Here is a 72089-nt window from a genome sequence, read left to right as displayed (position 1 = left end):
TGGCTGACTTTTTGATTGACTGACTGACTTACTGCCTTGACTGACTTAATTAACCTTAATATAACTTAAAACTGACCTAAACCTGACCTGACCTAAAACTAACTAACCTGACCTAACCTAAACCTAACTGTAACCTAACCTAAACTTAACCTAAACCTAACTAACCTAACTTTTAATCTTAACTTAATCTAACTTTTAGTTAATCCGTCTCTGGGATGAACAAAACTTTAACTCACTTGAGGATTAGTATGCAAATTGTGGTCTGGGTGATTAGGTCAGCCTCCGGAAATTTCGTCCTTACAAGAGCTCTGAGTTACATGATCCAACTCACTCTGGTACACACGCACACGCACACACACACACACACACACACACCCTCTCTCGTGGTACACACACACACACACACACAATCTTCTATGGTGTACACACGCACAATCACTCTCTCATGGCACACACACACACACACACACCCTCTCGTGGCACACACACACACTCTCTCTCTCTCACGGTACACACACACTCTCTCATGGTACACACACACACACACACACACACAGCTGCAGCCCCCCACCCACCTCGCGCAGTCCGCCACTACAACAAAATTCAGCCCATAAGAGCCCGCACCGATAGATATAAGAACAGCACCATCCCATCTATTGTTAAAATAATAAACAACTCCTGATTTATGTACTGTACAGCCCTGTAAATGTATTCAATGCATATTATATAATTATGTCTAAATCGAATGTAAGTCTCTATATTTTCAGCCACCGGCTGCAAATCTATTAATAAACCGTTTATTATTATTATTATTATAGTACACACACACACATGGTACACACTCATGGTACACACTCATGGGGGAGGGGGGTGTGTGTGTGTTCTTGTGATCGTGTGTGTGTGTGTTAACCATCTAGTGATCTGGAATGACCGTGGGCGGGAGTGGCCGAGGCTCCATTGAAGGAAGGACAGACGGGAGGAGACGCAGACGGAAGAACGGGCGGGAGGAAAGGGCGGGTGGGGGAGCCCAGAGGACGGTTGAAAAGGGGGGAAGGGTTAAGAGACAGAAGGAAAGGGGGAAAAGACGGGAAGGAAATGGGGGAGAGGACGGGAGGATGGGCAATGGGATGGGATGAAGGACGGAAGAGGGCATGTAGGGACGGAAGGAAGGACGGATGAATGGACGGGAGGAAGGGGACGAGAACAGTGGTAGCTGGGATAATCGACAGCGCCCAGGACGTTGGCGCTGGTAGCTGTTGGAGGAGACTACTAACACACACACAGACACACACTCACAGACACACACACACACAGCACACACACACACACACACACACACACACACACACACACACACACACACACACACACACACACACACACACACACACACACACACACACACACACACACACACAGACACACACACACACAGACACACACACTCACACAGACACACACACACACACACACACACACACACACACACACACACACACACACACACACACACACACACACACACAGAGACACACACACACACACACACACTCGCACACACACACACACACACACACACACACTGCACACACACACACACACACACACACACACACACACAGACACAGACACAGACACACACACACACACACACACACACACACACACACAGAGACACACACACACACACACACACACAGACACAGACACAGACACACACACACAGACACACACGCACACACACACAGACACACACACAGACACACACAGACACACAGACACACTCACTCATTCACACACACACACACACAGAGACACAGACACACACACACACACACACACACACACTTCTTGAGGTTCCACTACCTCAGAACTCCTGGTGGTGGTCAGTGGTGGTGGTGTGGTGGGTGTAGTGTGGTGGTAGTGGTGGTAGTGGTGGTAGTAGTGGTCTAGTAGTGGTGGTAGTAGGTGGTAGTAGGTGGTAGTAGGTGGTGTAGTGGGGTAGTAGTGGTAGTGGTAGTAGTGGTGGTCGTAGTAGTGGTGGTAGTGGTGGTAATGTAGTGGTGGTGTAGTGGTGGTCGTAGTGGTGTAGTGGTAGTAGTAGTGGTGGTCGTAGTGGTGGTAGTGTAGTAGTACGTAGTAGTGGTGGTCGTAGTAGTAGTAGTAGTAGTGGCGGTAGTGGTGGTCGTAGTATTGGTGGTGGTCGAACTAGTGGTGGTCGTCGTGTTAGTAGTAGTGGTGGCGGCAGCAGTAGTATTTGTGATGGTGTAATAGTCGTGTTCATAGTCTTGGAAATAGGAGTGTTGGAGGTGGTCGTGGTGGTAGTTTTGGTAGTAATAGTGGTGGTAGTCGTAGTATGGAGTGGTAGTCATAGCTTGGCAGTTTTCATAGATACTATACCACCATCAGGGTACAAGTATAAGCTCCCTATATTGCCTGCCGCTGTCATCTTATGTCCTGTTAGCTCCTCTGTTGTGTATTTTAGTTTTACTAGTGGCTGTCTTGGTCTACTTTTCGTAACTATTGACTGTCTTTGGCTGTTTTTTTACCACTAGCTGTCTTTGGCTACTTGGAAATATTGGCTGTATTTGGCGTTTTTTTCATAACCAATAATCACCTTTGGCTATTTTTTCGGATTTTTTGGCGCTTTTTAGCTATTTTTCATAAAATATTTGTTCTCTCTGGCTATTTTTATATCCAGTGGCTATTTTTGGCTTTTTTTTAACCACTGGCTGTCATGTGTACTACTTTTTAACCAGTGGATTTCGTTGTCTTTTTTCCTCTGTGGTAATGTATGTCATCGGGGGGGGTGGGGGGTCCTTGTTTATGTCCAGAAGAACCAAAACCTAACCTAACCTAACGGTGTTTTGTAAGTAGTTGTCTTAACATTTTTCACCAAGACAAACAAGAATAACTTTTTTACTTTAACTTTTAGCTTAAGAAAAACAAAAACAAATGGGTTTGGCTACTTCTTTTCTCTCTCTCTCTCTCTCTCTCTCTCTCTCTCTCATACTGGCTACACATCTACCCTACTCATGAGAGGGTGTCACGCTATGCTCAAGTGCAGTTATGAGGTTAATCCGACTGCTGCAGCCCATTACCTTATTGTAGCTACACCTTGACCTGAGTTAATGGTTACAGGTTGTGTGTGTACCTGCACGTGTACCTGTGTTTGTCCCAGGTAAATGGAGAATCGATCTGGGATCTTGTGATTAGTGTACCAGGTAGCCAGTGTTAGCAGACCCGACGGAGTAGCCGAAGGGTTATTATATTTACCGTATCTGTCTGTCTGTCTTTATGACGGGGTTGCTGTGTAAGTGTGTGGGTGAATGTGCTTGGATATGTCTGTCTGTCTATATTTGTCTGCCTGTCTCTCTGTCTGTGCCTGTCTGTTTCTCTCTCTGTGCCTGTCTGTTTCTCTGTCTGCGCCTGTCTGATTCTGTCTGCCTGTCTTTTTACATATTAGCGTCAACTCGAGCAGAGACCTATCATCGCCAGGCGAATCACCGCGTAATGTTTAGATAGCGTGTATCCCCTTCCCTTCCTTCATTCCTTCCTTCGCTTCTTCCCTCCCTCCCTCACTCTCTTTTTGTGCTTGCTACCTTCCTTTTTTCTTTACTTCCCTTCCTCCCTCCTTCCCTTCTTCCCTTCTTCCTCCTCCCTCCTTCCTTCCCTTCCCTCCTTCCCTTCCTCCCTCCTTCCTTCCCTTCCTCCCTCCTTCCCTTCCTCCCTCCTTCCTTCCCTTCCTCCCTCCTTCCTTCCTATCTTCCTCCCTCCGATTCTTTTGCTTCTGTCCTATTTCTTCAGCGTCCTCTCCCTCCCCCTCCCTTCTAATTCTCTCCTCCCTCTCTTCTGATAAATTACCAGAAATGACTCGCAGTAGATGTGATAAAGCCAGACAAGGTAAATAATCAATAAAAAGAGAGAGAGAGAGAGAGAGAGAGAGAGAGAGAGAGAGAGAGAGTTAAAACTAGCTCTCTTTTAGTGCCAACACCACAAAGAGATGAATGGAACTAACATTAGTCTAGACGTCACCAGCCGTCATATTTATTACTGTGTATGTCTGCGTCTCTGTCTGTATTTGGATGTCAACTTGTCTTTATGTATGTATCTGTATCTGTCCGTCCTCGCTGCTGTATTAAAAAAAATTGTCATTTCCGGAAAGAAATTTGTCTTAAGACCCATCCGCCTCTCTCTCTCTCTCTCTCTCTCTCTCTCTCTCTCTCTCTCTCTCCCCCCCGTTTCGTTATGCTAAGTTGAGTTAGGTCACATTTCGTCACGTTGGGCTGGGTTGGCTAAGCTAAGCTAAGCTATGCTATGGTGAAGTTCCGGGTGTGTGTACCATTAGATTTTTATATTTTGCCTCTTACAGCGGCTACTTTATTGTGCACCCCACACTCATCCTGTGAGCGGTAGCTCAAAAGGATTACAGAGTAGAGTTTACAACAGGTCATAATAATTAACCCCCGTTGTCAGGATATTATGGCACTGAATGTTACACAGTATTTCAATTACATTATTTGTTTAGTTCTATACATAAAGGGTAACTTATTCACAAATGCGTGAGTACAGGCGTGTGAGGCAGTATGTCTGGCCTCACACTTTGTTATTCACATTTACGTGAGAGGTATTCAAGCACATTGTGTATTTGGTTCTGTACATGAGAACTGATATAGTTACTAAGTGCAAAAAAGTGGATACAATCTTAATATGTCGGCTATCTTGCCAACGAGAGCCCCCAGGTGTGTTAAGAAGTAGTGGTCTTGCTTTGTAGCTTCTTAATTATCCAGGTAAGGCGACGGGGAAGGGGGAGGCAGATTTACTGGAAGACAGTCACCTGAGGTTTACCTTTCTCACTCACCTGGTCAATACTGCTCAGGTGCTTGTGGGGGCGGGGCGTCCGTGCTTACCTGGGCGTACCTGTGTGTGGGCAAGTGCTTGTGGGCGTACTTGTGTGTGTGGGGAGGAGGGGGGGGTGAGTGAGTGTGCGTGCTTGTGTGTATTAGTATTGGTGTAGATAAGTCTGTCTGTCTGTGTGTATAAGGTCCATCAGCACCAGTGTGTTCATTTTTCACCTGACGTCATCTCCCTAAGGACCCCGGTTCGATCCCCCCCCTCCTCCTCCCTCCCCTCCCACGGATACGCCCAGAGCCCTAATTCTCCACGATCCGTACGTGATATTTTCCTCGTAACTGGAGATGTTAAGGACGCTTCTGATTGGCTCGTGTAAGCTATGACGTCAACGTTGGTTGTTAACGGTGGTGGGATGTTAAAGGTAGTGGTGGGTTCTGACTCGTGGTGGGCTCTGAATGGTGGGTTCTACAATAGTTTTGGTGGGTTATGAATGGTGGGTACCAGATGGTGGGTTCTTAGGTGTTAAAAATTTAGGGGGTGGGTATGTGGGTCAATGTAATCACCAGCCCTGACATTATTGTCGAGTTATGACCCTTAATTTTCTCCCTTGAATTAATAACACTTGTAACTCAGGTCAAAATTAGACTCGCAACCGAACCCGGAACCGAACCAAAAACCGAACACCGAACCTGAAACCGAACCCGAAACCGGACCTGAAACCGACCCCAAAATCGAACCCGACACCTTAATTGTATGTAATTTTGTGGTGTTTAATGTGTGTGATGGGAGAGAGTGTGTGTGTGTGTGTGTGTGTGTGTGTGTGTGTGTGTGTGTGTGATGGGAGTGTGTGTGTGTGTGGCTGAGTGTGTGATGGGAGAGTGTGTGTGTGATGGGAGTGTGTGTGTGTGGCTGAGTGTGATGGTAGAGTATTGGGTGACCTTGTGGTGTTAGGGTTAGAGTAAGAGGAAATGTCAGGGAAGGTGTGTTAGGGTGTGTTAGTGTGCTGATATGTGAGGAGATGTGTTAGGGTGTGTTGGTGTGTTAAGGAGGTGTATTAAGGTGAGGAAATGCATGGGTGTGTTAAGGTGTGAGGAGACGTATTGAGTAGGTGCATTAAGGTGCGTTAGGCGAGATGTGTGAGGGTGTGTTGAGGTGTGTGACGTATCTTAAAGATGTGGTCAAGGTTGAAACACTTTTTTTTTAGTGGGACACCTGTAATGAATGGCTCACACAGGTGTAGGTCAGCTGAGGCACACCTGTAGTTTGTACCCTCCACCACCCCCCACTCTAGCCTCCCTACTACCACCCTCACCTACCACCCCCACACCCCACACTCCCCACACTCCCACCACCCCCCCCACACCCCACCACTCCCCATTGACCCCCACCACACCCTCTCCTTCACACATGGCCCCTCACCAGCCCCTCCCTCCCATCCTTTCCCTTCCCTCTCACCTTCCTAATACACCTCCCGGCCCAGATACCTCTCTCCCCTCTACCTCCCCCTCTCCCCCACTCCTCTCCACCTCCCTCTCCCCCTCTCCTTCCCAACACCCACACACACACACACCCGCAGTCCTCCCTCGCTCACTGTCATGATGAGAACTACCTCTTATATTCATCTTTAAAACGTTTGATCTACATAAAACAACAATTAAAACAAACTTCTGATTAAACCACATTGTGTTTTAACTCGTGTGGCTTCAACTACTGTGTCGAAGTGTTTGTTTGTTATTAAGTTAACTTAAACCGTCGAATTAATTGTTTCAAGTGGGATTCGCCAACGAGTGATTGTTTTTAGTGATATTCGCCAATGAGTGATTCTGTTTTTAGTGATATTCGCCAATGAGTGATTCTGTTTTTAGTGATATTCGCCAATGAGTGATTCTGTTTTTAGTGATATTCGCCAATGAGTGATTCTGTTTTAGTGATATTCGCCAACGAGTGATTCTGTTTTTAGTGATATTCGCCAACGAGTGATTCTGTTTTTAGTGATATTCGCCATCGAGTGATTCTGTTTTTAGTGATATTCGCCAACGAGGGATTCTGTTTTAGTGATATTCGCCAACGAGGGATTCTGTTTTTAGTGATATTCGCCAATGAGTGATTCTGTTTGTGATATTCGCCAACGAGTGTTTTTAGTGATATTCGCCAACGAGTGATTCTGTTTTTAGTGATATTCGCCAACGAGTGATTCTGTTTTTAGTGATATTCGCCAACGAGTGATTCTGTTTTTAGTGATATTCGCCAACGAGTGATTCTGTTTTTAGTGATATTCGCCAACGAGGGATTCTGTTTTTAGTGATATTCGCCAATGAGTGATTCTGTTTTAGTGTGTGTATAGACAATGTTATGTTACTGTGTTTGACGGTGAACTATCTTTAAGAGTGTGTTAGTTTGTTTATCAGCTCCTTGAACCCTGATATAGTGACCCGACTCTTCTTGAACCCTGATATACTGAGCTGATGATTGAACCCAAGGATGTCTCGTTTGATCACCAAATGAATCCAATTGAACCCAAAAATATTCCATTGAGACCCCAGGCCATATGTGACTGAACCTCTGACTCCGTTGATGAATCACCTAACCTCACCTGAACGAATGGTGACGGTGATTCTGTTGAACGTATGAACGTAGGTGTTGCGTCCTTCCCTGCGTCAGAAGAAGAAGAAAGAGGAGGAGGAGGGAAACAGACGCAGAAGAAGCAGCTTGAACATGGTCTTCCCTCGCCAACAGGAAGAATAGGAGGAGGAATAATAATAATAGGAGGAGGAGGAAGAAGAAGAGGGGGAAAGAGAGTGAGGTTCAGCATAATGTTTGACGACAAGCAGAAGCACTGGGTAGAAAACGGTGAGAGAGAGAGAGAGAGAGAGAGAGAGACCCCACGGGTTTGTAAATCTTGAATAACTTACGATCTAATTCAACGTTTTCTCTTGTGTGTTAATCTTTGGACTACTGAAGTGTACCTGAGTGTACGTCGTGTCCTATATTACCGCGACCTGTAATACATGTCCCCACAACCTAACTTAACTTGACCTAACCTACCCTGGTATAACGTAACCCTAGCTTAAATGCGTGGAGAGAGGGCAGCAGCAGTGGAGGCAGGGAGGGAGGGAGGGCAGCTGTAGAGGGAGGGATGGAAGTGGTGCTGCTGTGTGAGAGTAATGACACCTACAAGTGTATATCATTAAACCATAACACCTGTGCTCTTACCTGCCTGTGACCCACAAATTCTCACACCACCACACCTTGAATATATACTCTTATCTGGGTCACTGGAGTACCCGACCAAACTCTTCTAAAATGCCATAAAAACGTACCCAAGACTTGACCTTATTTACAGGACGTAGAAATGAACTTCAGACACATTTAGGGGCAGCGATTCTCTCTGGTTCGTAAGTAATTTTATATAGTTTACCTTAAATTAACTTAAGACAATTTTTAGGGGCATCAATTCTTAAAAGTTCGTAGGTTAAAATGTAATGGTATCATATCGTTTACCTGAGGTGAGGTATTCTGGGATGGGTTAGGTTATGGCGTTAGTATTGGTTTTGTGTAGTGAAGATATGGTACGTTGGTGTTACTCCTCCTTCCATATTGGCGAGTTTATGAAGGTCGTTTGGTAAGGTGTGGATGGGGGGGGGTGGATCTGATTGTGTGTGGGTGGGTGGAGCAGCTGTGTGTGTGGGGGATAGTATGTGTTTGTGTGGGAAGTGGTGGAGCTGATTATGTGGCGGTGGTGTGTGGATGGATGAAACGGTTTTGTGTGTGGGGTAATGTGTGTGTGTGTGTGTGGGAGGTTGTGGATATGTTTGGGTGTGGTAGGTGGTGTGTGTGTGGTGGGGGGAAGGGATAGTGTGTCTGTGTGTGGGAGGTTGTGGAGGTGGTTGTGTGGAGACTGTGTGTTGGGAGGGGGGCTGTGTGGGTAAGAGTGTGTTAAGTGAGGTGTGATGTAGCAGGTTTATTACTGATACGAACACCCCCAACCACCACCCCCACCACCACCACCACACCCCACCCTCCCCTCTCCCCACTACCCCTCCCCACCCCCATCCACCACCCCACCACGCCCCTCCACCACCCCCACCCCACCCCACCCCCCCACCACCCCTACCCCTCCCCACCCCCACCACCCCCCCTCCCCACCCCCCACCACCCCTACCCCTCCCACCCCCACACACCCCTACCCCTCCCACCCCCACCCCTACCCCTCCCCACCCCCACCACCCCTACCCCTCCACCCCCCACCACCCCTACCCCTCCCACCCCCCACCACCCCTGCCCTCCACCTCTCCACCCACCCCCACCGCCCCCCACCCCTACCCCTCCCACCCCCCTCCCACCACCTCCCACCCACCACCACCCCACCACCCCACCCATCAGAGGCCACACTTGAGGGGTTGCCAGTGACCTACCTGGACTCTCCCCTCTCGCTATGGGCGCTTACCATAAGTCCTTGTTATACAAACAACATCGGGTAATTCCTAAGGTCAGGTCTTGTTGACGAGAAAATTATGTAAATATTTTTTTTGGGGGGGGAGGGTGAATTTTTGTGAGATTTCTTATAATTTGTTAATGAAAAAAATATGAATTGGTTTGTTTTTAGTTGTTTGTAAAGTGTGTGTGTGTGTGTGTGTTCTTTTGTGTTTATTTAGGGAGTGTGTGGGATTTGCATGTGTGGGAGGTTTACGTATAACCGGGAGTGTGTGTGTGTGTGTGTGTGTGTGTGTGTGTGTCCGTCCGTCCGTCCGTCCCCAGGTAAGTGTCGTGTACAAGATTTGAATCTTCTTAAATCAAGTCAGGTAGTGAGTTATTTTTTTTTTACCTGGTCTGGGTGAGTCATGCAGGTTAATGAGCCTTCGTTACTGTGGGTGTTTTGGCACGCGTCTCCATTAACCCCCCCCCCCAGTACGGTGCCAGGTTATCTTTGAGTACAGTGCCAACCCCCTGAGTACCGTGCCAAATCATTTTTAACTTCAGTGTCAAACTAATTGAGTACAATGCTTAACCTTTTGAGTACGATGACATAACCCCTTCAGTACGATGACTTTACCCCTTGAGTACAATGACATAACCCTTTGAGTACGTTGACTTAACCCCTTGAGTACAATGCCTTAACCCCTTGAGTACGATGGCATAACCCCTTGAGTACGATGGCATAACCCCTTGAGTACGATGCCTTAACCCCTTGAGTACGATGGCATAGTACTCACAGGGCTAAAATCTATTATTGATATAAGTGGGAAGTTAAGAATGGTAAGAAATGTGAATTATGGTGTGAAAAAATATAATCAATGGTTTTCATGTTACTATTAGAAGTTTTTTTCGTGATTTGGTTTTCCGTAGGTATTTTGGTGTTTCTTGGGTGTTCCTTGGTTGTTTTTTGAGTGTTCCATGGGTCCCCGTTGGTACAATTGAGTGTTTGGTAGTGTTCTGTCGTTGCTACTTAGTGTTACTTATGTGTATTACGTAGTGTTCATTCAGTGTTACGTGTGAGTTAGGCCATGTTCCGTGAGTGCTACTTGGTGTTCCGTGTGTGTTAGGGTAGCATGACGTCAGCAGGAAGTGAGTGATGCGTGACGCGTGTTGTCGTAGCGTCAGCTGATCGATCCCCCAGTCAGCTGATGCTCGACCCCGCTAACACGACCTCACCAATACCTCAACCCCGTTAAAAATACTTACCGTAACCTACCCAAACCTAATTTAACCTAACCTAACCTTAACCTACATTAACCTACACTAAACTTAACCTACCCTAAACTTAACCTACCCTAATCTAACCTAACTTAACCTAACCTAACCTACCCTGACCTGCCTTAACTTACCTTAACCTACCATAATCTAACCTAACTTGACCTAAACTTAACACACTCTAACCTAACCTTACCTTACCCTACCCTAACTTAACCTAATTTACCCAAACCTAACATAACCTACCCTAACTTTACCTTGACCTACCCTAACTTTACCTTGACCTACCCTAACTTTACCTTAACCTACCCTAACTTTACCTTAACCTACCCTAACTTTACCTTAACCTACCCTAACTTTACCTTAACCTACCCTAACTTTACCTTAACCTACCCTAGCTTTACCTTAACCTTCCCTAGCTTTACCTTAACCTTCCCTAGCTTTACCTTAACCTAACCTTAGCTTACCCTAACCTTGACCTACCCTAACCTTAACCTACCCTAACCTGACCTTAACCTACCCTAACCTGACCTTAACCTACCCTAACCTGACCTTACCTTGACCTACCCTAACCTTAACCTACCCTAACCTTCCCTATTCTAACTTAACCTACCCTACCCAACCCTAACCTGACCTTAACCTACCCTAACCTGACCTTACCTTGACCTACCCTAACCTTAACCTACCCTAACCTTCCCTATTCTAACTTAACCTAAACCTACCCTACCCAACCCTAACCTACCCTAACCTCCTATTCTACTCTTAACTTAATCTAACCGCAGTTATTTTCCTCCCTCTTTCCCTCTTCCTCCTTCTTTCCCTCTTCCTCCTTCTCCCTTTTTTTCCTCCTCCTCTTCCTCCTTCCCAGTAAATTTATTAAGCCTGTTAACTCGAGGGTGAGAGGTCAAAGGTGAACGGTCAGGGCTACTGTGATGATTATTAATGATAATGATGATAATAATAATGATAATATTAATAATAATGATAATAATAATAATAAAATCACAAAACAAAAATATAGTCTACCATCAAAATTCTCCAAAGAAAACGGAACCCCTTGTGTTATTGTTTATCGAGAGAGAGAGAGAGAGAGCTCTCCTGTCTCCTATGTTTTGTCTGTGTCTCTCTAAGGGTGAGATTTAGACCCTTTCACCTGTATAACGTATTTGTTGATGTCCTTGGATGGTAGGTGTAAACAAAGGTGGGAAAGAGTTGATCCCTCGCGTGGGTAAAATATTCCAGTCAGATCAGGAAGGGCTGGAAACAGGTGGTGATTAATGTAGGTATAAATATATATTGATTTGTGTTTTGTCTTGTTGGTACGTTATGTCGGATTACCTGGTGAAGATTAAGTAACCTAATCTAATGCTACGGGGGGTAGGGTAGGTCAGGTTAAGGCAGGATAAGTGAAGGTTGATTAGGTTAAGATAGGTTAGGTTAAGGTAGGTTAGGTTAAGGTAGGTTAGGTCAAGGTAGGTTAGGTTAGGTTAGGTTAAGGTAGGTTAGGTCAAGGTAGGTTAGGTCAAGATAGGTTAGGTCAAGATAGGTTAGGTCAAGGTAGGTTAGGTCAAGATAGGTTAGGTTATGTAAGGTTGGGTTAGGTTAGCATTATGGTGTTTAATCGTCAAGTGAAAAATAATCTTGGGTGCCTAATCTCCACACAACATCGTATATCTGAAAGCTTAAAAAAGATACAAACTATATCGGTAAAGTTCTATTTGTGTTTGATATTTTGGCTCGCCGACCTCAAAACATTTTACCACACTGAGACATGGCCTGAAATCCTTGAGTAGTCTTTCCCTGTTGCCTCGAGGTACAGACCGACGGTACAAGTCACCCAATTATCCTTGACCTCCCTGGCTTAACTGGAATGTCCTCGACTTAACGTTTTCTTTCATCTGTACCAGTGTTTCTTCGTCCATTTGGGGGTTGTCCACGCGATAACTTGAGTGAATGTTAATGGATTTGAGTCGAAGTTTGTGTGTGGATGTATGATAGGAAGAGCTAAGACCAGTTTGATAATTAGTGGTTTGTGGTGATGTGGTAGTGAGTTATGGTGTCTTTTTTGGTGTTCAGGGTGATGTATGGTGAATAATGAGGCGTTGCTCCTGTAATTGAGAGATTCATCATTCATAATTAAGAGGGAATAATGACTTACAGTTAATATTGATTCATCCTCGTAAGACTGATTCATCACTCATAATAAAGACCTACTCATCACATCGACTAAATCATCACTAAAACTGACTCACCACTCATAATGTAAACTGACTCATAATTCAAAAAGTAACCTATGACCTATAATCTAAACTGACTCACCACTCATAATGTAAACTGACTCATGACTTACCAGTGTTGACAAGTAAGAATGAGTAAATATCAGTCATAGAAAAAATACTGTCTCCCCCAGGTACTTTCTTAATTACTGTGTGACTTACCTGTTGACTTACCTGTTGACGGTGATAATTATAATATTTTGGGTGCTAATACTTGGTGATAATGGTAATATTATTAATAACTGTTGCAGTGTTAATGAGTGGTGGTTGTAATGAGTAATGATAATAATAATGATAATTTTTATGCAAGGAAAATTAAACTCTTCTTTTTATACTGAAACGAAGGAAAGGCAAAACACGCACGCACGCACGCACGCACGCACGCACGCACGCACGCACGCACGCACCCACCCACCCACCCACCCACCACCAGCCACCCCCACCCACCAGCCACCCCCACCCACCAACCACCCCCCCACACCACACCACCCCCACCACCACCCCTCACCACCCCACCCACACCACACCCCACACCACCCACCCACCACCCACCCACCCCACCACCCACACCACACCACCACCCACACCACACCACCCACGCACACACACACACACACACACACACCCTGGAACCTAAGACACTAAATGGTACATCCTTGCAGATCTTTATAATCAAGGTGGCTCATAAAACGACCAAGAATCAGGCGAACTGGCAACTCGGAGCTAAATAAATCCCCCCGAGTAATCCCTTTTAATCCGAGTCAAAGAGGATTATTTTGCTCTCTTGATATAGGAAAAAATATAGATGTAAATCTTTCTCATGTAATCCTAATTTTTTAGCTCAAATTTGACTCCAATTTATTCTGATTTTATTGCTCCGAGTATAAGATTTATTTTTTCTTGGGGATAAATATTGTACTGATTTAACTCCAATGTAATCCAATTTTATCGCTCTTAAGCTTCTAGTAACTCTAATGTAATCAATTTTATCACTCTTAAGCTTCTAGTAACTCTAATGTAATACAATTTTATCGCTCTTAAGCTTCTAGTAACTCTAATGTAATCAATTTATTCCTCTTAACTAGTAACTCTAATGTAATCAATTTTATCGCTCTTAAGCTTCTAGTAACTCTAATGTAATACAATTTTATCGCTCTTAAGCTTCTAGTAACTCTAATGTAATACAATTTTATCGCTCTTAAGCTTCTAGTAACTCTAATGTAATACAATTTTATCGCTCTTAAGCTTCTAGTAACTCTAATGTAATACAATTTTATCGCTCTTAAGCTTCTAGTAACTCTAATGTAATACAATTTTATCGCTCTTAAGCTTCTAGTAACTCTAATGTAATACAATTTTATCGCTCTTAAGCTTCTTGTAACCAATTTAATCCAATTTTATCGCTCCAAGCATTCAGTAAGCTTATCCAAGTACACTAAATAACTCGATGCAATTTTATCGCCCCGAGCTGACAATAAGCTGCAACAACAGTAATTAGAGACAGGTGTGAAATGTTACCTTTAAGTCACAGTATTTCTAGTTAATATTTTCTTTTTCTCTATTTTAATACAACTACAGTTTTGTGGGGGTTATTTTAGTGTATGATTTATTCTGTCTGTCTGTCCGTGTCTCTGTCTGTCCGTGTCTCTGTCTGTCTGTCCTAAACTTCAAAGCGTGACAAAAATTACACTACTGTCTCTTTGACGGTCATTTCAATTATCATTTGTTTCGTTGTTTAGTTAATAAGTATAAATGCCTGAAATAATATATATATATATATATATATATATATATATATATATATATATATATATATATATATATATATATATATATATATATATATATATATATATATATTTACTTAAACCGATTCATTTTTTATATATATATATATATATATTTTTGTTATTTATTGTCAAGTGAATGGGGTGATATTTTTGTTTATTAATGTTGGTTTGTTCGATGTAAATAGTAACCTAACACAACATACATTCTCTTTCTCTCTCTCTCTCTCTCTCTTTCTTTCTTTCTCTCTCTCTCTTTCTTTCTCTTTCTCTTTCTCTTTCTCTCTTTCTCTATCTCTCTCTTTTGTTCTCATTCAGTAAGGGTCAGACTTTTATCTTTTCTATCTCCACGTCTTCATTATCGGAGATGAGGGAGCAGAAGGAGGGAGGTAGTGAAGACGGGGAAAAAGGAGGAGAATAGTGAGAAGGGAGAAAAGGAGATTGAAATGAGGATAGAGAATAATATCGATGCTGGACACACACACACAAAGGAGGAGAGAGAGAGAGAGAGAGAGAGAGCACCCCTACGGCTTCCTTACATAAAGTTGTCATTACTCTTACCTGGCCACACCTTATCTACCTGTGCTCTTCAGGTGTCGGCTTACTGGCGGTCTTCAGCTGTGTGGCTAAGGGTGTAGGGAGGTGTAGAGAGGTGTAGGTTAGGGAGATTTCATGAATAGATAAGAGGGGTTGAATACCACCTCGCCTCGCCTCACCTCACCTCACCTCACCTCGCCTTGGTGTTTGAGACCTGATAGATATATTTTGGTCTTGACGATTCTTAAACGAAAATCGATATTCTGCTTTCACATTCCCGGTGCTTGTGGGTATGGGTGTGTTTGTGTGTACGTATCTGTGTGTGTACGTATGTGTGTGTGTACGATGTGTTGTGCGTACGTGTGTGTGTGTTGGTAATGCTCCTTAAGCAAGCATGAAATTCTCTCAGCCAACCACTGAGTCTCTGAGCCAGCTATTCACCCTGCCACCCACCCATTCACCCACCAAGCCTGCCTGCTCACCACCCTCACCTACTGCCCCTTCCCACTCACCACCCACCCACCCAGCCTGCTTTACACCACCCTCACACGCCGCCCACCAACTGACCATCATAACCCAGTGTGGCCGGGGCGTTATCGGTTCTCTCCTGCGGTATTGACACCTTCTCTTACTCCTTCTCCTGTTTGTCCTCCTCCTCTTATTCTTTTTCTTCTGGTGCTTCCCCATCACCTCCTTACTCTCCCACCTCCTCCTCCTCCCACCTCCTCCTCCTCCCCCACCTGCCCCCACGCCGCCACCTGCCCCCCGCCGCCACCTGCCCCCCCGCCGCCACCTGCCCCCCGCCGCCACCTGCCCCACCTCCCACGCCGCCACCTGCCCCCCACGCCGCCACCTCCCCACGCCGCCACCTGCCCCCCACGCCGCCACCTGCCCCCGCCGCCACCTGCCCCGCCGCCACCTGCCCCCCACGCGCACCTGCCCCCACGCCGCCACCTGCCCCCCCGCCGCCACCTGCCCCCACGCCGCCACCTGCCCCCACGCCGCCACCTGCCCCACGCCGCCACCTGCCCCCCCGCCGCCACCTGCCCCCGCCGCCACCTGCCCCCCACGCCGCCACCTGCCCCCACGCCGCCACCTGCCCCCGCCGCCACCTGCTACCCCACTACTGCCTCCACCTGCCTCCCCCCACGCCGCCACCTGCCCCCATACGCCGCCACCTGCCCCCACGCCGCCACCTGCCCCCCACGCCGCCACCTGCCCCCCCACGCCGCCACCTGCCCCCACGCCGCCACCTGCCCCCCCACGCCGCCACCTGCCCCCACGCCGCCACCTGCCCCCCACGCCGCCACCTGCCCCCACGCCGCCACCTGCCCCCCACGCCGCCACCTGCCCCCACGCCGCCACCTGCCCCCCCACGCCGCCACCTGCCCCCCCACGCCGCCACCTGCCCCCACGCCGCCACCTGCCCCCCCCACGCCGCCACCTGCCCCCACGCCGCCACCTGCCCCCCGCCGCCACCTGCCCCCCCGCCGCCACCTGCCCCCCCCCGCCGCCACCTGCCCCCCCCGCCACCTGCCCCCCACGCCGCACCTGCCCCCACGCCGCCACCTGCCCCCCACGCCGCCACCTGCCCCCCCACGCCGCCACCTGCCCCCACGCCGCCACCTGCCCCCCCGCCACCTGCCCCCGCCCCCCCACGCCCCCCACCCGCCGCCACCTCCCCACGCCGCCACCTCCCAATATACTCCAACAGTTTGATATATTTCATCAGGTTATACTCTGACTCACTTCGCCGAGGTCTTGACACACCCAGTAGAGTCTTCCTAGCTCCGTAAACACCATGTTGCTCGTAAATTTTGCACATGTTGCATATTGCATTTAGACTTGGCATTTGAGGGAGAGGGAGAGAGAAAGAGAGAATATTAGTGTTTAATTAATAACTTTGGATTTGAATGAGATGTTATTGATTGAAGTATTTACTGTGTGGGGAGGGGGAGGGAGGTAATGAGGGTGAGAATATAAGGGTTAGGTTCTGTTAGAGAAAGGTTAGGTTAAGCTAAGCCAGATCACCTTTAATTAACTCAGGTTCAGGTATTAGTGAGTCTCTCGCCAAAAATATATAAAAAGTTAGCCAACATTTATCTCCGTATAATTGATGACATTTCTAGACAACATTTAAAACAACTATTAAATGTCGACCTCGTGTGTGTGTGTGTGTGTGTGTGTGTGGTGCGTGCGTGGTGTGTGTGTGTGTGTGTGTGTGTGTGTGTGTGTGTGTACCGAGAATGTCATGACTGTGGTGATGTGTGTGTTTATACTGTGTGTCTGGGGAGGTTGTGTGGGGAGGGTTGTCGGGGAGGTTGTGTGGGGGAGGTGTTGTGGTGTGCAGGGGTTGTCGGGGGGATTGTGTGGGGAGAGTGTTGTGGAGGTGTGCAGGGGTTGTCAGGGGAGATTGTGTGGGGGGGTGTGTGCGGGTTGTCGGTGTGGGGGGGTGTGTGGGGGGTGTCGGAGGTTGTGTGGGGAGGTGTGTGGGTGTCGGGGGTTGTCAGGGATTGTGTGGGGAGGGTGGTCGTGTCGGGTTGTGGGGGCGGTGTGAGGGGGTTTTTGGTGGGTGTCGGTGGGGGGTGGTTGGTGGGGGTTGTCGGAGGTTGTGTGGGGAGGTGTTGTGGGTGTACGGGGGTTGTCGGGGATTGTGGGGGGAGGTGTTGGTGTGCAGGGGTTGTGTGGGGAGGGGGTGTTGTGGGTGTGCAGGGGGGTTGTCGGGGAGGATTGTGTGGGGGTGTTGTGTCAGGGAGGGTTGTCTGGGGGGGTGGGTGTGTGTGTGCGTGTGCGTGTTCGTCTACGTGTACAGTATGTCTGTCTGTCCTTAAAATAACCCTACAACAGCCTCGTTATGGTAGAGGTTCGCGGTCAAGATATATATCCACTCTAATACTTAGTTACATATTTATCTTTTATTTATTCAATATAATTATTTCACATACCTGTCAACGGCCATCAGCAGACAACACTAATTGATCTGTGCCCCAGCCAGACCGGTCCCCAGTGTCTGTATTGTGATGTGTGTGAGAACGTGTGTGTGTGAGAACGTGTGTGTGTGAGAACGTGTGTGTGTGAGAACGTGAGTGTGTGTGTGTGAGAACGTGTGTGTGAGAACGTGTGTGTGTGTGTGTGTGTTAATCCACTATACACACATACAATGAAGTGATAAAGGTGTTAAATACTTGTTAGACACTTGAGGATTGATCATTATCGTAGTCAAACGTTGTATTAGTCTCCCCTCCGACTCCCGTTTTCCTTAAAGACTTCCTCTCTCCATTCATCTCTCGTAGTAAATTATCTCCTCCACACACGCTATTTATTTTGCTTTTTATACCTTTCTCTTTAGGTTTGTCTTTTCTCTTCTCCCTGTCTCCTCCCTATATCTCCCTGCTTTTTCTCTCCCTCTCCCTCCTTTTCTCCTTGTAACCTTTTAACCATTTTTCTATCCCCCTTCTTCCCTCGCTCCTTCTCTCCCGAACTCCTTACCTCCCTTCTCCCTCCCTCCTCCCTCCCTCCCTCCCTCCCTCCCTCCCTCGTCTTTGTCTGGGTATAATAGCAGCTCAGGGAGAGAATCGTTGAGAGCTGAAGAGGTGAGAGTGAGGGAGGTCCTGCTGCAGAGAGAGTAAGGCCGAGGAGCGTACCTGTGTTGAGGGAGGGAGGATAAGACAATAGGGGGGACGGGGATAGGAGGGGGGAGAGAAGGAAGGAGGATGGAAGGAAGAAACCTACGGAAACGGAACGAGAGAGAGTCCTCCTCATGATACTCCTCCTCTTCCTACTCCTCCTCTTCCTCATCATACTCTTCCTCCTCCTCTTCCTCATCATACTCTTCCTCATCATACTCTTCCTCCTACTCTTCCTCATCATACTCTTCCTCCTCCTCCTCCTCCTAAGTTAATCACCGGACATAAAAATGTTAGTGACTTTACAGACATCCGAAGTGGACACCTGGCCGAGACAAACACACACACACTCCTCTCTCTCTCTCCCTAACCCCCTTCCTGTCACCCATCCCCAACACTCTGCCATCTCCCCTCACACCCGCCTCTCCGTCATCCCTCATCCTCACCCCCTCCCTTCCTCCCCCCTCATCCATCACACCCTCACCCCCTCCCTTCACCCTGAAACTATATATCAACAAAGAACATCAGGGGAGGGAGAGGGAGCCCCTGTTAGTATGAAGGGACACCCTAAATACAACTGTGTCCTGACAAACATCAACCTGTCAATTAGTTGTAAATGTCAGAGTTTATATAATGATTAACACTTAAAGGTAAACTCTCATCCCAGGTACTAATGATGCTTACCTGTACTAATACAGTACCTTACCTAATGATGCTTACCTTATGTACCTATCTGCACTAATGATGCGTTCCTCACACCTGTACTGATACTTACCTGTCTACTAATGACTGATTATTACCTCTAACCTAATTTGGCCAACCCTAATCTAAACTAAACCAAACCGTACCTGCACCTAACCTAACCTTACCTAACCTAACCTACCGTAACCTAACCCAAACCTAACATAACCAAACCTAACATAACCAAATCTACAGTTTACATAAAAATTCAGATCGTAAACCAGAAATATTACATTCGACCTTAATATTTAATCCATCTCATCATCTCAATATTCCTTACTTAATGATATACAATTAATAATAAAACTCCCACGAGGTCGTTATTACCTTACTTACCTGTCAATAAAATACAGGTGAAATATCACTAACCTTATAAGAACACAAGAATGGAGGAAACTGCAGCGGGCCTATTGGTCCATACTGGGCAGTCCCGTTTACACCCAACCCCTATCGCTCATATATCCATCCAACCTATGTTTGAAGCTATCCAGCGTGTTCGAGTTAATGATGATATTTGATAACTTGTTCCACTCGTCCACTACTCTATTTCCAAACCAATGTTTTCCTATTTCGCGCCTAAATCTAAATTTGTCTAATTTAAAACCATTGCTTCGAGTTCGCTCCTGTTATATCACCTTTGTTTAGCCTTGACTTCCATTTATACACCTCTATCATATCGCCCCTCACTCTACGTCTCTCGCGGGAGTGCAGATTAAGATGCTTTAACCTGTCTCTGTACTCGAGGTTCCTGATGCCCGGGATTAGTCTTGTCATTCTCCTCTGAATGCTTTCAACTTTAATCAACTATTCAATAAAGCCAGACTAAGTTATGGCAACTTATAATATATATTATATTTTATTTGACTATTTTATTTGTGAAGTGTTTGTTGTGTTTATGTAATGTTTTTGTTGTGTTTGTTGAGGTTATAAGTATTAGGTATTTTTATTGTTTTTTATTATTGTTGTTGATATTGTATGATTTTATTTAGTGTTGGAGAGAGTTATAGGGGGAGAGTTATAGGGGGAGAGTTATTAGGGGAGAGTTATAGGGGGAGAGAGAGAGAGCAGGCGAAGGAGAGAGTGAGTTAGATAGATATAGAGAGATGGATAGAGAGTTTTGTTAGTAAATTGCCACACGATTGATTTAATGAATTAGATACAAGTAAGTGAGTGAGTGAGTGAGTGAGTGAGTGAGAGTTTGTTGGGCGAGTTAAGTTAGAAAGTTAATAAGTTGAATAGTGAGCTAATGACTTAATTGGTCAGTTAACGAACGATTTAGTGAACGAGCTAGTTATAGAATGTGTTGGCTAGTTATTAAAGGGGTTATTAAATGTGAGAGAGAGAATAGGTTGAGGTTAAGTTAGGAACTGTTAGTGTTAGTGATATAGGTGTCTAGAGATAATTTTAACTAGTTTGACCTTGCTTGACCTGACGCAGATGCCCTGACTCCAAACGTGCGCGCGCTAGTGGGGTCACCCAAGAGGCTTCCACGACCTAAGCCATCACGCCTGACCCAGCAAGGTGAGTACCTCTTTGACCTGACCTGTGTGCCCTTACTAATTACTTCTGGTTGACCTTTGAGCTTACCTGTTTGCTCTTACTAATTATCTCTTGACCCCTGATCCTGACCCCCTTCAGTGAGGTGAGTACACTTGACCTGTAGATCTTTAGAATTGGCTGTGGTTGACTGTTGACCTTTCTTGTAGTAGAGAGAGCCTTGACCCCTACTTCTGTCTCTGAATGACCCTGTGACCTCCCCTCTCCTCGTCCTCTGTCATTCTGTTACACTCCCGCTTCCTTCCCTTCCTCCCATCTTCTCTCTCTCTCTCTCTCTCTCTCCCTCCCTCTCCCCTTCTACCCTCCCTTGTAAAAATAATATAAATTCCTTGCCAACACAATTTCCTTAATTCCTAAGTAAGTTATGCAGATTTTATTTCTCATTATTTTTTTACAATCTTTTTATATCTAGTTTTTATAACCCACGATTTTTTTTCATATTTTCAGCAGATTTTATAAAAGTAGTTCAGGGTTTTATTGACTGCAAAGTTTAATTACATGTTTTTAATGTATCTAATTTTAACCGGTTTTAATTTTTTTTTTGCAAAGTTTTAATATCTATTTTCACCGGTTTTGGAAGATTTTTTTTTTTGCTTGGTTTAAGCTCTTGCAAGTTTTGAAAAATATTTTTAAGGTTTTTCTTCAATTTTGCCTGGTTTTTGTTGGTTTATTTTTGCCAATATTTCTTCAAATTTTCAGATTTTGTCCGTATTTTTTTTGGCATTTTGTCCTTATTTGCATTTTCTGTCCTTATTTTTGCAGTTTTGGGTCCTTATTTTTGCCTTTTTGTCCTTATTTTTTGCATGTTATTTTGCTTCGCTTCAGATGTGTCGCCCAATGTCCGCGCTCTGGTCGACTCCCCAAAGAGAAGCCGTCATGTACGCTTCCGTCGGGCTATGTTTAGAGGTAAGTGGCGAGGGAAGTAGTGTCTAGAGGTAAGTGGTGAGGGAAGTAGTGTCTAGAGGTAAGTGGTGAGGGAAGTAGTGTCTAGAGGTAAGTGGCGAGGGAAGTAGTGTCTAGAGGTAAGTGGTGAGGGAAGTAGTGTCTAGAGGTAAGTGGTGAGGGAAGTAGTGTCTAGAGGTAAGTGGTGAGGGAAGTAGTGTCTAGAGGTAAGTGGCGAGGAAGTAGTGTCTAGAGGTAAGGGGATGTGGCGTGGGGAAGTAGTGGTGCCTCTAGGTAAGGGGAAGTAGCGTGGAGAATTAGTGGCGTCTGAGGAATAGTGGGGTGGGGATTTAGTGGTGATTATTGATATGTGGCGAGGGGAAGTGGTGGTCTGGGAGGGTTAGTGGCAAGGGTAATGTCCCACGAGTTAAATAGTAGAGGGTAATAGGACTAATGGAAGCTTAGGTGGTAAGAGAGGAAGTGGCTATAGGGTCCTGTTAACAGATGTTCATTTTTTTTCTCCTGTTAACAGAACCCCATCCCCCCCGTTTCCTATCTCACAACAGGAACACTCACTAACAGTATATGCAAAGCCGTTGTAAACAGTTCAACAGTTTTTAACGGTGTCCTTCCGTTCAAAAAACGTCCCTTGGGAGCGAACTAAGCAGCCAATCAAGAGCTTCCCTCCACTCGAACTACTTAACGAGGCTCTTCAAGTGAGAGAGTTGTTATGAACGAGACGTTGAGTGTCTCTTGAGGGTCGTGTCTTCCTCCCCCTTTTTTTCTTCCTCCTCCTTCTCCCCCTTTCTTGTTTTCTTCCTTCTCCTTCTACCCCTTTCTTGTTTTCTTCTTTCTCCTCCTCCCCCTTTCTTGTTTTCTTCCTCCTCCTTCTCCCCCTTTCTTGTTTTCTTCCTCCTCCATCTCCCCCTTTCTTGTTTCTTCTCCTCCTTCTCCTTCCTCCCTCCTTCTCCCACCTTTCTTTGTTTCTTCCTCCCCTTTCTAATTCCCTTTCTTGTTTTTCTTTCCTCCCCTTCTCCCTCTTTTCTTTCTTTGTTTTTTCCTCCTCCTCCCCCCTTTTCTTGTTTTCTTCCTCTCCATCTCCCCTTTTCTGGTTTCTTTTTCCTCCTTTCTCCCCCTTTTCTTGTTTTTCTTTCCTCCTCCTTCCCTTTTTTGTTTTTCTTTCTCCTCCTCCTTCTCCCCTTTCTTTTGTTTTTTCCTCCTCCTTCTCCCCCTTTCTTTGTTTTCCTCCTCCTTTCTCCCCCCTTTCTTTGTTTTTCTTTCCTCCTCCTTCTCCCTTTCTTTGTTTCTTTTCCTCCTCCTTCTCCCTTTCTTTGCTTTTTCTTCCTCCTCCCTTTCTTTGTTTCTTCCTCCTCCTCCTCCTTTCTTTTTCTTCTGTTTTCTTCCCTCCTCCTCCTCCTCTTTCTGTTTTCTTCCTCCCCTTTCTTTGTTTCTTCCTCCTCCCCTTTCTTGTTTCTTTTCTCCTCCTCTTTCATTCAGATAATTTGCTCTTTCATCTTTATATTTTAACCTTACCCTAACGTAACTTAATCCTAATTTAACTCAACCTAATTTACCTCTAACCTAACCCAACAAGTTAACCTAACCTAACCTAACTTGCAGGGAACCTAACCTGCCCCGAACCTTGCCCTGCCCTGCCCTGCCCCGCCCCGAACCTTCCCTTCCCTGTCCTGCCCCGCCTCGCCTCGCCTCGAACCGAACCGAATTTGCCCCGCCCCGAACCGAACTTGCCCCGCCCCGAGTCGATCTTGCCCCGGCCCGAGTCGAACTTGCCCTGAACCGAACCGAACCTAACCCAACCCAACCTTAACCTACTTAAACTATCTTAACTTAACCTACCCATAACCTAACCCATAACACCAGGATAAACATTGAAATATAAATCCAAACATTACTCAGACTAAATGTTTTCTCGACTTATAAAACACACAAATATAATAACGGTGTTTTAATATAAAGGCTAAAACACAAACACTTTTACTGGGATGGGTTGTGTTTGTTGAGTATTTGTTTGTGTTTGTTTAGGACCCTCTCGAGTTTCCGGCTATATCTTAACTTGAGTGGTATAGGGTCTTTGTGTGGGGATGGTGGGTGGGGATGGGTGGGTTGGTAGGTAGGTGGGTGAGCGGGTGTGTGTGTGTGTACAGTACTATATGGGGGAGTGTAGCGTGTTATATCGAGGTCAGTTATATATAAAACCTCTATATAGCGGACTACATCAGGTCTATATCCGTTAAATAATGGATTTACTGTAGTTACCTTTTTCTAATATTACTCAAAGCCCCCCAAAAGATGGGAAAGGTATTGACATTTGGCTTTTGTTTAAGTATTGGCCAGGATACTCGACAGGTAGGGTGGACTTGACTCACCTCACCTGGGGGCTGTGCTGGGCCAGGTATGTGAGGTAGTATGCATGACTGAGACGCACACCTGGGGAGGGGTGGGGGGGAGACTGCTGCATGACTGGTTTTTTCTGTGCCACTGTTTCTATGCTACTGTCATTGTCTTTAGGGAACTATATCTGTTACTGTCTATGCCACCATCCCACCCCATGACCTCCAAAACACCCCCAAGAACCCCTGAGCCTCCCAAAAATCTTGAAGACCTCACCTTAAGACCTCCTCAAGATATTCAAGACCTCCCCTAGGCCTCCGAAACACCTCCAAGACCCCTCCTCAGAGACCCTCCACGTACACAGCACAAAAACCATTACCTTCCTCTCTCCTAAACTTGTATCCTTCAGCGAGACGCCCCTAGAGCATCCCTCGCGTCCTTGAGTGAAGACTTTAAGTTACAGGGGTCCTTCGAGCACCTTATGGACTACAGAAGGAGCCTCTAGTAAGACTCGGGGGGTGTGGAGGGATGGAGGGTCGATCAGCAAAGATGTGTTTTTGGAGAGGAAGAGTTGTGGTAGTGGTGATGGTTCTATTAGTAGTGATGGTTGTGTTAGTAGTAGTAGTGATTGAAGCAGCAGCAGCAGTAGTGGTGGTTGTAGTAGTAGTAGTAGTGATTGTAATAATATTGGTTGTAGATTGTAATCGTCACACACACACACACACACACACACACACACACACACACACACACGGTTGGGAGCGTTACAACCCCATGTTACACAACACGGCCCAATAGATAATAACACTAAGTAACATACACTACACAGGAGCCAGGGCTTACCGTCACTCATTCTCATTAACTCAGGTAATATATGCAGGGCGCGTCATACACCTGGGATCTCGACTAACTTACTCCTTTCATCACCTGATAATACCTGACCTGGTGGAAGACAATTTTAATAATACTGGGTTAGATTAGTGTTAGAATTGCATTAGTTTACGGTAAGGTAGATTGGGTTAGGTTAGCGTTAAGTTAGGTTAGCATTAGTGTTAGATTAGGCTACGTAAGGTTAGTTTGGCATTAGGTTAGTGCTATACTAATATTAACTTGACTCTAACCTAACCTGACATCCAGGTAACATTAGGGTATTTAATCACCAGGTGAAAAATTAACTAGAAGTAACCTTTATCTCCAGGTGATCTCTTAATTAGATACAGTTCAGTTAGAATCTGGACACCCCCTCTCCTCTCCTCTCCTCTTTTCGCCTCTCTCCTCTCCTCCTCTCTTCCTCTCTCCTCTTCCTCTCTCCTCTTCCTCTCTCCTCTTCCTCTCTCCTCTTCCTCTCTCCTCCTCCTCTCTCTTCCTCCTTCTCTTTCCTCTCCCTTCTTCTCCTCTCCTCTCCTCTCCACCATTACTCTCGCGATAAGCACATAACCAGGCTGCATATCCCATTTGCATTATATAAAAAAGAGTAAAATGAGTTTCTCTTCTGGCGGTCCTGTTAGCGTAGGTGAGAGTGGTGTAGGGAGCAGACCATGTTGTGTGAGGTGCCTAGGGAGAGATTTTATATTATTTGGAGGAGAAAACGTGAGAAGTAAGAGAGAGGGAAAGGGAGAGAAAGGTGGGCAGGGAGAGGGTGAGAAAGGTGGAAAGAGGAAAGAGAAAGTGAAGGATAAGAGGGAGAGAAGAGAAAGGTAGAAAAAAGTAAGAGGGACAGATAGACACAAAGTTGACAGATTCACACAGACAGAGACAGACAGACAGACAGAGACTCACACAGACAGACAGACAAAGACTCACACAGACAGACAGACAGAGACTCGCACACAGACAGAGAGACTCACACAGACAGACGTTTCTACATTCTTGCACCATTCTCCTACTATAATAGGATTTAACTCTGTTCACTACACAACCCTGAAAGTGGAATCTCTCTGGTACGGGTTGCCTTCGTAAGCAAGTAGTGAAAGTGACTGACTCGAGGGGTACTTCCTATAATAATGGTGGTGGTGGTAGTAATAATAATAATGAGTAATAGTGGTAGTAATAGTGGTCGTCGTAGTACTTGTGGTGGTGGTAATGGTAGTAGTAGTAATAGAGGTAGTTGTAGTAGTGTTGGTGGTGGTGGTAGTAGTAATAGTAATAGTGGCAGTAGTAATAGTAATGATAATTACATAATAGAAAATAAAGCTAAAAACACCTCATACCCCACACATAAAAAAAAAAATCTATCAGTTTGGTCAGTAGAGGCGGTCATTGGGCTGAAAAATAAACTCCAGGTAATTTGAGAATCCCAAGGCTAAGATGCATTCCCAGGAGCCCATTCCCATCTTCCATAATGAGAATCTTTAATACCCGCCCGTCAGTCTCGATTCTCGGAGATTCCCAAGATTTTTTCTTAAGAGTTTTCCTTCGATTTTTTTTCTGAGAATATTACTAAAAAAATTCTACGATTTTTTCTACGATTTTTTTCCTACAATTTTTCCTACGATTTACACAAATTTGCCTCACTGGCTGGACCTCTTCCTGCCCTCAAAATCTGACCCATTTTTTATATAATTTATTTAATGGGAAGAGTTTTCATTGGGTGACTCCTTAGAGTATCACCTTAGGGGGTTAGGGTGGATATTTAGTGCCTTATGGGGTGGTGTTAGGGGTTGTTTGGTGGTGGTGGTGGTGGTGCTAGGGGTTGTGTGGTGGTGGTAGTGGTGGTGGTGTTAGGGGTTGTGTGGTGGTGGTGTTAAGGGTTGCATGGTGGTGGTGTTAAGGGTTGCATGGTGGTGGTGTTCAGGGTTGTGGTGGTGGTATAAGTATGTTTGTAATTTTGAACCTTTTGAGTATTAACTTGAAAGAAAAAGGAATGTGGCTTATTTATTTTACACACACACACACACACACACACACACAGGTAAACTGGATTGTGAGATTAAAGACAGATGGGTAAAAGAACTGGATTGGTTACAGGAGATTGAAGAGAGATTGGGAAGAGACAGTGGGGTGAGCTGAATGATTAGGACGATCCCTCGGAGACAGACACGTTGGTCTCATTACCATATATCGTTGTTGACAATTTTGGTCCTTCTGACTTGGTTAGAGACGGACGGACAGACAGACAGACAGACAGACGACGGATAAACAGACAGACAGTGACGGACGGATAGACAGACAGAGACAGACAGAGAATTGAAAGAAAGAGCAGTGGGGTGAATGAAAAATGGAGAGACACAGACACGAACTGAATGAAAGAGAGAGAAGTAGGTGAATAAAAGAGTGTGAGAAAGAGGGCAGATAAATGAAAGAGGGAGAACGGTAAAAGAGAAGGGGTGAATAAAAGAGAGAGAGGGAAAGAGAAGGACAGGTAGTGATTAGGGAGTGAATGATCGAGTTAGGCAGGCAGGCAGGCAGGCAGGCAGGCAGGCAGGCAGTCATACATACATACATACATACATACATACATGCTACTTTGCTGTCACTCGGAATAGAGTATGACGATCATCCAGCGATGCTACAATGATATGAGTTATTAGGGATGTCACATACTGTAGGTTAGTGAGTTTTGAGGTGACTAAAGAGGCCGATACGGGACCGGCAGGGTCGTCCACAGATGTTGTATGTGTGGAGGGCTACATCTAGTGCGGGAGGGGCGGTGGCGCTTGTATGCCTCCGTTTGCAGTCAGGCTAACTTTAAAGTATTGACACCTTCTCGTGTGGTGCTCCTCCAAGCGTTACGATGTGGCACACATACACACACACACACACGCTAAAACGTTTATGAAATGTTAGAATATGAGTGTAAATATTGCCTCAGTTGAGTGTCTCACTGAGGTAATGGACAGGGTTGGAGAAGTGAGGGCTTTATCTCTGAGTGACGAGGAAAGTATTGAGTGGTTGAGTGACCCGAGTGAGCGGGGAATTGTTATAAGGGTGTGTGTGTGTGTGTGTGTGTGTGTGTTTGGGGTGTGTGTGTGTGTGTGTGTATTCGTTTTGTGGGATATATTTGTGTTTGTTTGTTTGTTTAGAACATAAGAAAATAAGGAGTCTACAATAGGCCGGTTAGCCTGTGCATGGCAGCTCCTGTCGAGAGTTACTACCACTCTATCATCCATGAATCTATCTAGCCTCCTTTTGAAACTTTCCAGAGTTCCAGCACTTGCTACAAAGCTGGTAAGCTTGTTCCACTCGTCCACCATCCTATTTGTGAACCAGTTTCTTCCTATCTCCCTCCTAAACCTAAACTTATCCAACTTAAATCCGTTGCTCCGAGTCCTATCCTGCTCGGATATTATAAGAAATTTATCTATATCTCCTTTATTGATTCCTTTCACCCACTTAAATACTTCTATCATATCTCCCCGCACTCTTCGTCTTTCTAGGGAATGCAAGCTAAGTTTCTTTGACCTATCCTGATACGGAAGGTTTCTAAGTCCCGGAATCATTTTTGTCATTCTTCGCTGCACCGACTCTAGTGATTTGATATCCATTCTATAATAATGGCACCAGAACTGAACCGCATAATCGAGGTGCGGCCTGACTAGCGCAAGATATAGTTGCAATAAGACCTCTGCACTCTTGTTACTTACACTTCTAGATATAAAACCCAATACTCTGTTTGCCTTATTTCGAACATTAACGCACTGTTTCTAGGCCGTAGGTCCGGGCTTACAAGTACCCCTAGGTTTGAGATAAGAGTGGTAGTAGTAAAATTAGTAGTTGTAGTAAAATTTGTAGTAGTAGTCGCAATAGTTGTATCAGATCATATTAACCGAACCAAATTTTTTAATATTTTTTCCTCGCAATTTTAAACCCCCAAAACTTACTCTATATTCATTTGTTTCAGGTAAGTGTCGATGGTGGAACCTTCTCAATCTCTCTCACCTTCTCTCACCTGCTGATGAAGGAACAACTGGTCTCCACGTCAAGGTAAGTGTGGAGATGTTTGTGTCTGACGTCTAGTACATGATAAGGACCAACTTGATAATGGTATAATTCTTTGATATAACGTTGTCATGTTGGTGTACCGTTGTAAATGTGGTGCTGTTGGTGTACGTTGTGAATGTGGCGCCGTTGGTGTACCGTTGTAAATAAGGTGGCGTTGATGTACCTTTGTAAATGAGGTGAATTTTTGTACCGTTTAAAATGAGGTGCCGTTGATTTACCGTTGTAAACGAAGCGTTGTTTGTATACCGTAATGATGTATAAAAAAATTTGCGTTCTCTAAAATATCATAGTTATGCATCAATTTTTATTTTCTTTCATCACTGTCAATATATCTTCAAAGAAAACGGTGATGAATCGAGAGCTAACTATACTGTATTACTGAAGTGTATTTGAAATGTTTGTCTACAATGGTAAAATCGTCTAGTAAGCTTCAACTTCTTATTTAGTAAAAGAATTTGAGGTTAATGTGAATTTAAGTGGTGCTTATTCGGGTACATTACAGATTTAACAATTTTACTTTCCAGATGAAAAGTAAAAATGTTTATTACCATCTAAACTGTATTAAAAATGGTAAATTGAACCAATTATATCTTTTCTCGCATCTCCAATTACGAGGAAAATTAAAAACTGACACCTTTTGAGAATCCAATTTGTGTGCCGTAGCTTCTGCAGTGAGCCAGCGAGAGGAGGCCAGTTCTCTCATGACCAGTTACGAGGAAAATTTAATATCTTATAACTCTTCAAGACTCTTGGGTCAGTCCCTTTGTGGTAAATTATGGAGTTGATGAGAGTGAAAGTATTGTATAATGTTGGAGGGAGTGTTGGAAGTAATGTTGGGAGATGATGTTGGAGGCGATGTTGGAGGCGATGTTAGAGGGAGTGTTGGAAGGAATGTTGGGAGATGGTGTTGGAGAGACTGTTGGAGGCGATGTTGGAGGGAATGGTGGAGATAGATATAAAGAAGAAGAATAGATAACGAAAAAAAGACAGAGGGGGGAGACAGGGAGAGATATAGACAGACGAAGACATACAAAGACAGCCAGCCAGTCAGACAGACAGAGGTTAAATCAGGTCACTGTTGTTGAGAGGAAAGAAGAAATTGTCAGCGCTGCAGAGACACACAAATGAGACAGGAGTGAGCCTCTTTATTTCCTCTTTTCTGTCGGAATGAGGGAGAGAGAAGAGAGGGTGGGGAGGGAGGAGTGAGAGAGGGTGTGGGAAAGGGGAAGGGAGGAGAGGGAAAGGAAAGAGAAGAGAAGAAGAGTGGGAGAGGAAAGAGAACCAGATAACGGAAGTTTTTTTTTTTTTTTTAGTTTAACAAATTTATTGACAAACCTTGTAGTACAGTTTGCCTATTCTGAGTAATTCAGTCAGGTCTTGACATTGAGGGTGGTATCACTGTTCACTGCCACGCAGGACAGAGGTTCATACACAAAGAAATACATCGTATTCATTAACAGTATATATAGGTCAGTCATGCGGGTGATGTCACTGTTCACTGCCATGCAAGACAGAGGTTCATACACAAAGAAATACATCGTATTCATTAACAGTATATATAGGTCAGTCATGCGGGTGATGTCACTGTTCACTGCCATGCAAGACAGTGGTTCATATACATTGGACGTCATATTCTAATTGAAGACTAATCAGTGTGGACTAGCAAATTTGGGATAAACAGCAAGAATGTCCTCAAGCACCCGATTCAATGTAGTAATTACAAAGTTCGTGGTACAATAAGCCAGGTGGCCTGAAATCTTTGACAATGTCACATTCAATAATATAGTGTTCAAGTGTATGCTTTAAAGGTTTATCACAAAGTTTACATGCTGAGTGTTCCGGTATGGGTACAGCGTTACTAACCTGCCAGATGTGTCTGCATCCTAGCCTAATTCTGGCCACGACTACATCACATTGTCTCGTTCTGTCCTTGTGCTGGCCAGATCGGTACCTCACGTCCCGAAGTTTGTCATATTTACCAATGCTACAACTGTCAGGTCTCTGCATTTATCAGTTCTTCTGGATCAGAGTTCATGATTCTGACTTGGATGTTTTTAAGTACAGCATTGGACAGGCCAAGGTCACGGTCAACATTTTCTTTCTTACATGCCTCATTGGCCAGTCTATCAGCACTGTCATGATACCTAATTCCAACATGGGACTGAATCCACACAAATTCGATACGAGAGTTGTTCTCATTGTCAGTTATCACATGTCTTTTAATATCACATACAACTTTAGACATAGAACCTGACGGGCTGTTCATTGATTTCAAAGCACTTTGAGAGTCACAGAATATCACCCCACCTCTATTTTCTTTAAGGTAGTCTGTAGCTAAGTAGATTCCAGTTAGTTCAGTTAGTGTTGTGCTGGCCCAGTTGCTCAGCCTTTGCTTGTTTGACACTATCATCTCTTTTTCTTTATATATTACAATTGCACAGCCTGTTCTACCTGTGTTTGTCTGCACAGACCCATCAGAAAAAGCATAACCTTCATTTGATTTAATACTCTCTATGTCTGTTAATAGTTTCTAGTGTGACACATCTCATCACATCGGTGTTTAACATTTGCTTACTACCAACAGGAGTGTAATTAATAGGAACTGATATATCCAGCCAAGGAGGAATGGCATTAATAGGTTCGTCTGGGGTGATTGGGACATTCAGTTTCAAAAGATCTGCATCACTTTTATGAAGCCACGCCCCAAAGAGAGTCTTTTGTGGAAGGTTAGCGAGATAGTCTGGATTACTTAGATAGAACATCAACTCGGTTTGAGCTGTAGTTTGGGGACCATTGTTCTTCAAAACTTTGACACAAAACATGGTATAAAGTAGAGCTATCCTCTCAGATAGGGAGGGCAGCCCGAGCTCTTACCTCATGTTTACAATTTGGTTGATTTTGGGCATCCTAGAATGATGCGCATGGCTTCATTTGCACTACTTCAAGGCTTTTGAGTTGTTTAGGCAGAATAGTCACAAGATGGAGAACATGATATTCAACTACAGAACGAGTGAAATGAAGATAGAAAGTACGAGCATAGGTGATGTTAATTCCATAGCCCTTGCCAACAAGAGTTGAGGGGTTTAATGTGCTGCATTAGTTTGGCACGAAGGTTGCCGACAAAGTTTGCATCATTCACACAAATTCCAAGATATTTATAAGACCTACATAGTTCCAAGGGCATGCTGTTAATGTTATAGTCAAGAGGCAGAGGGTGAGCAGGACGAGGATTGAGGACCCTCGTCTTGTCAACAAATATTATGAGACCACATTCCACAGTCCTCCGAGCAAATACATCCAGCAAGGCTTGAAGCTTGAGCTAGAGCTTGGTCTGTGTCATAATGCAGATATCATCAGCATAGCATATTACAGCCTCGTTTGGCTGAACTGGAATGTCAGCACTAAGCTTGTGCATCAGTATATTGAAGAGCATAAGACTTAACACTCCTCCCTGAGGCGTGCCAAGCTCAAATGCTCTCATTCTGGTACTTTTAACTCCCCTAAACAGAACACTGGCATACCTGTTGGACAGATAACCCTTTATCCATGTCAGGAGGTTACCTTGGATGCCAAAATTAGCTAGTTGCTCAAGCAAAATGTCTATTGGCTACATCAAAGGCTGATTTAAGTTCTATGAAGGCTGTTTGTGTCTTATCTTTTGAGTGAACAAGATATTCTGCAAAGCATGTCTGTGTGCTACGCCCGGGCATGAACACACACAGATTAGGGGTGAGTTTGTCTTTGACTTGAAACATGAGACGGTTGAGAACAACTCTTTCAAGGACTTTACACATACAGGATGTGAGTGAAATGGGCCTGAAGTTTGGAGAGTTAGCTTTAGGGATTGGTACTATGTTTCCACGAGTCCATGTTTTAGGCAGAATACCCTGTGTGAGGCTCATTTGATACAGGTCAAGCAGTGGATGGTTGGGGATCTCGTTTAACAATCGCAGTGTGTTTTAGGTTATGCCATCCTCACAAGGGGAGGATGATTTGCCTTTTATTAGTGCTGTTGTTAGTTCGTGATGCACTATAGGAACCTGGTCGGTAAGGTCTGGTGAGGAACAGGCTCTTCAATATTGAAACCCCTATTAATGTGTGAGGTGTTAAGATATTGTTGTATGTCAGGAGGCAGGGAAGTGATTTGTGACACACTAGACCATTGGTCTAATAGCGTGTCAGCATATTCTGCAGGGCTGTGATGAAGCTGGACTGGGGTGGGTGACTTGGTATGGCTCTATTTTTGTTCCACACTTCTGCTAGAATGGCTGTTCTATTAATCCCTGTAAGAATTGTTCCCAATATGTGTTTCTCACTTGACCTTTGAGTTCACGAAATGCTCTGTTAGCTTTGAGGAATGCCAGGATGTTATCACTAGTTTTATTTTGCTTATAAGTGTTGGCAAGCTGTTCTTCCTTCATTCGTGAGGATGGGGTCATGTGTCCACAGAGGTGGTTTAGTGCTGCCCCCCTTCCTCCTTGACTTAACCCAGGTGGTATAATATGTGGTAATGACATTTACAAGATCACAGCAAAATTCACCCACTGACCCAGGTGTATATCCAGCATCCCATCTGTGGATGTAGGCCTTGAAGTGCAGTTTAAGATCATCTGGGATGTTAATTCTGAGCTTAGGATGGGGTTCACACTTGACATCAGCAACAGTGTATTCAGTAATTATTGCATAATGATCACCGACTAGGTGGAGAGTGAGAGAGGGGAAAGTAGAGAGGACAAGAAGGAAATGGAATAGTGAGGGAGGGAGAGTGTATGTTAGTGATGGTGCTGCTCTATAGTGCCAGTGATAGTGGTATCTCTATAGCAGTGATGGTGGTGCCAGTGATGCTGATGCCTCTATAGTGCCAGTGGTGATGGTGCCTCTATAGTGCCAGTGGTGATGGTGCCTCTATAGTGCCAGTGATGGTGCTGCCTAGTGCCAGTGATAGTGGTATTCTATAGTGCCAGTGATGGTGGTGCCGTGATGGTGGTGCCTCTATAGTGCCAGTGGTGATGGCCTCTATAGTGCCAGTGGTGATGGTGCCTCTATAGTGCCAGTGGTGATGGTGCCTCTATAGTGCCAGTGGTGATGGTGCCTCTATAGTGCCAGTGGTGATGGTGCCTCTATAGTGTGCCAGTGGTGATGGTGCCTCTATATTGTGATGGTGATGGTGCCTCTATAGTGCCAGTGATGTTGTGCGTGATGTGCCTCTATAGTGCCAGTGTAGTGGTATCTCTTAGTGCCAGTGATGGTGGTCGATGGTGGTGCCTCTATAGTGCAGTGGTGATGGTGCCTCTATGGTGCCAGTGTGATGGTGCCTATTGCCTGATGGTGCCTCTATAGTGCCAGTGATGGTGGTGCCTCTATAGTGCCAGTGATGGTGCTCTATAGTGTGATGGTGCCTCTATAGTCAGTGATAGTGGTATCTCTATAGTGCCAGTGATGGTGGTGCCAGTGATGGTGGTGCCTCTATAGTGCCAGTGATGGTGCCTCTATAGTGCTTGATGGTGGTTCTCTATAGTGCCAGTGATGGTGCGTGATGGTGGTGCCTCTATAGTGCCAGTGGTGATGGTGCCTCTATAGTGCCAGTGGTGATGGTGCCTCCTATAGTGCCAGTGGTGATGGTGCTCTATAGTGCCAGTGGTGATGGTGCCTCTGGTGCAGTGGTGATGGTGCTCTATAGTCAGTGGTGATGGTGCCTCTATAGTGCCAGTGGTGATGGTGCCTCTTATTGATGGTGATGGTGCCTATAGTGCCAGTGATGGTGGTGCCTCTATAGTGCCAGTGATGGTGGTGCCTCTATGGTGCCAGTGATGGTGGTGCCTCATAGTGCAGTGGTGCTCTATGCCAGTGATGGTGGTACCTCATCGTACCAGTGGTGATGGTGCCTCTCATTGGTGATGGTGGTGCCTCTGCACCAGTGATGGTGGTGCCTCTATAGTGCCAGTGATGGTGGTGCCTCTAGTGCAGTGATGGTGGTGCCTATAATGCCAGTGATAGTGGTGCCTCTATAGTGCCGTAATGGTGCCTCTATAGTGCCAGTGATGGTGGTGCCTCTATAGTGCCAGTGATGGTGGTGCCTCTTAGTGCCAGTGATGGTGGTGCTCTATAGTGCCAGTGATGATGGTGCCTCTAGTGCCAGTGGTGATGGTGCCTCTATAGTGCCAGTGGTGCCTCTATAGTGCCAGTGATGGTGGTGCCTCTATAGTGCCAGTGATGGTGGTGCCTCTATAGTGCCAGTGGTGATGGTGCCTCTATAGTGCCAGTGATGGTGGGGCCTCTATAGTGCCAGTGATGGTGGTGCCTCTATAGTGCCAGTGGTGGTGGTGCCTCTATATGGTGTATGGTGGTGCCAGTGATGGTGGTGCCAGTGATGGTTCTCCTGGTGCCAGTGATGGTGGTGCCTCTATAGTGCCAGTGATGGTGGTGCCTCTATAGTGCCAGTGGTGGTGCCTCTACAGTGCCAGTGATGGTGGCGCCTCTTAGTCCAGTGATGGTGGTGCCTCTGTGGTGCTATAGTGCTGGTGATGGTGCCTCTATAGTGCCAGTGATGGTGGTGCCTCTATAGTTCAGTGATGGGTGCCTCTATAGTGCCAGTGATTACCTATAGTGAGTGTGGTGGTGTATAGTGCAGTGTGGTGGTACCTCATAGTGAGTGGTGATGGTGCCTTATTCAGTGATGGTGTCTATAGTACCAGTGGTGATGGTTCTATAGTGCTAGTGATGATGGTGCCTCATAGTGCCAGTGATGGTGTTGCCAGTGATGGTGGTGCTCTATATGCCAGTGATGGGTGCCTCTATGCCAGTGATGGTGGTGCTCTATGCCAGTGATGGTGGTGCCTCTATAGTGCCAGTGATGATGGCCTTATAGTGCCAGTGATGGTGGTGCCAGTGATGGTGGTGCTTTATAATGCCAGTGATGGGGTTTATAATGCCAGTGATGGTGGTGCCTCAGTGCCAGTGATGGTGTGCCTCTATAGTGCCAGTGGTGATGTTCTATAGTACCAGTGATGGTGGTGCCTCTATAGTACCAGTGGTGATGGTGCCTCTATAGTGCCAGTGATGGTGGTGCTCTATAGTACCAGTGGTGATGGTGCCTCTATAGTGCCAGTGATGTGATGGTGCTCTATAGTGCAGTGATGGTGGTCTCTATAGTGCCAGTGATGATGGTGCCTCTATAGTGCCAGTGATGGTGGTGCCTCTATAGTGCCAGTGATGGTGGTGCCTCTATGGTGCCAGTGATGGTGGTCTTATAGTGCCAGTGTGCCTCTATATACCAGTGATGGTGGTGCTCTATAGTGTGGTATGGTGCCTATAGTGCCAGTGTATGGTGGTGCCAGTGATGGTGATGCCAGTGATGGTGGTGCCTATAGTGCCAGTGATGGTGGTGCCTCTATAGTGCCAGTGATGATGGTACCTCTATAGTGCCAGTGATGGTGGTCAGATGGTGGTGCCTCTATAGTGCCAGTGATGTGGTGCCTCTATAGTGCCAGTGATGATGATGTTCTATAGTGCCAGTGATGGTGGTGCCTCAGTGCCAGTGAAGTTTATAGCCAGTGATGGTGGTGCCTATAATGCCAGTGGTGATGGTGCCTATAGTGCCAGTGATGGTGGTGCCTCTATAGTGCCAGTGATGGTGGTCTCTATAGTACCAGTGGATGGTGCTCTATAGTGCCAGTGTATGTGCCAGTGATGGTGCCAGTGATGGTGGTGCCTCTATAGTGCCAGTGATGGTGCCTCACAGTGCCAGTGATGGTGGTGCCTAGTGCCAGTGATGGTGGTGCCTATAGTGCCAGTGATGGTGGTGCCTATAGCCAGTGATGGTGGTGCTCTCTGGTGCCAGTGATGGTGGTGCCTCTATAGTGCTGTGATGGTGCTTCATAGTGCCAGTGATGGTGGTGCCTCTATAGTGCCAGTGATGGTGGTGCCTCTATAGTGCCAGTGATGGTGGTGCAGCATGGTGGTGCCTATAGTGTGGTCTTATAGTGCCAGTGATGTGGTGCCTCAGTGCCAGTGATGGTGCTTCTATAGTGCCAGTGGTGATGGTGCCTCATAGTGCCAGGTATGGTGGTGCCAGTGATGGTGGTGCCAGTGATGTGCCTCAGTGAGTGATGGTGCCTCTACAAGCCAGTGATGGTGGTTGCGTGATGGTGCCTCTAGCAGTGATGGTGGTGCTTAAGTGATGGTGGTGCTTATGCCGTGGTTCTTGGTGGTGGTGCTCTAGTGCCAGATGGTGCCTCTATAGTGCCAGTGATGGTGGCTCTATAGTGCCAGTGTAGTTCTATAGCCAGTGATGGTGGGCCTCATAGTGCCAGTGATGGTGCTCTATAGTACCAGTGGTGATGGTGCTCTATAGTGCAGTGTATGGTGTGGTGGGTGCCAGTGATGGTGGTGCCTACAGTGCCAGTGATGGTGGTGCTCTATAGTGCCAGTGATGGTGGTGCCTCTATAGTGCCAGTGATGGTGCCTCTACAGTGCCAGTGATGGTATAGTGCCAGTGATGGTGGTGCCTCTATAGTGCCAGTGATGGGTGCCTCTTAGTGCTGGGATGGTGCCTCTATAGTGCCAGTGATGGTGCTCTATAGTGTCAGTGATGGTGGTGCCTCTATAGTGCCAGTGATGATGGTTTCTATAGTGCCAGTGATGGTGGTGCCAGTGATGGTGGTGCTTCTATAATGCCAGTGATGGTGGTGCTCATAATGCCAGTGATGGTGGTGCTCTATAGTGCCAGTGATGGTGGTGTCTCTATAGTGCCAGTGGTGATGGTGCCCCTATAGTAAGTGATGGTGGTGCTCTATAGTGCAGATGGTGCTCTATAGTGCCAGTGATGGTGGTGCCTCATAGTGCCAGTGGTGATGGTGCTCTATAGTGCCAGTGATGTGTTGCCAGTGATGGTGGTGCCTCTATAGTGCCAGTGATGGTGGTGCTTATGTTAAGTGATGATGGTACTTATAGTGCCAGTGATGGTGGTGCTCTATAGTGCCAGTGATGGTGGTGCCTCTATGGTGCCAGTGATGGTGCTCTAGTGCCAGTAGTGGTGCTCTATAGTACCAGTATGGTGCCTCTATAGTACCAGTGGTGATGGTGCCTCTATAGTTGCAGTGTATGGTGGTGCCAGATGGTGATGCCAGTGATGAGGTGCCTTGTGGGTGTCTATAGTGCCAGTGATGTGTCCTTATGTGCCAGTGGTGTGTTGGTGTGGGTGTGTTGTGGTGGGTGTGCCAGTGATGGTGGTGCCTCTATAGTGCCAGTGATGGTGGTGCTTATAGTGCCAGTGGTGATGGTGCCTTATGGTGTGTGATGGTTGTCTATAGTGCCAGATGGTGGTGCCTAGCAGTGATGGTGAGTGCCGTGGTGCTCTATAGTGCCAGTGATGGTGGTGCCTATAGTGCCAGTGATGGTGGTGCCCTGTAGTGATGGTGGTGCTCTATAGTGCTGGTGTTGCTCTATAGTGCCAGTGATGGTGTCTATAGTAGTGATGGTGGTGCCTCTATGCCAGTGATGGTGGTGCCTATAGTGCCAGTGATGGTGGTGCTCTATAGTGCTGGTGATGGTGCTCTATAGTGCCAGTGATGGTGTAGTGCCAGTGATGGTGCCTCATAGTGCCAGTGATGGTGGTGCCCCAGCCAGTATGGTGGTCTCTACAGTGCCAGTGATGGTGGTGCCTCTATAGTGCCAGTGATGGTGGTGCTCTATAGTGCCAGTGATGGTGGTGCCTCTGCCAGTGATGGTGGTGCTCTATACAGTGATGGTGGTGCCTCCATAGTAATGGTGGTGCCTCTATAGTGCCAGTGATGGTGCCTCTATAGTGCTGGTGATGGTGCCTCTATTGTGCCAGTGATGGTGCCTCTATAGTGCCAGTGATGGTGGTGCTCTATAGTGCCAGTGATGATGGTACCTCTATAGTGCCAGTGATGGTGGTGCTCTAGTGCCAGTGATGGGGTGCCTCTATAGTGCTGGTGGTGGTGCTTCTATAGTGCCAGTGATGCTGGCTGGTTGTGGTGCTTTGCCAGGGCTGTCGAGTTAAGACCGACTTCTTCCCCCACCTCTGACCTCCTTTGACCTAACCTTCTGACCTTACCTCACCCTTTCCACTTCCTCTCCTCTTTCTTCATCTTTCACCCTACCCACCCCACCCTCCCTCCTCCACCTCCCTCATCATATCTTCACCTCCACCCTTACACATCCTCTTCCCTGTAAACCCTCCTATCCTCTCCTTCCCCCAACCTCTCCTCAACCTCCTCCCAACCTCCTCTCCCCAACCTCCTTCTCCCTAACTCTTTCTCCCCAACCTCCTCTCCCCAACCTCCTCTCCCCAACTCCTTCCTTCCCCCAACCTCCTCTCCCCCCTCCAACCTCCTCTCTCCCCATCCTCCCCAACCTCTCTCAACCTCCTCTCCCTCTCAACTCTCCTTCTCCCCCAACCTCCCCCTCCCCCAACCTCCTCTTCTCCCCTCCTTCCAACCTCCTCTCCCCCAACCCTCCTCTCTCACCTCCTCACCTCTCTCCCTCCAACCTCCTCTCCCCCCTCTCTCAACCTCCTCTCCCCAACCTCTCCCCCAACCTCCTCTCCCCAACCTCCTTCTCCCAACCTCCTCTCCCAACCTCCTCTCCCCCAACCTCCTCTCCCCAACTCCTCTCCTCCCCCAACCTCCTTCCCCCCCAACCTCCTCTCCCCCCCAACCTCCTCTCCCCCCCAACCTCCTCTCCCGCCCTCCTCTCCCCCCCCAACCTCCTCTCCGCCCCCAGTCCTCTCCCCAACCTCTCCTCTCCTCCCACCTCTCCCTCTCACCTCCTAACCTCCTCCCTCCCAACCTCTCCTCTCCCCAACCTCCCCTCTCCCCCAACCTCCTTCTCCCCCAACCTCCTTCAACCTCCTCAACCTCTCTCCACCTCCCAACCTCCTCTCCAACCTCCCCAACCTCCTCTCTCCCCAACCTCCTCTCCCCCCAACCTCCTCTCCCCAACCCTCCCTTCCCCCCCCAACCTCCTCTCCCCCCCAACCTCCTCCGCCCCCAACCTCCTCTCCCCCCCAACCCTTCCGCCTCAACCTCCTCTCCGCCCCCAACCTCCTCCGTCCCCAACCTCTTCTCCTGCCCCCAACCTCCTTCTCCGCCCCCAACCTCCTCTCCTCAACCTCCTTCCGCCCCCAACCTCCTCTCCGCCCCCAACCTCCTCTCCGCCCCCAACCTCCTCTCCGCCCCAACCTCCTCTCCGCCCCAACCTCTCCTCCTCAACCTCCTTCTCCTGCCCCCAACCTCCTCCGCCCCAACCTCCTCTCCTCCCCCAACTCCCTTCCGCCCCCAACCTCCTTCTGCCCCCAACCTCCTTCCGCCCCAACCTCCTTCTGCCCCCCAACCTCCTCTCCGCCCCCAACCTCTTCCGCCCCCAACCTCCTCTCCGCCCCCAACCTCTCCCCAACCTCCTTCCGCCCCCAACCTCCTCTCTCCCGCCTCTAACCTCCTCTGCCCCCCAACCTCCTTCCGCCCCCAACCTCCTCTCCGCCCCAACCTCCTTCTCCGTCTCCAACCTCCTCCTGCCCCCAACCTCCTTCCGCCCCTAACCCTCCGCCCCCAACCTCTCTCCGCTCCCCAACTCCTCCTCTCCGCCCCCAACCTCCTCTCCGCCCCCAACCTCCTTCTCCCCCCCAACCTCCTTCCGCCCCCCAACCTCCTCTCCGCCCCAACCTCCTCTCCGCCCCCAACCTCCTCTCCGCCCCTTCCTCCTTCTCCGCCCCCAACCTCTCTCCGCCCCCAACCTCCTCTCCGCCCCCAACCTCCTCTCCTGCCCCCAACCTCCTCTCCGCCCCAACCTCCTCTGCCCCCAACCTCCTTCCTGCCCCCCAACCTCCTCCGCCCCAACCTCCTCTCCGCCCCCAACCTCCTCTCTCCGTCTCCAACCTCCTCTGCCCCAACCTCCTCTGCCCCCAACCTCCTCTCCGCCCCCAACTCCCTCTGCTCCCCAACCTCCTCTCCGCCCCCCAACCTCCTCTCCGCCCCCAACCTCCTCTCCGCCCCCCAACCTCCTTCCTGCCCCAACCTCCTTCCCTGCCCCCAACCTCCTCTCCGCCCCCAACCTCCTCTCCGCCCCCAACCCTCCGCCCCCAACCCCCTCTCCGCCCCCAACCTCCTCTCCGCCCCAACCTCCTCTGCCCCCAACCTCCTTCCGCCCCCAACCTCCTCTGCCCCAACCTCCTCCCCCAACCTCCTCTCTCCCCAACCTCCTCTGCCCCCAACCTCCTCCTGCCCCCAACCTCCTCCGCCCCCCAACCTCCTCTCCGCTCCCCAACCTCCTCCCCAACCTCCTCTCCGCCCCCAACCTCCTTCTCGCCCCCAACCTCTTCCGCCCCCCAACCTCCTCTCCGCCCCAACCTCCTCTCCGCCTCAACCTCCTCTCTCCGCCCCCAACCTCCTCTCTGCCCCCAACCCTCCTTCTCTGCCCCCAACTCCTCTCCGCTCCCAACCTCTCTTCTCAACCTCCTCTGCCCCCCCAACCTCCTCTCCGCTCCCCCAACCTTCTCCGCCCCAACCTCTTCTCTGCCCCCCAACCTCCTTCCGCTCCCCAACCTCCTCTCTCTGCCCTCTCCGCCCCCAACTCCTCCTCCCTCTCCTTCCCCCAACCTCCTCCCTAATTAACTGGCCCTGTTATCTCTCCCCACATGCCTTTAAGGGGAGGTAAGGATATCTGGACGGTACAAGGATCCTAGATATATTGTACTCGAGGTTAGGTTAGGGGTGGGTTAGGTAGGAGGGTTAGGTTAGAGGTAGGTTAGGTAAAGGGTGGATTAGTTCAGGGTGATTACGTTAGAGGTTAGGTTAGATCAGTTAAATCCCTGGTAGGTTTAGGTGAAGTTGAGCGAGATTACAATGTTAGAAGGTTAGGTTAGGTTAGGGTAAACTGGTAGTTACGGAACTCTGAATTAGTGTGTTCAGTTTATACACAATTCTAACGCTGTGTAGAAAGTTACTGCGTTGTTTGTTTGTTTTGATGTAATTGATGTTTGTTTGTTGATTACCTGTCTTACCTGGAGAGTGAGAGGTTTTGTGTGGAGGGGGATACCTGTCTAGAAACGACTAATAAATTCGTAGACATATAATAATGGTTGTCCCTCGTGTGACGAGGATGGCCGGCCCAAGGGCCACCTGCTGTTTGTTTAAGGTGTAGAAGCTGTCACCAACACAACAACCACACCCTGAGTTAACGAGCTGCATGACTCAGTGCCAAGGAATAGTTCGAGAAGACTGACAACTCGCCTACACACACACACAACATGATGGCTACAGCTCTTTTCTCTGTGCATTCTAGGACTGAAAGATCTGAGGAGAGTTACCCTGGAAGGTGGTGGTTCAAGAAGAGTCAGGAGGAGGGAGGAGAGGGGAGGAAGGAGGGAAGGGTGGGAAGGTAAAGGAAGGAGAGGGGGCAGAGGAAGATGGAAGATGGGGAAGGAAGGGAAGGAGGATGAAGGTAAGAAAGGGAGGAGGGAGGATAGGGAAGGAGAAATAAGGAGGAAGAGAGAAGGAAAGGATAAAGAGGCAAGAAAGGGAGGAGGGAAGGAAGGAAGGCAAGGAAGGGGAAAGCGAGAGGAAGGGGAAGGAAGGGAAGGCCGAGAGGGGGAAGGGGAGGGAAGGGGTCGCGATCAATCCCCCAACCAGCTGGGCCATGGTCTAGTGTCCCCGGGTGTCTCAATGACTGTCCGTGGCTCTGGCTTCCGCTCACCTCTAACCCTGTTCCAGATAAACGGTTAATGAGTTGAGACGAGTTAGTTTGTTGTTGTTTTACTGTTTATTAGTAATTGTTTATTTATTATGTAATGATAAGTTGGTAATTTGAGGATACGAAAGCTAATTTAGGGTAATATTAACCTAATTTAACAACCACTGTTATATACCATTTCCATAACTCAGCCCATCCTTAACCTAGCTTCACCTAGCCTCAAACTAACCCCACCTAGCCTCACTTAACCTAACCTAATCCATATAACTGGAGGTTTATAAATAACAGTGTACTGCACATTATAACGCATCTAGTTAAGGTAATTACCTAACTGGTGTTAAGTGAAAGTTTACTGCTATTGGTATTGATACTGAAACAGTTTATTTAGCCAGAAGAATAGATAGTCGATAATAATAACAATATTGACATGGCTGAACTGTCTTAATGGCACCTGGTGTGTATATACATAGTCTGAACCAGTCTCTCCTCTCTAGTGTAAACAGAAAATGGGTGTCTTCCCTTAATGTAAACAAACAATAGAGGAGACTCGAGTGTAAACAAAGGATTAGTCTCTCCTTTCTGGTGTAAACAATTGATGCGACTCCCCAAGTGTAAACAAAAAAATGAGTCTACTCTACCTATTGTGTACCGGGAAACAATGGACAGTTTATGCTGCCTCTGTAAACACGCTGAGCATTTGTCTGTCGGTAAGGGCGGGGAGAAACTGAGAAGGTATTTTTGTGTATGTCAGTGCTTGTGTTTGTCAGTGCTTGTGTTTGTCAGTGCTTGCGTCTGTTTGGGTATACGTTCGTGTTTGCGTCTGTCTTTGCACAAGTTCGTGTTTGTAATTATGTTTGCGTCTGGTTTTGCTTACGTTCGAGCTTGCTTCCGTGCATGCTTGAGTCTTTCAGTGCATACGTTCGTGCTTGCTTCTAACTGTGCATACGTTCTTATGTGCGTCTATTTGTGCATCCGCCCGTCCTTCCTAGAATTAACCCCACTTTTAACTTGAACCAATAACGAATTACTGCGATTCAATTGTATGTGACGTGGATTTATATCACACAGAGCTCCCACACGGGTTAAGATGATACTGGTGTTGAGTCAGTTGTTCCATCCATCCCCTGTACGTGTTCCCGCCTGAGTGTTAGGTAATTCCTTCCCTAAATCTATGTTTCTATAATTGAAAGCCATTGTTACTTGTTCGCTCCTGATTTGATAATTTAAGGTAGTTTAGTTAGGTTATTTGGGAAGACAGTACTGGTAGTGTCCGTGGAAGGAAGTACTGGCACTCTCCATGGAGGAAGGTACTGGTACTGTCTTAAAAGGAAAGTACTGGTGTTGTCCTTGGAGGAGAGCTCTGGCATTGTCTGAAGATGAAGGTATTAGGCATTAGCACTATCTTAACAGGCACTGGCACCCTCTTATGTTGAAATGCCCTGTAGTATGACCTTCTCCCCACCTAGTTATTATATATTATATGTGTATCACTTATGTTACTTGTATATTATTTGTAAATCAAGAGACCCATTCTTATTGTAACTATATTTTCGGCCTTCCGTCTGCCATGCTCTTTCAATAAACCGTTAATTATTATATTATTATTATTATTAAAGTAGCGGTACTGTTTAAGAGGAAAGATCTGACACTACCCTGGGAGGAAAGTACTGGCACTACCCTAGAAGGAAAGTGCCGTGGTCTGTATGATGCATGGTGTCCCCTGGTCATGGTTAGTGATAGCACTAAGGTCAGGTCTGGGGCGTGTATGTCAAGCCTTCAAATATTTATAGAGTACCGCGATACTCCATACTCCCCTCACCCTCTATAACCTTTGACCTTTGACACGGAGACCCACAGAAGGACGCTATGCACCTGTGCTAATTAAGATATACCCGAAGGCCGCCTCCCCGTGATTCCTGACCTAACTGATAAATATTTTGCACCAGTGAGGGTTAACACTTTTCAGGTACACCAATAAACTAGAGGGGTTAATCTTCAGGTGATCCTAAATGTTAACTCTTCCTCACCTAAGTTCCGTTAATTTTATCTCGCCTGAAATCCGTAAATTAGACATATAATGATGGGGCATTACCGGGAATTAGGGTTTAACCTGGAGCGGTGCGACGGTCAAGTGGAAACAGGCGCTCACCTTCTGTGCTAAGGAGTCTGGATGACACCCGGGGCACCCCTACAGTAGTTACTTTTGTTATTGAAACGGTTTATTTAGCCAGAAAACACAGGTACAGAGTGGATAATAATAACAATATTAACATGGCTGAGCCAGTTGAGAACCTGAGCTCTCTTTTAGGCACCTGATATATACTATACATTTATCTCAAGGAAGTATTATGTAACATTTAGTAACATCTGGAACAATACAATAGCATGGTAGTAATAAGAACATCTCATAATGGGTGCTACTATAGCGTGCGGTCTACCGGGACATCTAATATACTATCTATCTAATATACTATAGGAATAGCCGTGTGTGTGTGTGTGTGTGTGTGTGTTCTGGGCAACGGCACAATCGTTTTTCATCAAACTTGGTGGAAAAAATCACAAAATTCGTAGAATGGATCAAACCTGGTTCCATGTCGATGGTTTCTTTAGGAAGGCATTAATTAACCATTTTGTCGCTGTACGCTGTCAGTCGGACGGCGGTTGCGCGCCACAAGCACGAGCGTTCAAACTTTCACCGGGCACGAAGGGCCCACGATCACTTGTTTACACTATAGCGTGTAGTCTACCTGGGTTATCTACACTGCAGGCTGTAATTTATTATTGTATTATTTATTATATAGTAGAGTTTTATGATAAAAACAAAATAATGATAAATATTTTTTTAATGATCATATAAACAAAACATATAAAGATGTTGAATAATAGCATAATATTAATGACATAAACTTCGTATCATATTCTTTGTAAATGATAAACCTAACCTAATCCCCTTTATAAGGTTGTTTAGGGTCCTGGTGTTCAGGTAGTCAGGTTCAGGCCCGTAGACTACGGATATTGCGGTAGACCGCACGCTATAGTAACACCTCGTAATGTTATCACGGTTATCACTTTAATATTTATTTATTTTGTATTTCATTTATTGTTTTTTACATTTATACAAGTATATACATACTTTACAGTGGAGTTGATATACTTAAATATGATAAGGGAAGAAGCAGTACAACACGGGGTGTATTAAGGTGGAACAAGATGAGTTGTCAGTGTTATAAATAGTCGGCAAATATATTTAGTGAAATAGTAATTTCTATATCAACTTGATTTCTGATAAAGCGGTTTTGGTGGCACAATAAAAGCAGGAATATAAATTAGGTATTACAAAAAAATATTAATACTTTAAAGTTTGGGAAGTGAAGGCTGTCGAGTACAGTGTCTCTGATGGGCTTTTAGATGTATAGGACCTTCACTCAATCGTAAACCTAAGTCGATAAAGGTGGATCGGAATACGGCGTGGTGTGTCAATGAAGCGGGTCTGGCAGGCTGACGGGGGTAGGTGGTGGGGAAGGACGGGGTGGCACCGTGGCGGCGGGATGGGGAGGGGTGGGGGACGGGGCAGGACAAAACAGCCCGCCGTCGTCGTCTCAGTCAGTCGAGTTGTATGTGTGGTGGGGGGCGGAGCACCTGCGTCCCGCGCAACTCTCTTCCTCTCCCACGTGTTGTGTTGAAGCTTCTGAGGGTGTTGTGGCGCCCTCTGTTGGTCACACTTAAAGGCACGTAGCGAGGACCTAACCCCACCTCCCTCTTCCCCTCAATCGTGTTGTTGTGACTAAGTTCTACAAGGAATAGTATGTGGCTTAAGTATGTCGATCTCCCTGTTGAGGAAGTGTCTCGTCCAGTTTGTGTTGGGAGATAGTGGTCAAGTCCATGTCTGAGATGAAAGTACGTTAGTGAAAAGTGTCTGGTTACCGATGAGACTGTGTCGTGTGTTTTGATGCAGTGGAGAAGTTACATCATTCTATCACAAAACGAGAAAATATTATCTGTAATCTGTCGGTGGTGAGGCCAAGTCCCGAATGGAGATCTATCACAGATTGACGAAAAAGTGAGACTGTCTGTCTGTGTTAAGGTCAACCACACGGATCCTAGGTAAGAACGTCTAAACCCCAGGAAAAACAAAACCGCATCAGGAAATTATGCGTTGACAGGAAATAGATCAGTGTGTGTGTGTGTGTGTACACTTGGCTATCTCTCCAAGGACCATGTACGCCATCCGTCTGACGTACAGGAGTTACTTGGCAGTTGTCACCATTTCCAGCGGCAGTCGGATAGTTTGCCCATTGGCTCAAGGTCTCGTAAAGGAAAAGTCAGCGGCCATTTGGTACCAGAACTACGGGTAGACGATGAAGAAGGCAAGTTGTGGACCGTGTTTGTCGGGTCTCCTCTTCTCTCTCTGGGGTTCAGGTGTGGAGGACGAGTCGGGTAATGAGTGACCCAAGGAGCCACACTCATTCTGGTTCACACGAGGAGTAGACTGGTAACGGGGAAAAGAACTGTCAATCCCCTAACCTGAGATTGATGAACCTGTGAATCCGAGGCCCATAGACTGTGGACTGGGTCGTGTCATGTCTCGGATTCACAGGTTCATGAGTCTCAGGGTTCATGATTAGGACGGGGAACTGACAGCACTTTTTGTGTCCTAACAGCTCAAAATTACCACCATTCAAAGTTAGAGACCCTTAACTAGATACGATCAGTTAAAAAAGAAACAAAATTAACTTGGAGAATCTTGAAAATTATTATCTTGACTTCGTTTACTTCTTGATGCTTTAGGTGGATGTATCTAGTTAAGGTAGCGTCTCTGGGTAACTTTGACGCCATATTAAGGTATTGTTGTGCTAGTTAATCAGTTACTATTAAATTATCGAAAGAACCTTTGTGAATATAGACCCGGGATTCAACTTCTAAATAATTCGTACGTTAAATTAAGAATGCATTAGATCACCTGGAGATTAGACCCCCAGGGTATTTCACCTTAGGATTAAAACACCCTTAGGATAATCTAACCCAACCTAATCCCTCCAGGTAGGATTAGGGTGTTTAATCATAGGTAAAATAAGAGGATGAAGGAGTTAATTTTCAAGTGATCTAAATTGTACCTAAGTATAGTCACAACGTAACATAAGCGACATTTTTATCATAAGTGATGAATAAAAAAACAATTAACGTACGAATAATTGAGAATTAGGACCTGGGTTGTTGGCCCTTTTGGCACCCTACCTGATGATGGCTTGTTGGTGGCACTGCATTGGCACTCTTATCTCTCCTCTCTCTCTCTTCGTTGTCACTTGGGGGCATCTGGTTGTAATTTCTATTGTAATTTCTTGATCGTAGAGAGCTATCGTAGCTTGTCTCTCTCCCTCATCTTACTAACATGCTTTTCGTCTCTACTGATTTGACTGATTAGGTCTCTCCTAATTGAGGGATGACTTAATAAAGCTTAAAATATCGTAGCCATCGGTCAATCCATGGTGACTATTGTGAAGCTATTGCCTGGCAGGTATCGTAATCGGGTAGTTTTGTGGGATCACCTCAAGACTCGGTACCTTAGTTAATTTCACCTGAAGATCACTTCCCTAATACTAATCGTAACATCAGGTAGTGTAAGAGTGGTAAAGCTTCAGGTGAGATAAGCTGAGGTACGACTCATCAGGTGTATCTAGCTATTTAGTTACCTGTGCTATGACGGTTGTTTCATAATTAATTGGTGTTTCGTCTAATTAAGGTGAAGTAGCGTGACCTATCCAGACATCATGGATTCGTATAGCTAATTCAACTAATTACGTAAACAACAAATAACTAATTACCTTCACAAATAACTAATTATCTGCACAAATAGCCGATTACCTGTACAAGTAGCCGATTACCTGTACAAGTAGCCGATTACCTGTACAAGTAGCCGATTACCTGTACAAGTAGCCGATTACCTGTACAAGTAGCCGATTACCTGTACAAGTAGCCGATTACCTATACAAGTAGCCGATTACCTGTACAAGTAACCGATTACCTGTACAAGTAGCCGATTACCTGTACAAGTAGCCGATTACCTGTACAAATAGCCGATTACCTGTACAAGTAGCCGATTACCTGTACAAGTAGCCGATTACCTGTACAAGTAGCCGATTACCTGTACAAGTAGCCGACTACCTATACAAGTAACTAATTACCTGTACAAGTAGCCGATTGCCTATACAAATATGAATTACCTGTAAGAATGATTTATATATATATATATATATATATATATATATATATATATATATATATATATATATATATATCGTCATTTTAAGAATTAGAATGAGGTGTGATGTTAATGGCCAAAATAGACTTTGTATCGTACCTAACTAATTAAAGTGCAGGTGATGTAACATTATCAGAGGAAAAGGTGGGAACTTGACTCATTATAACATTACTTTTTAATACAGGTGTTGATGTTAACGGTATTAGGAAATGTTATGTATGTACGTACAGTATGTGTGTACGTATGTCTGTTTATTTTTTATTACGGGGATTAGCCCACCCGGGCACAGGTCACTGACCCACTTCAGGGCCTGGGGGCGAAAATATGAAAATAATTATTTATAATAATTAATAAAAATTATATTAAATATAATAGTAATAACCATAAATGCAAAAACCAAAATAAATCAAGAGTGAGAAACAATATATGTATGTTGTGTTGTCAATAGTAAGAGAAACAATTGAGACCCCGCACTTGTGTGTAAATGAGGCAGAAAGTCAGATCATCAACCTGGGACTTGGTCACATATAGCAGCAGGGTCTACCATAAGACAACACCGTACGCTTCCAATATCTTCCCAGGCCGTAGTACCTCCCTGTTTGGTGACTGCCTACTACTATATATGTATGTATAGGATTTGCTGTTTGTTGAGTTGAGTGTTTGTCATGGTAAGGGATTGAGTGACTGTCATACGAGCCTGGCACTGTCATGTCAAGTCTCTACACTGTCACTATAGAACCTTGACGTCAGTTGGAGAAGACAGCCTTTATCCCTCGAGCTGACACAAATCCCTCCTGACAGTACAAGAAAATATTCCTCTTGTACCGAGGTTGGGAAACGGACCAATCACCATCCTCTTTCTCCTTTGACGTTTATAGTGATTGGCTGAGTCCAAGAGGTCATAGGAAGACACATTACTTACAGCCTAATCCATCCATATCTTCCCAGAATTCTTACTATAATTCCAGATCGAGAATTAGTTGATTTAGTGTCGTTTATTGAGGATTTATGACCCGGAATTAGTTGCTGGCGTAGAGAATTATTTCAGGTTTCGTGTGTTAGTAGTTGTTATTGGTTGTTTACAGAATTGCATATAACTTAATTCTTAGTCGGAGAATTTGGGACGTGGAATTACACTAATACTCAGCCTTTCGCATCCCCCACACACCCCAGGCGACCCCCACACACCCCAGGAGACCCTCACATCCCCCCACACACCCCAGGAGACCCCCCACATCCCAGGAGACCCACACATCCCCCCACACCCCCACATCCCTCCACACAAAAGCCACACACCCCAGAGACTTCCACATTCCCACCACACACCCAGGAGACCCCACACGCCCCAGGAGACCCCCACATCCCCCCACACACCCTAGGAGATCCTCACATCCCTCCACACAAAATCCTCACCCTCCACACAGCCCAGGAGACCCCCACACACCCCAGAAGAGCCTCCACATACCCCACGGGGGAGCCTCACCCCCATCCACACATTATCCTCCCTCTGGCCAAAACACGGTCTCCAGCCCCGCCCACCACCACCGCCAATACAGGCATAAGATGATCAAACATTCGCCTGACGTAGTTTCAACAAGTGTTTCTATGCTAGGGTAGGATGAGGTTCGCCAGGCAGTGTTGGTTGCTCGTGCTTGAGATCGATTTAGTGTTGGTATGGACTGGTATATTTGACTGGCGTTACCATAATACCAGTACCCTCTTCTAGTTAGGTACAGCGAGTCACTTAGGTCTGTTCCCTTCTCTCCCTGAACCCCGAGATAAGTGGGTGAAGGGGGAATGATCTTACATTGCTTACAGGTTAAATAGGCCCCATGTTCTAATGGGCCCTTGTTCTATTAGGCCCTGTTTTAATGGTCCCTTGTTCTAATGGGCCCATGTTCTATTGGGCCCTTGTTCTAATGGGCCCTTGTTCTATTAGGCCCTGTTTTAATGGTCCCTTGTTCTAATGGGCCCATGTTCTATTGGGCCCTTGCTCTATTAGGCCCTTGTTCTAATGGGCCCTGTTTTAATGGGTCTTAGTTCTATTGGGCCCCAACCTGAGCTATTATACAGTACTTAGGATTCATTAGTCCTCTGTCCAATGTTTTTGAAGGTCATCTTAGGTCTGGGTCAAGTTTTTATGTCAATGGTACAGTAAATTAGTTAAGGATGTTGCTGTGACTAATTGATGAGTTAGGAATTTTTAGCTTTATTTGCTCTTTTGTTTAGATTATTTTTATCTTGTTTTTTTCTTTAACTTCCACTGATAAGGAATAAAATATTATCTATTTGGCGGGAATCCTTTATCTTGTGGAAAATAACTTGTTTTTTATAAATAGTTTCCTGTTAAAAATGTTCAGATATTTATCTTAGTGAAGAGATTAAGAGTGAGGATGTGTTGATATCTGTAGATTGTGTTAATAATGTTCTGTCCTGCTGTAAAAAACTGTAAATTCGTATCACTCCTTGATGCTGTAAAAACTGTAAATTCAAATCACTCTGGTGCACCTGAAGATTAGACAACCTAGTTTATTTCGGCTTATAATTAACCTAATCTAACCCCCAGGTAGCGTTAAATTATATACTGTATATTTATCTCGAGGAAGTATTATGTAACATCTAGTATCATCTGGAATAGTACAATAGCATGGTGGTAATAAGAACATCTCAGAATGATACCACGGTTATCACTTCAATATATATATATTTTTTATTATTATAAGTATATACATAAATTACACTGGAATTGAAAAACATAAGTATAATGGGGGAGCAGTACAACCTGGGGTGTACAGTATTAGGGTTGAACAAGAGGACAGAGCTGTCAGGATTATGTCTAGTTGGCAAATATGTTTATTGCAATGGTAATTTCTTATCTATTTACATGATAATTTCCTATAAATCGGTTTTGATGGTACGGTAAGAGCAGGTACTATAAATATAGTGGGTATTGCAAGAAATATTAATACTTAGACAATAGGTTTTTTTTTTAGAGACGTTTTAAAGGAAGGGAGGCGTAGTCTTTGCTTGGATGGGTGGGGGTAAGTTGGTGTGTTTAGTCATTAGGTGAATAAGCTGGGGTGGCTAATCTGCATGTGATCCTATAATCTGTCATGCTGCGTAAAGTAACGTATGGGTTTAATGTGTTGTAAAATGTAAACGAGGAGGGCGTGTGTCTGAATGGGAGTCGGGGGAAAAATGTGGTGGTTGTGGTGGTGAGCTGCCGCCCTGAGGAACATCGGGCTTGTATTATCTGGCCTTGAACCTCTGCGCGGGTGCTGCCATCTACACCTCTATAACCAACACCTCTCACTCTACACCCTCTACACCTTCAGAATACAAGCTCTTATCATCACACTACAATAAATTTACATCTAATACACCCCCTCAATGACACCTAACTCCCCGTAGTGGATATTCCAGCCTTTGTTGTAGGTGGTGTAGCGAGGGCGACGGAAAACCTCGCTGTAGTGATGCTCGCAGCGTTGATTATTATCTACAGACCCTCGTTCATGTTGGTCTTCGATTAGATTTTTTTTTTAGTTTGTCCCCGAGCGGGCTAGTTTATTGGGCACCTCCTTACATCCTGTGCAAGGTGAAGCGCAGAAGCATTTACAGCGCCCATCTGGGAAGCATGCGTAGTTCATGCTTGCCTTTATGACTCGTGCTTTCAGAGTGTAAAAGCCTGAAGGGTCATGGGTTTTGTCAGCAAGTTACATAAAGTGACAGAATGAGGAGTAGGGGGGGGGGGATGGATACCCGGTACAATTTGTCTTTATGGCAAAGCGTGGCAGGTCCCTAATAATGTCAAGTGCCAGGCTGTAGGCATTCACAATATTGAGGTACATGCCTTTTAGTGTGATTGTGATGGCGTGTACGTCGGTAATGTCGGCTTGAAGAGGGAAGTCGAAAGGATGGTAGGGGACATCCTTCTTAGCGTAGATACATAGTCCACTAGCATGTCCTCATGGTGGTCAATTTATGTGGAGAACTGGGGTGGATGGGCCCCAAGTGCCGGCTTGCCGGTGTGGGACTGGGAGCTGGGGTTGGTGTCCTCGGGTCCAATAGGGGAACCTGGTGGAGACCGTTCAGAGTCATGAGTAGGGGCGGCATGCGGTGGGGTGGACGGGCAAGGCACGCCAAGGACAGGATCGGTAGGTGTCACGCCAGCAGTGATGCCAGGCAGTGGAGGAGTAGGCCGTGAGCAAGAAGGGCACACGGGGGGGCTACCAGCTTGTGTCAAACCAGAAGAGGGGAGTGACTGGGTAGCAGATGAAGGCAGGGGTATCAAAGAGTTTCTCAACACGGTTGGTAAATTCGTGGAGGAGGGATATGATCTGTGTCGTGTCACTAGAGGGGGATTGTGGGGGGGGCACCGGTGGGAGCACAAGACCTGACAGCATCAGAGTAGAGATGGGGAGGAGGCCTAGTATTAGTTGAATTAGGAGACGGCTGGGACTGCTGTGTTGCAGCTAGGCAAGGGCAGGTGTTGAAGGAGGCGTTGCTTGAGACAGGCGGGGATGCAGAGGGAGGCGGCCCGGTAGGTTGGGGGGAGGTTGAGGCAGCCTTTGGGCAGGCTTTTCTCCTGGGACAGGCAGACGTTTGGGGCATTGCCGTGAGTCAGCATTGTGCCAGCCACCACAATTACAACACCTGGGGTCAACAACATAGCCCACACCACCCCCATTGAGGTGGTCTTTGATTTTCGGGCACAGATGGAGGAGTATTGGTTACGTGAACAGAAGCGACATCTGGGACGATCACATCGGCAGCAGGCGGTGAAGGTGTGACCCCACTGGGAGCAGATGACACAAAAAACAGGCCCAGGGTGATAGGGTTCTGCATACAGTGGAGGGAGGACTGGGTGGGCCTCCCCTTCCATTTAACTATGACAGCTGCTTGTGGGGTCTTCCCTCGGTAGTGTCGACGTATACTGAGTATAGGCGGATTAAAGTTACCAGCATCTTCGACTTCAGTGTATAGGGGGAACTGTTTAACTTGGATGTGGCAACATTCCGCTGCGTCAGCAAGAGGAGGCACGAGGACAACCCCGTCAAAGCCAATAGTACTGAGTGTTTCATAGACCTCAGGTGTCTGACACTTGATAAAGTTATGGTTCTTACCTTTTCGGAATTGAATGGCGAGACTGTGTTGTCTCCAATACTTTGTTGTCCAATGAAACCGTTCCTCGACGGTTTTCAGTGAGTCCTTGGGGAAGTGCAGATTCAGCTTACTTGGTTGGTTGGCAGAGGGGTGGGAGGCGAGGGGAACCTCGCTGACCTTGGCATTGGTGTTGTCACTCGGACAAGTGTTTCCCATAGAAACATTACTGTCACTATCAATGAGGTCTGACTCTTGCAGGGTGTGGGATGCACTATGACTATCTGTCTCAGAAATGTCTGTATCCATGAGAGAGGGGACGCCTCTTGTGGGGCGCTTACGTCGACCCCCCCCCCCATCGCTGGCAACACTTGCCGGGGAAGGGGTAGGTAGAGACTGAGGTGGCCTTGTGACGATCTGGAGGACAGGAGCACCTATGGGCACACGTCTGTCCTTAGCGAGGTCTTGGTTCTTATAGGTGGTATCTTGGTCATCGTCTATCGAGATTCAGCCCAGGACGCCATAGGACATCCTTAGTGGCGTAGAGAATGATTTAGTCAAGGTCATGAAGGATATAGGAGAACGAGTCCTTTGTGCCACGCGGGAGTAGAGGGGAGAAGGAGTACTCTCTCTCCCTCTTCTTGCCTCGCCTCCCAACCCCCACCATCTCACTTCTCGTACCACCGCGCGCCATTTATTCGATAATTCCTTATTCCGTTTTCGCTTTTGTTTACGTTTTTCGATATGATTAGTCTCTCTCTCTCTCTCTCTCTCTCTCTCTCTCAGACTGTATTACATTCTCAAGGATTTCCTGGTTATAGCTCCCACCCTCCCTCCACCCCCCTCCTTCCACCCCCACTTCCCTCCACCCCTTCCCTCCCTTCCCTTTCTCCCCATCCCTCCCTCCCTCCCTCCTCCTCCTCCTCCCGCCCCTCCCTCCTCCCTCCGCCCTCCCTCCCTCTTCCCACCCCCCCACCCTTCCCTTCTTGCTATAAACCCACCACCCACCATTACACCCCTCTCATTATATATCCCTTCCTCCTTCTCTACACCCTCCTTCACCTGACACTCTCTCTCTCTCGCCTCTATACCCCACTCCTTCACCCCTACTTCTTAACCACATGTTCTTCCCTCTTCACCTTATTCTCTCCTTCACCTGCTAACCACCCCTTCGCCTGCTAACCACCCCCTCACCTCCCCCCTCACCTTAACTGAACTTAATCTTACACCACTTTAACCTAAATTTACCCCAAGTTAAGCCTAATCTAACCCCTAGTGGTGACTGGCAAAAAATTACACCCCATACACCGCCCGAGAGAGAGAGAGAGAGAGAGAGAGAGAGAGAGAGAGAGAGAGAGAGAGAGAGAGAGAGAGAGAGAGTACCTCATACTGAACCTTACTTTGTGGATCTATGACGTGTTTATTATTACGATACATGATGGTCCTTCATACTGTAATTGAAGGGCTGAGTTGATGGGAAAAGATGGGGTATCGATTACGGGATGGAGATGTCACTAATTGGTGGGCTTTGGGGTTAGGAATTGATGGGAAAGACATAGGGGGGAAGGGGGACGCTTGGTGATTGAGAGACGAATTATGGGGTGGAATTTAACACCAGTGAACAATAGTGTTGTGAATGACAGGATGTTAACTATCCTGTCATGAGAGAGAGAGAGAGAGAGAGAGAGAGAGAGAGAGAGAGATTGTAGTTTTTTGGAATGTGTGATTGTAGAGAAGGGTGTGGGAGGGTGGATGTGTGGGAGGGTATGTGTTTGTGTTGTGGGGGGGATGTGTATGTGTCTGTTTGTGATGTGTGTATTGAGGAATTTTAAAGAATCTCTTAAGAATATTTAGGGAAAAAATGAGAATCTCTTAAAAAATGAGAATCTCTTAAGAATTTGTGAGATTCTTCGTCACCATATACGGAGAGACGAGGAGGAGAGATGGTGTTATTACCTCTCAGTTGACTGTTGTGAGAGACTGAGGCCTTGGTGAGATGATGAGGAAGGGAGATGAGGGGGAGAGACTGTGTTGTGGAGAAGTCGTCAGGTTGAGTTGAATTGAAACATTTTATTTAGCCAGAAAAACACAGATACAGAGTGGATAATAATAACAATATTAACATGGCTGAGCCAGTTGAGAACCTGAGCTCTCTTTTAGGCACCTGATATGTACTATACATTTATCTCAAGGAAGTATTATGTAACATCTAGTATCATCTGGAATAGTACAATAGCATGGTGGTAATAAGAACATCTCATAATGTTACCATGGTTATCACTTCAATATTTATTTATTTTATTATTTATTATTTTTATTTTTTTTATTATTATTATTTTTTTCATTTATTTATATACATATACACATACCCATGGGGGAGCAGTACAACCTGGGGTGTACAGTAATAAAGTTGAACAAGAGGACAGAGCTGTCAGGATTATGTCTAGTTGGCAATTATGTTTATTGCAATGGTAATTATTTATTTGTTTACATGATAATTTCCTATAAAACGGATTTGATGGTACAATAAACGCAAGTACTGTAAATATAGTAAGTGTTACAAGAAATATTTATACTTTGACAATAGATATTTTTTTTAGAGATGATTTAAAGGAAGGGAGTGTAGTCTTTGCTCGGATGTGTGGGGGTAAGTTGTTCCACACCTTCACACCATGATATTTTATGGAGGTCTGGGACTCAGAGGACCGCATGGGGGGTGGTCTTAGTAGCTCTGGGTGCCGTAAGTTGTATCTCTGATTATTCCGGAACTGGAAGTAATTATTGTCAAGCAAGTGATTGATAGATTTGTAAACAAAGAGGGCACAGCAGTAAGTGTTAATATCCTCGAATTTTAAAATTTTTAATATAGCAAATTTTTCGTTTGTGTGATCTGTTTTTTCAAGTTGGTCATTGTCCGTACAACTCTCTTTCTTGCAGTAACCAGAGATTGTGTTTTTGAAGAGCCAGAGGCCCCCCATAGTGTGTGACAGTGTATCAGGTGTTGGTAAACAAGATCATGATAGATTTCTTTCATTGCTGCGAGAGTGAGTGACTGTCGAGTGTGATACATGATACCACACTGTTTATTGATTTTACTGTGAATGGCTTGTATTTGGTTTCTCCAGTTAAGTTTCTCATCAACAATAACTCCAAGGAATTTAGTATTTTGTTCACGTTTGAGGACTATATTACCAAGGTACAGGGGGTTCAAGTCTGGGGGTAAGTTTTTTCTTATGTGAAGGAGGAGCGAGTAAACTTAATGTGATAAGAACGATTGTGTGTTTAGTGTCTCTTGACCCCCTTCGCCCTTCTCTTGCTCTTTATTTCTTCTTCTTCTGTTCTTCCTTCTCTTCTCCTCCTCTCCATCATCCTTCTGTTCACCTTCATACTCCTCTTTCTCCTCCTCCTCCTCCTCCTACTCCCCCCTCCTCCTCCTTTCCTCCTCCTCCTCCTCCTCCTACTCCCTCCTCCTCCTACCCTCCTCCTCCCCCCTCCTCCTCCTCCTACTCCCCCCTCCTCCTCCTCACTCCTCTCCCCCCTCCTCCTCCTCTCCTCCTCTCCCCTCCTCCTCCTCCTCCCCCTCCTCCTACTCCTCCTCCTCCTCCTCCTCCTCCCTCCTCCCTCCCCCCCCTCCTCCCTCCCTCCTCCCTACTCCCCCTCCTCCTCCTACTCCCCCCCTCCTCCTCCTACTCCCCTCCTCCTCCCCCCCTCCTCCTCCCCTACTCCTCCTCCTCCCTACTCCCCCTCCTCCTCCCCTCCCCTCCTCTCCTCCCTCCCCCTCCTCCTACTCCCCTCCTCCTCCTCCCCCCTCCTCCTCTCCCCCCTCCTCCTCCACTCCTCCTCCTTCTCCTCCTCCCCCTCCTCCTCCCCCTCCTCCTCTCCTCCTCCTCCTCCTCCTCCTCCTCCCCTCCTCCTCCTCCTCCTCCTCCCTCCTCCTCTCCTCCTCCTCCTCCTCCTTCCTCCTCCTCCTCCCCCCTCCTCCTCCCCTCCTCCTCCTCCCCCCTCCTCCTCCTCCTCCTCCTCCCCTCCTCCTCCTCCCCCTCCTCCTCCCTCCTCCTCCTCCCCCTCCTCCTCCTCCTCCTCCTCCTCCTCCTCCTCCTCTCTTCCTCCTGATAATTTTAGCTCGTTATAAATTCCATCAAGCACAGCTGAAGGCACTATAAGACCCCGTTTTAAATTCAGAAATTCTTCTTTTAGTCTGGGTCGAGGACTTGATGGATAACGTCTTGAGAGAGTAAAGAGAGAGTGTATGTGTGTGTGTGTGTGTGTGTGTGTGTGTGTGAGAGTGTGTATGTGTGTGAGTGTGTGTGTGTGTGTGTGTTTGAGAGAGAGAGAGAGAGAGAGAGAGACAGACACGCGGAAGGGGCGGCTCTCGACCCTGGGAATAATTACAGGTTCTCCTCCCTGCCTGTCTGTGGTTGTCTGTCTGTGGTTATCAGTTAAAGAGAACGTCTCGTGTATGTGTACCTGACTAATAAATATATATGATTATAGGTTAGATTAATTTAGGATAGGTTAGGTTAACTTAAGATATGTTACGTTAACTTAAGATACATTAGGTTAAGTTCGGGGAGATTTGTAGTATATCTATTACAATTTGTGTAGACTTCTCTAGTATATTGAGTACAATCTGTGTGAATATTGAGTACATTCCTTATATCCTCGTTATAGTATGCTTAAAGTACTGGGGTTGGGTACAGTTTATTTACTCTTGCAGTAGGTTGAGTACGGCGTATCTGTACTCGCCTACCGCCTGTATTCTCCTGAGGACACTGAAGGTCACTCATCCCGTCGTTATGAAAAACTGAGTCTGGCGCGAGATCCTGATCGTACTAGCTGTGAAAAAACTCCTTCAGAATATGTCACAAGGAGTGTGCTTTGATGAGGGCAGGGCGTTGGTGGGGTACGGGTGGTGGAGAGGGGGTAGGGTGGTGGAGAGGGGGTAGGGTGGTGGATGGAATAGGGTAGGGTTGTGGTGGGGTGGGGAAGCAGGTTCAGATGGAAAAGGGTAAGGTGGTAGTGGTGTGGTGGAGAGGGGTAGTAGTGATGGTGGAGAGGGTAATAGTGTGATGATTGGAGGGGTAGTAGTGATAATTGGAGAGTTGGTGGTGGTGGAGAGGGGGTAGTAGTGATGGTGGAGAGTTGAGTGGTGGTGGAAGGGTAGTAGTGGTGGTGGGGAGTTAATGGTGGTGGGGGTGGAGAGGGGGTGGTAGTGATAATTGGAGAGTTAATGTGGTGGTGTGGTGGTGGGGAATTGGAGAGGGTAGTAGTGATAATTGGAGAGTTAGTGGTGGTGGGTAGAAATTGGAGAGGGGGTAGTAGTGATGGTGGAGAGTTAGTGGTGGTGGTGGGGGTGGAGGGAGGTAGTAGTGATAATTGTTGGAGAGTTAGTGGTGGTGTGGGGTGGAGAGGGAGTAGTGAAGTGATGGTGGAGAGTTAGTGGTGGTAGTGATGGTGGAGAGGGAGTAGTGAAGTGATGGTGAGAGTTAGTGGTGGTGGTGGGGTGGAGAGGGGGGTAGTAGTGATGGTGGAGAGTTAGTGGTGGTGTGAATTGGGGTGGAAGGGGTAGTAGTGATGGTGGAGGTTAGTGGTGGTGGTGGAGTTGGAGGGGTAGTAGTGGTGGTGGAGGTTAGTGGTGGTGGTGGGGTGGGAGGGTGGTAGTGATGGTGGAGTTAGTGGTGGTGGTGGTGGGTGGAGAGAGTGAAGTAGTGATGGTGGAGTTAGTGGTGGTGGTGGGGTGGAGAGGGGGTAGTAGTGATGGTGGAGAGTTAGTGGTGGTGGAGTTGGTGGTGGTGGTAGAGATTGGAGAGGGTAGTAGTGATGGTGGAGGGTTAGTGGTGGTGGAGAGTTAGTGAGGTGGTGGTAGAGATTGGAGGGGTAGTAGTGATGGTGGAGAGTTAGTGAGGTGGTGGTGAAGTTGGAGAGGGGGTAGTAGTGATGGTGGAGATTTAGTGGTGGTGGTGCAGAATTGGAAGGGGTAGTAGTGATGGTGGAGAGTTAGTGGTGGTGGGGTGGAGAGGGGGTAGTAGTGATGGTGGAGAGTTAGTGGTGGTGGGGTGGAGAGGGGGTAGTAGTGATGGTGGAGAGTTAGTGGTGGTGGGGTGGCAGGCAGCAGTATTTTCCAGTCTAAATTATGAATACGTGGCGGTGTTTTGGGTGACCCCGGCTGTGCTGTGGAGCCGGGTAAACACATCAGAGAGAGGGATGCTCTTACTACTTGGTCCCAATTACACATTTTGGTCCTATTACACGTCGTCCCAATTACACATTTTGGTCCTATTACAGGTCGTCCCAATTACACATTTTGGTCCTATTACACGTCGTCCCAATTACACATTTTGGTCCTATTACACGTCTTCCCGATTACACATTTGACCCTATTACACGTCGTCCCAATTACACATTTGTCCCTCTTATAACGGTCGTCCCAATTACACGTTCCAATTGCACATGTCCCAATTACACATTTTCTCCTATTACACGTCGTCCCAATTACACATTTGTTCCAATTACGTAGTTACAATTACACATCATCCCAATTACTCATTTTTGAGGCATCGTTCTAATTACACATTTGTCCCTATTGCGTGTCGTCCCAATTACACCCAGAGGGACAGTGGAGGTCATTATCAGGTCGTCAGGTAAGCTGGCAAAGTTAATATGGCCAACATTAATTAATATAGTTTTTATGTGGTTAATTACCTTTGTGGTGTGTGTGTGTGTGGGAGGAAATGGTGTGTGAGGGAGGCGATAAACAAGGCTTCAGATATATTATTAATGTGGGCGAAGTTTTTCTCCTTCAAATTTGTTAGTCTCGTGACGGTAGGCGAGGGTGGCTGTTTATCCCAAACACCCTGGTGTGTGTGGGTCTGTTTGTGTGTGTGTGGAGGGGGTCTGTTTGTGTGTGTGGGTGGGTCTGTTTATGTGTGTGGGTGGGTCTGTTTGTGTGTGGGGTGGGTGGGTCTGTTTTGTGTGGAATGGAGTCTGTTTGTGTGTGTTAGTCTGTTTGTTTGCCTTTAGCTGTCTATATTAGGTCTATCCAGTCTGTGGCATCCGGCTGTCTTTTATACCTGCTCCCCCCTCTCCCCGTTCACGCCAGGTAAACACTCATTAAGTCACCTTGATATATGTCGTAAGACTGGTGAGGATGAATCAACACCTTGACTTACACTTAAGTCTTAACACATCTTACGATAAGTTTTTCTCGTAAGTGGCATCAAGACATCGTGTGAATCTGTCGCCATCTTGCGTGAATCTTTGAGAATCTGGGAATATTTTCCAAAGATCGTAAGTTATTTTTTTTTTAACCTTAAGATATGATGTGTATTAAGGGAGTTTATTGGTTAACTTAGGATAAATTATACGATCATGGAAACCAAAATGGCGTCTTTATTATACCAAGACTTGACCAGAAATATATGCTGCTTTTGTCGTGTTATTTTTTAGCTTTAGATGAAAAATGTTTACCTTGAGTGAGTTGTATTGTTGGTGTTAGTGGTGGGGAGTTAGTGGAGGGGAGGGGGAGGTGGTGGGGGGAAGTTAGTGGAGGAGAGAGGTGGTGGGGAGAGGGAGGTGGTGGGAAGTTAGTGGAGGAGAGAGGGAGGTGGTGAGGAGGGAGACGGCGAGGAGGGAGATGGTGGGAGTTAGTGGAGGAGGGGAGACGGCGAGGAGAGGAGATGGTGGGAGTTGGTGGGAGGGAGGGAGATGGTGGGAGTTAGTGGAGAGGAGATGGTGGGAGTTAGTGGAGGGGAGAGGGAGGTGGGGGGGAGTTGAGTGGAGGAGATGGGGGGAGTTAGTAGTGGGAGAGGGAGATGGTGGGAGTTAGTGGAGGAGGAGGAGACGGCGAGGAGTGGGTTTAACCACTTGAAATGATGTGTTTTTGTCCCATTTCCCTCCCTCCCTCCACCTCCTCTCTCTCTCCTAACGTCTCACCATCACCCTTTCTCTTCTCCACCACCACCTCCCTCTCCCCACCACCTCCCTCTCCCCACCACCTCGTCCCCTCCGGTATCACCAACACTGTCATGGTGATAATTGGCGATAATTTCCTGTTGATTGGCTGAGCTTAAGTGATTATAACGGGTCTGATTGGTTGCTGTGTTGTGGTGGTGGTGACGTGATGTATGGTGGTGGCGTGATGTATGGTGGTGGCGTGATGTGTGATGGCGTGATTATGGTGTAGGGGGTGTGTGGTGGTGATGGTAGGGGTACCACCACCACAAACACCCCCAGCTCCTCTTCCCCTAACATAACCAGAACTGACCAATCTTCACCAAACACCCCCTCCCCCTCCCTCTCCGCCCCTCTCTCATTCTCTCTCTCTCTCTCATTGTGTTTGTAGTTAGTTATGAAATTTGCTTTGGAACTTTGTAGTGAAATTTTATGGGATTTTGTAATGAGATTTTGTGGTTGTATCCGGGTGTTGGTGCGTCACAAAAACCCCAAACTGTTGTGAGGTACACCACATCCGCCCTACCATCTCCCCCTTTCGTCCCTCTCCCCACCCCTCTCTCCCCACCATCTCCCTGTCCTCTTCTTACCCCTATCCCTTCCCTCCATCTCCCTCTCATCCCCATCTCCCACCATCTCCCTCTCAGCCCCATCTCCCACCATCTCCCTCTCCATATTCTCCTTGACCATCTCCCTCCTCCACCCCTTCTCCACTCCACCCCCCTTCTTCACTCCACCCCCATCTCCCCTCTCCCCTCCATCTCCCCACCAATATGTTTGTCCACTCGGAGGTGACACACACACTCACACAAAGTGCCTCAAACACCAGGGGACGGATGCCAAGCTTATGGTCATTGTTTATATTTACCTTGGCAACACGTGTTATTTCCCGCCAAAAGTATCGGCTAACTTCCTGGGGGGGCGGGGCCTGTAAGGGAGAAGTTTGGCGGGAAATCGACACAGCTGGGGAATGTAAACAATTTCTTGGGGATTCACTAAAGTATTAATCATTTTGTGTGTGTGAGTGGGGTTGCCTTCATTACCTGTATTTTAAAGGTAGGAAACTTTACTTATTATGTTGTAGATATGGAATTCCTCTCAAAAATCACTACTAAATTCTTAAAATAAAAGTTATATTATTAAATAGTTTCCCGTTAAAATCTGTGATATAAATTTTAAAACTTGTAAAAATAACCACTAATTAACATATTGACAATTAAAAGTTTATAAAATATCCCAAAATATGTACTGTTAATTTTGCCAAAATCACGTATATGATTTTTCAAAAGTTTCGAGAATAAAAACAATTATTTTCCCTATAAAAACACGTTTATTTTTTTAAAGCTGTAAAAATGCTAACTATTTCCAGGTTCGGTATTTGTTATATTTAAATACCGGTGAAAAATACCATGTTGATATGAGCGTTGTGTAATGCCGGTATGTATCAGTCATTAATTACGTGAGTGAGGTGTAATACAGGTGTAAATCAATCTTAATTACTCCAGTCAGGTGTAATTCGAGACCTTGGGTGTGTGGTCTCGCATCAACACACACGAGACAGGAAAATTTTTCTCTAAAATTCTCGAGGGAAATATAGTCAGTGTGTTTGTTGATAGTTATTAAAGCGTCGTGTGTTGGGGGTGAGGAGAGCATACATGGGGAGAAGGGAGGGAGGAGAGGGAAAAGGGTAGGGGAGAGAATGGGAGGAAAGAGGGTAGGGTAGGAGTGAGGTAGTGAGAGGGGGAGAAGGAAGGGGCAAAGGAGGGAAGAAGGAAAGGGGAAAGGAGAGAAGGAAGGGATGGAAGGGGGGAAGGAGAGAAGAAGGAATTGAATTGAAACATTTTATTTAGCCAGAAAAACACAGATACAGAGTGGATAATAATAACAATATTAACATGGCTGAGCCAGTTGAGAACCTGATCTCTCTTTGAGGCACCTGATATATACTATACATTTATCTCAAGGAAGTATTATGTAACATCTAGTATCATCTGGAATAGTACAATAGGATGGTGGTAATAAGAACATCTCTTAATGTTACCACTTTATCACTTCAATATTTATTTATTTTATTATTTATTACTATTTTTTTAGTTTATTTTTTTATGTATTTATACTATTTACGTAAATTAGTGGAATTGAAAAACATAATTATAATGGGGGAGCAGTACAACCTGGGGTGTACAGTAATAAGGTTGAACAAGAGGACAGAGCTGTCAGGATTATGTCTGGTTGGCAATTATGTTTATTGCAATGGTAATTTCTTATCTATTTACATGATAATTTCCGATAAAAGCGTAGTCTTTGCTCGGATGGGTGGGGGTAAGTTGTTCCACACCTTCACACCATGATATTTTATGGAGGTCTGGGACTGAGAGGAGCACATGGGGGGTGGTCTTAGTAGCTCTGGGTGCCTTAAGTTGTATCTCTGATTATTCCGGAACTGGAAGTAATATTGCCAAGCAAGTGATTGATAGATTTGTAAACAAAGAGGGCACAGCAGTAAGTGTTAATATCTTCGAATTTTAAAAATTTCAATATAGCAAATTTTTCGTTTGTGTGAACTGTTTTTTTTTTCAAGTAGGTCATTGTCCGTACAACTCTTTTGTGCAGTAACCAGAGATTGTGTTTTTGAAGAGCCAGAGGCCCCCATAGTGTGTGACAGTTCATCAGGTGTTGGTAAACAAGATCATGATGAGAGAGAGAGAGAGAGAGAGAGAGAGAGAGAGAGAGAGAGAGAGTATTAGCAAATCTTGGAGTACAGTTTGCCTATTCTGAGTAATTCAGTCAGGTCTTGACACTGTTCACTGCCTCGCAGGACAGAGGTTCATATACATTAGTAGTCATTTTCTATTTGAGGTCGAATCAGTGTGGGCCAGCAGCAGATTTTGGATAAACCGCAAGAATGTCCTCGAGCACTCCTGATTTAATGCATTATATTAATTACAAAGTTCATGATACAATAAGTCAGGTGGCCTGAAGTCTTTGCCAGTATCACATGCTGAGTGTTCCGGTTTGGGTACAGCGTCACTAACTTGCCAGATGTGTCTGTATCCTAGCCTAATTCTGGCACGACTACATTATAAGCGTTTGTTGGGGCTAAGTTGCAAAACCCAAAGTGGTATTTTCTCCATTTATTTGTAGAAATATTTTGGTCACAGTTTATTAGTAGATTCACCGTAACACCGTAAGCTGTGAGTGTAGGTTAAGGACACGACTCAGATTGGCTGAGCTTAGAGTACCCACCCGATTCTCGCGAGGTTCGAGTGAAGACTGATGCTGTGAGGTGGAGCTGACCCTACATTCTCAAGGTCGGCATTCCGATAAAGGAATTTCCCATCACGTGGGCGACACATGATACAGTACCTCACAGGGGCCACGACTACATCACATTGTCTGGTTCTGTCCTTATGCTGGCCATACCGGTACCTCTTGTCACAAAGTTTGTCATATTTACTAATGCTACAACTGTCAGGTCTCTGCATTTCTCACTTCTTCTAGATCAGAGTTCATGATTTTTTCTTGAATGTTTTTAAGTAGAGCATTGGACAGACCAAGATCACGGGGGAGAGGGTAGGAGGAAGGAAGGGGAGGAGGTAGGAGGAAGGGGAGAAGGGAGAAGGGAAAAGGGATGAATGGGGAGGGGAGAGGCCGAACGTCATACTCTTATCACCGTCTTTATCTCCCCTACCACTTGAACCTCTCCATCCCCCCTCCTCCTTCCTCCCCCCTTCCTCTCCCCCTTCCTCCTTCCTCCCCCCTTCCTCTCCCCCCTTTCCTTCCCTCCCTCCTCCCTTTCCTTCCTTCCCTCCTCCCTTTCCTTCCTTCCCTCCTCCCTTTCCTTCCTTCCATCCCTCCCTCCCTCCATCCCTCCCTCCCTCCTCCTCCTTGATTCCTTCCTCCCTTCCTCATTGTTTCCTCCTCTTCCTTCCTTCCTTCCTTCTTCCCAAAATATTCTTTCCAGTTTTTCTTCCTCCTCCTTCCTTCCTTCATCTCTTCCTCATTTCTTCCTCCTCCTTCCTTCCTTCCTTCCTTCCTTCCTTCCTTCGTTCTTATTGCCAAAATATTCTTTCCAGTCTCTTCTTCCTCCTCCTTCCTTCCTTCATCTCTTCCTCCTTCCTTCCTTCATCTCTTCCTCCTTCCTTCCTTCATCTCCCTTTCTTCCCTTCAGCTCTTTCTCTCTTCCCCTTTTCATTCACTTTTTCCGTTTCTATATCCCTCTCCTTCCCCCCATCTCCCTTCTCCATCCCAGCCCTCCACATCCATTCCCCCTCCTTCCGCCTTCACACACCACCACCTTCACGCACCACCACCTCCTCCCTCCCTTCTCTCTTCCTCCTACTCAAATACGTACACAGACAGACACACACACACACTCATACACATAAGTTATGGCGTGGGAGACCTTGATCCTCACTCTCCCACCAGACACCCTTAACTCCTTACCCTTAACGCCCCCTATCCTGAGCCTCCATGGTGTTTGAGTGTCAGTGGTGGAGGAGGCGGTACAAGGTTGTGACGCTGCAATCTCACGTTCGTCTTGCCATGGGACGTTTGTTGAAGGTCTTGCCGTCACTCTTAAGTGCCTCCCTTTACCCCTTAAGTAGCCACCTGTACCCCTTAAGTGGCGCCCTATTTCCCTTATATGACGACTATATCCCTTAAATGGCTACTGTACCCATAAATGGCCCATGTACCCATAAATGGCCCATACTGGGCAGTCCCATTTACACCCAACAAATAGGGTGGTGGACGAGTGGAACAAGCTTAGCAACTTTGTAGTAAGTGCTGGAACTCTGGAAAGTTTCAAAAGGAGGCTGGATAGATTCATGGATGATAGAGAGTGGTAGTAACTCTCGACAGGAGCTGCCATGCACAGGCCAACCGGCCTATTGCAGACTCCTTATTTTCTTATGTTCTTATATGTCGTTTCGGAACGACATATAGTTGTGAACAAGCATTTTCATCCATGAAATTGATTAAAAGCAAAACGAGGTCGCGACTGACTGATTCAAATTTGAAGAATTCTCTGCTTCTCTCAGTAACAAATTTAACTCCAAACATTGAAAGACTGGCGAAATGAAAACAGACTCAAGTAAACAATGTGTTTTTGCTCGTAACAAGGCTAATAAAGTACTTGGGTTCATACAAAGGAGTGTTAGTTACAAGACTAGTGAAGTCATCTTAAAATTATATCTAGCGCTTGTGAGACCACACCTGGATTACGCAGTTCAGTTCTGGTCACCGTATTACAGAATGGATATAGAATCATTGGAAAGAATCCAGAGGAGAATGACGAGACTAATCCTGGGCATTAGGAACCTTGAATACAGAGACAGGTTAAAGCATCTTAATTTGCACTCCCTCGAGAGACGTAGAGCGAGGGGCAACCTGATAGGTGTATAAATGGAAGTCAGGGTTAAACAAAAGGGACATTACGAAGGTACTCAAACTATCCAACCAGGAATCAACTTGGTTTTAATTAGAAAATTTTTAATATCATTAACTCGAATATGCTGGATAGCTTCAAACATAGGTTGGATGCTTATATGAGCAATAGGGGTTGGGTATAAACGGGACTGCCCAGTATGGGTCAATAGACCCGCTGCAGTTTCCTCCATTCTTATGTTAACCATCCAACCTATGTTTGAAGCTATCCAGCATATTCGAGTTAATGATGATATTTGGTAACTTGTTCCATTCATCCACTACTGTTTCCAGACCAGTGTTTACCTATTTCACGCCGAAATCTAAATTTGTCTAATTTAAAACCACTTAATTACACTCCCTATTTTAGTGTCATCAGCAAATTTACTTGTGTTGCTGTCTACGCCGATAAATGGTCCCTATACCCTTTAAGTAGCCCCTATACCCATTAAATGGCACCCTTTACCCTTTAAGTGATTCCCTAAACCCTTGTATCTATTTAATCCCTGTACTGCCCTCTCACTCTTAATGGTAAACGCATGCCATTAACCTAACCTAACCTAATCTGACCTAAGCTTACGTGACCCGAGTAAATTGACCTGACGTTACCTAACCTAACTGACCTGACCTGACCTAACCTGATCTAGATGCCCCCAGTTACTCACACCCACATACTCTGTCAAACACCCACCATCCACCCACTACTAATCCTTCCACCCTCTTCTCACCCAAAAATCCACTCGTCATTCTCTACCCACACGCCGCTCTTCACCCACTCGCCGCTCTTCACCCACTCGCCATCCTCCACCTACAGCTTCGTACTACCCGCCCACCACAACCCTCACCCTTACCCACCCATCCTCCCTCTTATCTTTCATTCTCAGTCATTGTAAACCCGATCATGAGCCGCTATCCACGCACACCACTCTCCTCACCCTTCACTCTCCTACCCACGTTCAGTTACTGCTCTCTCTCTCTCTCTCTCTCTCTCTCTCTCTCTCTCTCTCTCTCTCTCTCAATTTAAGCTTAACTTAACCTAACCACAAAATAGCTGGACTACTTACGTAACCCGGATTTACTGAGGTCCACCCTCTTAAACCCCCCTTCCCCCGTCTTCTACGTCCTACAACTTTCCCTCCCTACTCCTTGCCCCCTATCCCTTGGCCTCCCTACTCCTTTCCCCTACCCCCTACTCCTTCCCCCTACCCCTACTCCTACCCCTTACCCTCTCACAAACACGTACACATAACCTATCAATATTCCCATCACACACACACACACACACACTACCATTGTATCCCCTACCATAAGGGAAGCGCCCCCATGACTCGGAATTAATTACTTTTATCTTTAATTTGAGGCTTAGGGATTAATTAAGAACAAATTTAGGAATTAAAGTTGGTGGCATTAACGAGTAAGATTTATTTCCTTATTTTTGAGTCTGTGTATTACCTGTAGGGGATTTATGTGTAAGAATTAATGTTTGTTTGTCTGTTTCATGTTTGTGGATTTATCGTAAGGTATTTATGTGAAATTTAAAATCCAGTTCGACAAATATTCACACTGTTTTTACACTATTTTACGAGAATTTTTACGATAGTTTGAGACTACAGAACTTTGGTTATTTATCTTTCGACAAATTTGAGGATAGAGGCTAAATTACGACAAATTCAGAATACCAAAAACATATTTATTCTCAAGACAAATTCAAAATTCTAATATTTATTCTCTTACGACGATTTCAGAATACAGTAGCTATATTTTACAAGTTATATTACGACTATTTGACAAGAGACTATATTTTACAAAGTCGCTTTACGATACTTAAGGGATAGGAAGACTTAAACCACAAAGGCCATTTAACGACCACTAGACCTGTACAGTGAGCCTTAACGACCCACGTAGGGATAACAACCTAATATGACCTAACCTTACCTAAGAGGAGGAGAAAGAAGGGAGGAGGAGGAGAAAGAAGGGAGGAGGAGGAGGAGGAGGATGATGTCACTTCAAGGAAAGACTTCACCATACGCTATCACTCCAATCTTAACACTTGAGGCTACTTGACAATACTTGTAACCACTTAACACTTAAATGGGCAAAGAAGACTAAACCCTCCTATTCCTGTCAATAGAAACCTCGATATAGACGGTGGAAACCTCGATGTAGACGGTGGAAACCTCGATATAGACGGTGGAAACCTCGATGTAGACGGTGGAAACCTCGATATAGACGGTGGAAACCTCGATGTAGACGGTGGAAACCTCGATATAGACGGTGGAAACCTCGATGTAGACGGTGGAAACCTCGATATAGACGGTAGAGACCTCGATGTAGACGGTAGAGACTTCGATGTAGACGGTAGAGACCTCGATAAGTGCCAACAAAGATCTTTGTAAATGCCAATAGGAGTTTCTAGGGGTAATGCCATTGTTGGGGGAGGAGGAGAGTGTTGGGGGAGTGTTGGAGGGTGGTTGTTGAGGGAGGATAGTGGAGGAGGTGAGGGTGGTGGCGAAGGGAGAGTGATGGTAGTGGTGGAGGGTGAGGGAGTGAGGTGGTGGCAAGGGAAGGATGGTGGTGATGGTGGTAGGCAGCTGGCCTCGTGGTAGGCAGCTGGCCTCGTGGTGGTAGGCAGCTGGCCTCGTGGTGGTAGGCAGCTGGCCTCGTGGTGGTAGGCAGCTGGCCTCGTGGTGGTAGGCAGCTGGCCTCGTGGTGGTAGGCAGCTGGCCTCGTGGTGGTAGTCGTAGGCCGCTCATCCATATATTGATCAGCAGCTTGAAGGGGTGGGCGTGTTCGGCAATGGGACGAGATCGCTTCGCTTAGTCGGGCTTACTTACGCTAGACGTGACGAAGCCCCCTAATTAACTCCTATTGTAAGGCTATTATTGGTGATTATATTAAGTTATACTTGGGATACGCTTATAATAATTAGTATGGTTATATTTTCCGCTTATATATTGGCTTATACACCAATAATAAGCCTTATATTACCCAATTATATTACTGGAGATAATTATATCCCCTATAACAATTATTTGCGTATACTACCTTATATACGCAAGCTATAACACAGACAATAGAATGCGTATATTTATTTTTATACACCTATAATACCAATCCTATAGAATGCGTATAATTGGTGCATATATACGCCTTCTATAACAGCCCCAGAATGCGTATATACTGCCCTCTATACGCCAATTCTAAGGGCACTACAGTTCCGCTTTACGCTGACCCCTGTGACCCCTACCCACCAGAGTGACCCTTGTTGGTTAGTTTATCATTTTTAATTTATTTTATTATATTTTGGGGGGAATAAAGTAATATGTCTTTTATGGGGTGTGTTCGATTACTTTTGGGGTGTGTCGATTACTTTTGGGGTGTGTTCCGATTTATTTTGGGGTGTGTTCCGATTACTTTTGGGGTGTGTTTCGATTTCTTTTGGGGTGTGTTCCGATTACTTTTGGGGTGTGTTCCGATTACTTTTGGGGTGTTTCGGTGTGATTACTTTGGGGTGTTTCGATTACTTGGGGTGTGTTTCTGATTACTTTTGGGGGTGTTTGATTATTTTTGGGGTGTTTCTGATTACTTTTGGGGTGTTTCCGATTACTTTTGGGGTGTGTTTCGATTACTTTTTGGGGGTGTGTCGATTACTTTGGGTGTGTGTTCTGATTACTTTGGGGTGTTCCGATTACTTTTGGGGTATGATTCCGATTACTTTGGGGTGTGTCGATTACTTTTGGGGTGTGTTCTGATTACTTTGGGGTGTTCCGATTACTTTTTGGGGTGTTTCGATTACTTTGGGGTGTTTCTGATTACTTTGGGGTGTTTCGATTACTTTTGGGTGTGTTGATTACTTTTGGGGTGTGGATTATTTCTGGGTGTTCCGATTACTTTTGGGGTGTTCCGATTACTTTTGGGGGTATGTTCCGATTACTTTTGGGGTATGTTCCGATTACTTTTGGGGTCTGTTTCGATTACTTTTGGGGTGTGTTCAATTACTTTTTGGGGTATGTTCGATTTCTTTTGCGGTGTGCCTGATTACTTTTGGGTGTGTCTGATTACTTTTGGGGTGTGTTCGATTACTTTTGGGGTGTGTTCAATTACTTTTGGGGTGTGTTCCGATTTCTTTTGGGTGTTCTCGATTTCTTTGGGGGTGTGTTCCGATTTCTTTTGGGGTGTGTTCCGATTACTTTTGGGGTGTGTTCGATTACTTTTGGGGTGTGTTCGATTACTTTTGGGGTGTGTTCGATTACTTTTGGGGTGTGTTCGATTACTTTTGGGGTGTGTTCGATTACTTTTGGGGTGTGTTCGATTACTTTTGGGGGGTGTTTCGATTACTTTTGGGATGTGTTCGTTTACTTTCGGGATGTGTTCGATTACTTTGGGGTGTTTCGATTAC

This window comes from Homarus americanus, unplaced genomic scaffold (genome assembly GCF_018991925.1).
Source record: "Homarus americanus isolate GMGI-L3 unplaced genomic scaffold, GMGI_Hamer_2.0 scaffold13642, whole genome shotgun sequence".
Lineage (NCBI taxonomy): Eukaryota > Metazoa > Arthropoda > Malacostraca > Decapoda > Nephropidae > Homarus > Homarus americanus.
Note: the sequence above shows the minus strand (reverse complement) of the source record.